General features: G+C 41.8%; 2 protein-coding genes across 2 annotated transcripts; one reads left to right on the forward strand and one right to left on the reverse strand.

Annotated features, from left to right (window-relative positions):
* The first annotated feature begins 32,029 nt into the window (after positions 1-32,029).
* On the forward strand, positions 32,030-34,063 carry LOC148013898 (molybdate transporter 2-like). The gene has a single exon (XM_087666439.1). The coding sequence runs from the start codon at positions 32,242-32,244 to the stop codon at positions 33,685-33,687; it is 1,446 nt and encodes a 481-aa protein (XP_087522565.1). The 5' UTR covers positions 32,030-32,241; the 3' UTR covers positions 33,688-34,063.
* Positions 34,064-34,185: 122 nt separating this feature from the next.
* On the reverse strand, positions 34,186-36,929 carry LOC148013899 (uncharacterized). The gene is made up of 2 exons (XM_087666440.1): positions 36,173-36,929; positions 34,186-35,527 (listed from the first exon to the last, which is right to left on the reverse strand). Exons 1-2 carry the CDS (start codon positions 36,684-36,686, stop codon positions 35,520-35,522), a joined length of 522 nt encoding a protein of 173 aa, XP_087522566.1. The 5' UTR covers positions 36,687-36,929; the 3' UTR covers positions 34,186-35,519.
* Between the last annotated feature and the right edge of the window lie 35,160 nt (positions 36,930-72,089).

A 72,089-nucleotide genomic window follows, 5' to 3' on the forward strand; every position in this document is an offset into this window, starting at 1 on the left:
GCTTTAGAGCTTTGGGGAATGTTCTAGAGGGAGGTCAACATGCTTGTTAAGAAGAAACTTGGTTATTGGAGTCCTTACTAGCCATTTGCATACTAATTGTTACGAAAATCCTCAATAAATTGCAAGAATAACATCAATAATGTTATAAGGGACAATAAAGAGATATCAACATTTGGTAAAGAAATGGCTGAATCACTTACAATAATGTCCTTATCATCATGTATGAACTTTTCTTGGAGAAATCTTCAAGAATTTGCAATAACCCTCCATCCACATGCACATTGGTGAGGGACTTGAAGATTATAGAGACAAAAATTTCATTGTCCCTTTTCAATGAGAGAAACTTATCCTCAAGAGTAGCATAAGCTCATTTATACTTACAGTCTCACTTTGCCATGAAAATCATGGAGGAAGTCTATTAAACAAATTTTCCTGAACTTCAGGTTAAGAATTGAAGTACTCCAATGTAACCTTCATGGGTTCAAATATGGAGGTGAGTAAGGTATTATGACCTAATTCTCAATTCTTACATGTTGGTGAAGCATATTGTGAATTCAACTTACCCCTCATGATAAGGAAGAATGACATATTGGACATCATCAGGCTTTATCTCCCGCAAGAAAAAGTATGTGAATTCAACTTACCCCTCATGATAAGGAAGAATGACATATTGGACATCATCAGGCTTTATCTCCCGCAAGAAAAAGTATGTACCATTTGTGTTTGCCTTCATAGAACAGGGGATTGATAATAAAAGCATTTTGCACTTTATAAGGTGGTAATGTAAACATCAAATACCTTCAAAAATATAAAAACAACATTAGGTGGGACTTACAAATTGTACTCTCCCATTTAGAAGAATTACCTTCAAAACTCAAGAATTGGGGACACCACTTTGTTGGGGAACTTTGAGAACTCCAAGGCATTCCTTACCAATAATGTGCCTACAATGTCGCTTGATAGCTAAGGAGTGCATAATAATCAAAATGTGTGGAAAATATGACCCAAACCACATGACATGTAAGGAGGCATAGAAATGCTTTGGAAATTCTCAAAGTTCTCCACAAAGTAGTATAGGAATGATATTATAGAAATTGACACAATGAGACTTGAGGTACCCTAGGAGCACTAGAATGGTGGTGTCATTGATCTCCTTATCTTCCATGTGAAGGAATGTGGTATCCTCTAGGGATATTGTAAGGTATTATGAGTTGTCTCACACTCCAACATCAACAAGTACCTACCTTGGTATATGGTAACTCCTCTTAAATTATCTTTGTCTAGGTCTACAAGGTTGTTGAATGTATTCTCTTCCTTGTTTTCCCTATCAACTTCCATCTTTTTGGCCTCATCATCCTTGGTGCACCTTTCATTCTCTCCTTCGTTTTCCATTTCTTTCCCCTTAGGCTCCTTCATCTTTGTCATCTCTATCTCTATTTCATATTTATCCCTAATAAGATATTCAATGTGCATATCATTCTTGGCTTCCTTGGACTCCCTTGGCCTTCTTCTTGAGGGAATATTCAATATCTCATAGGCATTTTTATTAGTTGTACGTGTGGGGGAAAACATGTGCCTTATTAAATTTGCAATGCCCATGTCCTTATCCATCATAGTTGCTTTGTGCATGGGCATCACAGACATAGCTTTCCTTAAGGAAGTCCACCAAGAAGTTTTTTGTAGACTCCTATAGGCAAGCTAGTGTACTATTATGCCATCTAACACTGAGGCCATAGCCCTTATAGATATCTTTGATAAGCCTAAAAAATGGAGCCTTGGAAACTAATAGTCAAAAGATTTTTGGCCCTTGATTTTCCTCAATGCATTCATTTGTTGCTTTATCTTCCTCCTCATAAACTTCTATGCTTAGTTTTGAAGAGCTAGACAATGCATGGGCAAATGCCCCTTGTGCCTTCTAAAGTGATACTGCCTGACCTTAGAGCATCTAATTTCCTGACACGAGATCCTTGAGCTTCCTCTGCCTCAAATTCTATTGAACCTAGAGCATCTAGATTTTGATCTATCTCCTCTAGTTGTTGGGCATCCTAGGTTTGCTCCCTTTGATCAGGGTTTGGTTGTTCTTTTTGTCTATTTGACTTGTAGTTGTTGTTGTTTGTTGAGGTTCATGTCTTCTCCCCTTGATGTGGTTCTTCTTGTTGATGATTGCTAATGGCTTGTGCACCTAGCATATTGGGAACCTTCTTGGCAATAAGCTTATTGTTGCCATTTCTTAGATGAACATAGTGCATGGCAATGATTGAGATTAAATTTTAAGAAAAAATAGACAATAAGAGTCACAATGGCATGCAAGCCATATAGTGCATGAGAAGGCGATTTGAAAATGTTGAATAGGGTCCCAATGCACCATATGGTTGGGGTCATGGAATGTTGCCAAACATGGGCATAGGAAGCATAATATATCTATACATCATAAATGGAAACTTTTTATAGGAGACAATTATTAATATATGCACTTTTGCAAACTTGGAAGTTATTGTGGTGGAAGATCTTAGGGTCTCTTGATTTAATTTTATTGTTTGACATCTATGATTGAAGATCAAGCTTAGGTTGGAGGCAGTAAGGAATGAATAAAGATAGGAAAGAACTAACTTGTGGCACCTATTATGGAACAACTCATTGCATACTGGAAGTCCAAAAATGAAAAGTGAGAGAAAAACAAGGAAATCTACTTTTATACCCTTAAGGTCACATGTGCAAGATGACATTAGCCATGTCACCATGTGGCATATAGTTGTTAGAACCAACAACAATTGAGATGCCACGTGTTAAACATGTGTGCTACCATGTTTGCATGATCACATATTTTGGCAGTAGTTGACCATTTACCACGTGTGCATGTTTGCAAAAAATGTGGCAAATGACCAAGTTTCACATGTGATTATTTAGGCATGATGTCATGAATGACCTTATTTGGTCTTATATATGCATTAACGCGTGTCATTTTCCAATCATCATGCTATGGCTCCACTTGCATCTATGACTTGTCTCCTCTGTCTCTACGGCATTCATTCAAGGTATCTATGATGTGACTCCTTTTATGTGATTTCTTGTAACTTTGAAGTCTTGTGGGAAGTGGGTTTACCTATAAGTTGCACCTAGACCACAAGGCATATAGGGAAGCAATTTGGTGTTTTGGGATCCTCTCTATATGCGTCATCCAATTTAGGTGACCAACTAGTTTTTTTATGTATAGTCATAAGAACATCCACTTTCTCGCTGTGCACACCATTTGATTGGAACATCATCCAAGAAGGGCATTGTCAGTTGTGGTATAAAATCCATGAGTATCCTATTCATAGCATTTTTCATGTGTGCCACTCAATTCATTACACCGTGTGGGAGAGTACACATCCGTACTAACCCCAAGGGAGTCTTATGTTTGTGATATCCCTACTCTCAATTGCAAGTTGAAATTGATCATACCCCAAGTAAGGATCACCCAAAGAATAGATCACTCTGCCTGCAAAAGCCTCTACAAATTCATCAACCACTGAACCTGCACCCACATTTCTTATGGTCCCTTTATTGACCTGCTACATATCTTGAATAAATCTCAAAGCCCCATTCTTTTTGGGCACAATAAACCAACAATGTGAGTACATGGCTAAAGAGGGCTCCATTACTAGCTGACCTTCCTTTTTCATAATGATTTAGATATAACTTGAGTAACCATCTATAATCAAATGGCTTTTATGCCATGCAACTTGGGAATATTTCATCTTGGAATGGTAGAGGATAGTGATTTATTTTTGTGGATTATAATGCACACACAACATCATCTTTCCGTTCTTCTTTGCTCACAATTACAATTGATGAAACCACACAATGTCAAATGCAAGGTAGATAAATCAAACCCCCAAAAATTGCACCAACAACTTTCAAGAAAACTTTCTTGTTGATGGGAGCATTTTTTTGCTGTTCTTGCTCATTGGATCCTTTTTTTTTGTAGGTTGTTGCCCTCCTTCACATCTTAGGTCTTGTTTTCCAAATTTTGTAATAGGTCTCCTTGCCCTTGTTTTTATACATAAGGGCAAGGCCTTTGATAATGAAAGGTCATCTCACATATTGTTGCCCTTATATTTCTCCACTTAGACCATACAACATGCACAGAGGAATTTAGACTCATCAAAATTGCCCCTTGTGTGCCAAGTGGTTTAGGTGTTTATGCCATATCATGGCCCTTTTTCAAGCATCAAAATCAACAATTTTGACTATTTTCAATCATCAAGATGTTGACAAACTATTGCCCTCCGATTTAAATCTATATGTGTCCTCCTTTCAAAATTTCTAAAAGTACTTTTTGCCATCCTTTTTTCCAATGTCAATGGATGCATACCAAGAGAAGATCAAGGACCTTGATGTTGCAGCGAGACTGAATACATAGACATTGGGGAGGAGATTCTAGTTGATGAAGAGACTGAAAGACTACAGACAAGGAGGAGGTAAGAGAAATTCTTGCATTCAGATCTTGACAATGGGAAGGAAATCTATGTTTGTGAAGAAGTCACTACATGAGACAAGTCTCAAGCCTCTTGTGTAGAGATAATATTCTCCTTCCTTTACAAAAATGGATATACTACGTTCTTTGAGAAGGCTAGGACAATGTTCAATGCTCCCTTTAACATAAAAGAGGTCATATGTTGGCATAAAAGTGGTCATAATGCCCAACATATGTTTCTTGGAATATGAGTACAATACCTTTAAAGACTTCGTGGACTCAAAGAAAAACTTTGAAGATTATGGGATTTTCATACACTACCCATATGAGGGAATGTAGTACAATGAGAAGAGAGTTGTAAAGAAAAGGAACCAACAACTCCCTAAAGCTTGTAAGAAACATTGCAATGTCCATTCCACAAAAAAAGCTATGAGCTATTTGAATTCTACTTTGGGTTTTGGAGCTACTTGGCTTCTCAAGAAGGGCCAACAGATCCAACTTTTGCCACCTATAAGAGGATAATGTATGTTGAAGATGTTGATAAGGATATTGAGGAGGTCCCGACCATTGGGGAAGGGGAGGATTTGTTAAAGGAACTTGAAATTAGTAATTAGCCTAAAAAGGAGCATAAATATATGCCAATGTCTATCGAGTCTCTCACTTTGGTGAACTTGCCGTCCTTTCCTACTCTACAAAAAGAATTCATGTTACTTAACGATATCCAAAAATTCACAATGCTCAAGGAGGGCTTTTTCATTGGTGCCACTGCAAAAGTTTGCTAGGATGAGGACACTGTGGATGACACCAATGAGGAGTTCTCCGTCCAAGATATTGACACCACAAACTTTATGGAGGCCAACAAGGCTCTTGGCTATTGCCTGCAAAAAGACTTGGATTACCCAGAGACACCTCCCACTAAAGAGGAGTTTCTAGAGACTAAAATGAGAGTTGGGAATTGGTATAATCATATGTGAAGAAAGGAGGTGGACCATTGTCAATTCCTCATTTGTCACTTTTTAATTATGGCTTCTTGGCCTATTTTGGTGGTATAAGGACCATGTTGCAATGAGATAAAAAGGCACACTACTTGAGAAGTATGATGCAATTAAGTATTTTGGCTATAATCTAGGTTACAAAGGCTCAAGAAGTTGGTACTTCTTATGCTACAATGCTTATGCCTTGGTGACCAATCGCCTGAAGAAGCCCCCATTGAAGGCTAGAAGAGTCAAAGATCCCTTCTATAGAACAAGAGGAGCACATTCTTGCTTGAAGATAAAGAAACAGATGGGGAAGCAAAAAGCAACAAAAGAAGACTTTTCAATTGACCTTTGAGCATTGCAATAGAATGAAATCATAAGAATTATATAGCCTTGATTGCCAATACAAAATGTTACTTGAGTGACCTCTCTAAAAAATAAAGTGATTAGTTTTGGTTTCAAGGCTTAATTACACTTGAGAAGGTAATGACTCTATCTCATTTTATTCCTTCTTCTCGAATTTTACTTTCACTACATCTTTGAGCATAGGAGAAAGAGAGGATAAGATATGTAGAGTAAGTCAAAAATGAAAAATATGGAGTGGAATGCATTAAGGTTGGAAGGATGATTAAAGCCCCTAAATATCTGCTCTCATTTGGTCTTGTTGTGGAGGTCGAAGATCCTACGCTAAACAAATGATACTAAGTAGCATAAAGTAACTATATACAATAAGAAATTAGAGTAAGTAACATTGCTAATGGTATAGCTACTATGTGGATAATGCTTGTATTTTGTGTGTGTGTGTGTGTGTGTGTGTGTGTGTGTGTGTGTGTGTGTGTGTGTGTGTGTGTGTGTGTGTGTGTGTGTGTGTGTGTGTGTGTGTGTGTGTGTGTGTGTGTGTGTGTGTGTGTGTGTGTGTGTGTGTGTGTGTGTGTGTGTGTGTGTGTGTGTGTGTGTGTGTGTGTGTGTGTGTGTGTGTGTGTGTGTGTGTGTGTGTGTGTGTGTGTGTGTGTGTGTGTGTGTGTGTGTGTGTGTGTGTGTGTGTGTGTGTGTGTGTGTGTGTGTGTGTGTGTGTGTGTGTGTGTGTGTGTGTGTGTGTGTGTGTGTGTGTGTGTGTGTGTGTGTGTGTGTGTGTGTGTGTGTGTGTGGCAATGTGATAAAATGGAGTGATGATACTGAAATGGAAGACTGCATAGCTTTAGGGTAAGATTACTTGTTAGATTGAGAGTTAGAATGCAAGTGAGTAGGTCAAGGGACATGTGCATAGTTAGACAAGGCAATAAGGTTGACTGGTACAAAGCTTGAGGTTTGGTGGTTGTAATTTAATACTTTATCTCACATGGAGGAAAAGTGACACATGGCATGAATCCCTAAAATTGTGGGGTTTGTGTAGATATGCCACATGGCAAGGATCTTGCAACCTTGTGTTAATAAATAAGGTAAGGTGGCTAGTTTAGTAACATTTATTTTCCCCCTTGTTGTAGATGAACATCATGATAATAAACTGGCTTTATATCATGTAGATAGACTAGGTGAAAGGATTTAAAACCTCCCGTTCACTTCACACCCTTCCTTTGGCTATCAACATGAAATCTTGTGCTCTAAAAATTGACCATAGAATTGAGACAATGAAGATCTTTGAAATTAAAAGCATTAAGGACATAATTTTGTGACAATTACCAATCTCTCTCTGACTAACCGAAAATATCCACCTCATTACTTTTAGAAAGGAATCGATTCAAATGCACAATGAAAGGGAGATGGCATAAGACATGGAGGCTCAATCCATCTTTTTCTTCTTGAGTTTTTTCATTCTCTTCTTGCACACAATTGAGTATCTCCCAAAGTGGAAATATACTTTGACTTTAGGACACTTTACATATAGCCTCTTTTTCATTTCATACAAGCATAGGAGATAACTTAACCTATAACTTATTTCTAAATACTCCCCCTCAAGCTCAAAATAGCTTGAAATCATAATAATCCAGGTGCACTTTTGTTTACTCACATAAGAGTCCCCAAAGAAAATCATACTATCCACTCTCATTGTTGGTCAATAATTTTAGAAGAGGGAGAAATTTTCAAATTTTCATTGCAAGAAATGTCGAAAAACTACTACTAGCCTACTCAAACAGCCATAGAAGCTGCCGACTATGGCTTTGGACCACCAAAAAGACTGTTGCCCCCTCCTGTATGCTATCACCTATACCAGAAGGATCTTGGGCTACTATCACCTCCTCCCTAGGGACGGCTCAAAATTGATGTCACTCAATTACTTCAATGCCCAAAAGGTAGGAAGCAACCATATTGATTAAACCTTACTTGTAGCCCTTGATCAACTATTTGTCCAATAGAAGCCAAACTTTTAGTGATTGTAGGCACATACAAAACATCCCCAAGTGTATTCTCTATCCCATCTCTGGTTACCAATGGAACATTGCCAATGTGAGTGATAGTATGCAATGTATCATCTCTCATAGCAACATACTCCTCAATTAGCATTTGTTGCTTCCTATCAAATCATTCTTCATGATGTGCCATATGGTTCATAGCTATTGAATCCAAAATCCACTCTTTAGGGGAATGCGTCATGCTACCAAATACATGCACCATAGCAAAAAGATGACCTTTGTGTAATGAACCACCACTAGAGACATAGCATGTGTCTCCATAACCACTTGCATAATGACCATATTGAGTCCTTTCATGACCCATAGACATAGCATTCTCATAATGGTAGCATTATTTCTCAAAATAGCCAAACTATCTATAGTAATGACAAGCACCATCTCTATGAGAACTAGACCATCCTCTACCTCTAGAAAAGGATCTTCCCTTTCCTCTATGCATAAAGTCTCTACGAGTAAAAGAGCTACGATCATGAGCAAAGATGTCTCCATGGTCATATGAAGATCCTCTAGCTCTTGATGAGTTACACAACCTCTTTGATGGTAGAATACAATGTCTTGACTAGCATTTTTCTTGCTGCTAGATGCTTTAAGACCCAAATTGATTTCTTCAATAAATGAGGCAGCAACTCCTTAAAGTCAAGTATAGAACTGCTTCTCACAAAAATAGAAGTGTCAAGGGACTTGTATGCAGGCCCAAGTCCATTCAAGGTGATAGAAACCAAGTCATCATCATTCATAGGTGCATAAATCAAAGCAAGATCCTATGCAATATGCTTTACCTCTGCAACATAGTCACTAATGATTCAAATTTCATGCCATACACCATGCAATCTTTACATGTTGCAAATGATCTTCCATGCAATCTTTGCTCTACCAATCTGAGTTACAATAGCTCTACTAATCCATGTACCTATTTTGAGTGGATTGGATAAAGATTTGTACTTGATTTAATGACAGACAACAAGCTTTACATCTAATGTAGACCTCAATTTGACATGCTCCTCAATTAAGTTGTTCACTCCCACACCCCTGCTATGATACCAACAAAAAGAAATCAATTTACATGCACAATGAAACGGAGATGGCACAAGATATGGAGGTTCAATTCTGTCATCATTACCATCATCATCTTCATTCTTCTTAGTCTCTTCATGCACACAACAAGTATCTCCTAAAGTGGATAGATACTGTGGCTTTAGGATACTTTACATATAGCCTCTTTTTCATGTCATATAAGCATAGTATATGCCTTAACCTATTACATATTTCTCAACACTTTTGAATGAAAAGGCACTTGTAAGAGCCCTATAGAAACAAACTATTAAGGACCTTGTTTTGTGACAACTTGCAATCCTTCTTTGGCTAAGCAAGAGACTCAACCTCATCACTTTTAAATGGGAAGACATCCATAGATGTTCCAAAATTGGTTTACCAATGATGCATAAAAATATCATTAGTAAAGATAAATAAAAAGTAGTCGCACCATCCAATGTGGAGTTATTTTATTGTGAAGGTTTTGTAGTTTTTCATAGTGATAATGAAATTGAAGTTTCTTTTCATAATGTGCTTTTAATACCTTTTGCAACATTTAGTGATGGGTAAGATTTGTAACACCCACCTCTTTTACAATGAAGCTTTCCAATTGTAGGTTTTAAACCTATGATCACCCACATAAGTCACATGCACACTTGGAACCAATGAGGCTCAATTGTTGGTTTTAGATGTGAACATATGTTTGATTTAAAAAATATATTGAGATACAAAATCCAAGCCTGTTAGCTTAAAATATTAGCTAGATCATGACCACTTATTTTTCCCATCTTACAAACTAAAGCTCAAAACCATTTGACCTTGATCAAAACCTCTATCCAAGCCATTTCAGTATCTTTGCCCTCAAAAAGCCTTTTAAGGTGCATGTTCCATATTTCATGTAAGATGGCACTCTTAACTAAATAAAAAGCATTTCTCTATTCCTAGAGCAAAAGTTAGACAAACAAAAAAATACATAGCTCAATGGTAACCCAACACGAAGAAAGCAAAGCAAAAGGAAATAAAAAAGACACAGGGCAAAGGCGGAAAAAAGGTAGCCCGACTGAAGAAAGAATAGGAGAAAAAGCCAAAAGCGCAAGGGCAACCTTAAAAGTCCAAGGAAAATGCAAAAGGAAAAATGTGCATTTTAAAATAAAAATGCGCACCCTGAAATCTTGTAAAAGAGCACCGGGCTCTTACCCGTGCAATTTGTAAATGTAGATGGGCAGTGGAAAGGAAGCTAGGAAGATAGAAGGACAATGGGAAAAAGGGCCTAGGCTATGGCCGGCCATGTAAAAAAGGGGAAAAGGGGATGACTGCCCAAAAGGGATTTAGGGTTTTGTATATAAAGTTGAAAAGTGAATGAGAAGCTCATTCTTGTGTGTGGCCAAAAGTAGATCTCCTCTTCTTCTTCTTCTTCTTCTTGCTTGCTTGCTTGAGCTTGTGCTTGAGAGAGGGAGTGTGAGAGTGTGAGGGAGTGAGTGTGTGAGGGTGAGGGACCGGGGAGGAGAAGCTCTCCATCTTCTCCTCTCTTCTTCTCTTCTCTTCTCTTCTCTTCTCTTGCTCACGGCAATGGAGCTTGGAGCATGGAGCTTGGGGATGGAGCTTGCTTGAAGCTTGCACTTGGATCATGGAGCTACCGGAGTGCGCGAGAGAAGAGGTAACTCAATCGGCATGGAGGTAATCTCACTACACCCGTAGATATGGATGGCGTGTCGGCTATGTGAGAGGTAGCCATTAGTGCTCAGCTTGGAACGCTTGAACAATAAGCGGTCCATGGGTCTTGGCAGTTGAGCGAGAGCTCCCACATTTTGGTTCCGTTTGCTAGGACCAACGGATTCAAGCCTTGAGCGCTTGTGCGCTTCAAATCGAGCATTGGAGTAGGGTTTTCCCCGAACCGATGCTTGAGGTAGATAGGTAGGAAGGGGGGAGTTTGAAGAGGTATTCGATCTCCTTAGCAAGTAGATTTTTGGTTTTTGGATTTGGAAAAGTATGTTGGAGTAGTGTAGATGATTGCTTTGTGATTTGTATGCATTTAGGATAGGAAAAAATAAAGAAAAAAAAGTAAACAGTAGGGTTTTCTGTTGATGTATAACAGGCTAAAACAGGGAAATAGGGACACAAATCCTTGGAGTGGCATTTGATTCGAGCACCATAGTGATTCCAGGCATGTCTGGCATTTCCTTGTAGTGTTTTGTACCTATTTGGAAGGCGCTGGATGATTCGGTGGAGTAGACGTTGACCTAGAGACATCGCGCACAACTCGCGGGCCGCCGTCCGTGCTGTCGGACCAGGCCGTCCGAGTCCCAGAATCGGACCAGTCCAGAATCGGACCAGGCCGTCCGAGTCCTAGAATCGGACCACCCAGAATCGGACCTCCCTGAATCGAACCATGCCGTTCGAGTCGGACCACCGAGAATCAAACCAGTCCAGAATCGGACCAGCCTAGTCCAGAATCGGACTAGGCCCTCCGAGTTGGACCACCCAAAATCGGACCAATTCCAAATCGGACCACTGGGCCGATCGGATCACTCCGAAAATCGGACCACTTTTTCGATCCGATTCCCATAATCGAACGTGACTTCGGACAAAAAACTGTCAAAATCGAACAGGTATCTAGAACACAAATTTTGACGCATCTAAACCCCGAAATCGACCCCAAAGGCTACGTAGAGCTAAGGGCACATCATAGATCCATCACTGGGCTAAAACTTAGAGCAAGTAGTTCAAAAGTTGGCTATAAACGGTCCTCCAAATTGCGCATGGTGTTTACCGTAACGGCCCTGCGGGCCGGGGGGACTGCCCCCCCGGACCCTCGCAGAGGGGGCCCTCTCCGCACCTCCCCCAAGTAGGTTGGAGGGAAAACTCGCGTCGTGACAAGTCCTCCAAATTAGACCCTAGTGTAGTAATGGCTCTACATGAGCATGGATCCTCACTTGTAAAAGAGCAAGCAATAGCCCATACCCGAACAGAGAGAAACATAGACCCTAGAACCTCAATGGGCCAATCTAGCTATCCAAGGCAAAGAGGCCACACCATAAGAACACATGTACATTGTGTTCAAACTGCGTCTAGTCGAAGCAGAATGCAACATCATCAAGCTATCAATGCGAGGATGACTAGACATGACACTCTTGATGAGAGATGTATCTTGAGCAACACTGCACAAACAACCCAAGACATTGGTGGAGAACCCACGTCCGGTCATGTAGTTAGGGACTCAAAGGCATATGTCAGAAGGCTTAAATTTACAAGCCAAGACCCGGAAGATGAAGACATAGTACCACCTGCTTATCTTAGGGTCAAACTCACTGTGAAAAGAGAGCATACTATCGATGCTCTGATTGATGAAGGAGCAAATTTTAACATCTTGACCTATGAATCATGGACCCTACTAGGCCAACCAGAGCTCACACTGACTAGTGCAACTCTTAGCCCTTATGGGGGACACCCACAAGCACTCATAGGGAAGTGCAAAATCCTTGCGACAATTGAAACGGAAAGCTTGCCTATCCTATTTCATGTTCCTCCAAACAGTGCTAGCTGCGGGAAAGAAACCCTCCTAGGAAGACCCTTCAAAAGGGCGACCAAGTGTGAGGCCGACTATGTAGCACAAAGGATACACCTGACACTACCGGGTGTGAGGATAGTCACAACCTTTAGCAAGGGTGACCCCATCAAACCTCGAGGGAAAGGCAAGCAAGGTGCCGACATAACAGTCAAGCTTGTTGACGAGAGCAAAGACTTGTTGGAAGAGTTAATACAAGCATAGGTCGAACAACGAGAATCAGTGAGTGAGGCCATGCCTGAAACAAGGAGGTCAAGAGACAATGCCAAGGACGGGCTTTGGACTTACAAATATCGTAGAAGACCCCAAAAGAAGCCCAAGCCTTATAGACGAAGGCATCGATGGAGGGTCAGAACAACGCCGTGATGGATATCCAAAGCGTTGCTACATGCTCAAGGGTATTACACAGGTAACCGATGGATTTGGGTACCAAAATCCCCTGCTAAACCATCTCTATCAGTTGAAGGCAAGATTGCATCAAAAGCAACGAAGCACTAGAGGAAATCTAAGAGAAACTCTAGGTCTCGAGGCAAGAAACCAGACATGAGTGTTCGAAAGAAAGAGCCTCAACCTAGCATGCTTAATAAGCAGATGTCATATGTAGCCATTGAGCATGCACAAAAATCATTAGTGCCCAAAGAGCCTTTGATTCCCCAAGAGAATAAGGAGCACCAGAGGCACCACGCTACTTGTGAGATGGCTAATTTCTCAACAAAAAAAATGCCACAATCACCTAATAGCCTTGAGCAAATCATTCGGCCAGTGCCAAGTCCACCTAAGAGTCCTAGATCTCCTACATCCTCTTTTTCCAAACAGATACAGGAAGCACAACAACGGTCTCGTCGATGGCGGCTGCTCACTCCCAACCTATGTCTCCATTAAAGCTTCCAAATGTCCAAGAGGTGGGACATGACACCATCTGTAGTTCTCGACCCAAGGATATGCCTAAGCAACCTAATGTGACTAGATCAACTCATGCTCGATCTACACAGATGAGTGCTCAAAGGGCAACAAAAGACACGACCACTTCTGATCGTCCTAGGGGCTTGACACCGCAATCCACCAAGGGTAGCCAGCCCACTAAACTAGCTGCTACTACTTCCAATCAGGGATCACAGCAGTTACAGCCCTTGGCCATGATAATGCCCCTTGTGGAAAGTGTCCTTAGTAGTTTACCTGTGGAGGAGGTGTCGCAACCAACTTCCTCGACAACTCCAGCACTTTCAAAGTGCCTAAAGCCTAGGCTAGAGGAGTTAAACTCAAGGGAGTTGGTTAAAGAGCTAGACTCTCCGAAAAGGGAGGTAGTTGTGCTCTCACAACCTAGCGAGGCTATTCAGCAGGCCATGGCCATGTCCCATAAGGACACACTAGAGAAAGAGAATGCTGAGGCCCAACCAAGCACATCAACGGTTGACCTAGTCCAGGGTACTGAGTCGTTGGGAGATGCACCTTCACTGACCAGGAAAAAGAGGAGAAAACAACGAAGACAACAACAATCACAGGTGGTTGTGGACCCCAAGAGCATTGAGACCAAGAGCGACGGAGAGATGGGGAATAAAGCATCAAGTCGATCCACCAATGAACCCATTGATATCTCTCCTAATAGCGATGAAACCTCAGTCACATCCATGTGCTCTGAAAAATCAAAGCATCCGTTGCCATCAATGGTTGCTTTCAACACTCAATCCACCGACAATAGAACTCACATCGACCAATCAAGAGTGGATACAACGTTGTCACAACAGGGTGACAAATCTATACCGATCACATTCGAGAAGAACCGTGACAAAATAGCAGCAAAACCTCAGGAAAAACGCACAATCCTTGAGAGCATAAGCAATCCTAGCGTTGACCAATCTTGCTCATCTAGGCCTAAGCCCCCAGCTATGCTAAAGCCTAAGGAAACTCTTAGAACTTTGCATGAGATAGCAACCGAGCAAGCCCTCGTTAAACATAGAAGTGTCACAGAATGCTTAACTGAGTTGGATGCTAAGCTCAAGGTGTTCGCTCGTGTCTATGTCCTGGCAGACATGCGCGTATTCCCTAAAGAGTAGCTTAGAGATTACTTGCCCTTCCCTCTATCCTGGGAAGAGCAGGAATATCTTGACGAGCACTATAACAAGCTCTTACATGAACACATGCGACTCGTCTCTAACAAGGAGGCTGACAAACTGTGCTTAATCGACATTTAATGGAATGCTCTGCCAACCAAATCTCGTAAACATTGAGCAACTAAAGCTATTGTCAGCAAGCCGGAGTCGATTTGAACAGCATTGGTGTGAAAACTGAATTGCAATGGCCGAACTAGGAGCTCAGATCATGATAGTATCTGAGGAGCGATTGGCCAAATGGCGGTCTCAAAGAGACCCAACCTATGTGGCACCAACTTCCCTTTGAGTGCTGACTGCCATTCGGGGTACGGACTTGGCCGAACCTAGCCAAGAAAACTCTCTCTTTGATAAGGTTCTCAGTGAAGAGGAGTTACATGTTGCCAGTAGACTCGGACAAGGGTCCATGCTGCTCGATGTGGCAAAATATCTGTCGGTACTAAGTAAGCTGCCACGAGTGCTGGATGCGTGTGCCACGCTCCAGTACAACCCCGAATTCTACAATTGGTTCTTATCCTCGTGAAGTGACATGGATTCATAAATATGTATATAAATATACACTAATTTTTGTGTCACCGTGTATAAATCAACACACACAAGCAATGATAGTCAAGCGCAGGGAGAAGAGTTGGGTCTGACAGGCTAAGCTCCTCAAGTCCTCCTCTCATATTTACTGCAGAAATTACATATCAGTCCACCAAAAATGGCTGAAATCTCCTCCAAATGGCTAAGAATTGCTGAGAATGGCTGAGCATAGGCTGAAGGAGATGAGAGAATACTGTAGAGAGAGAAAATTCTGAGATTTGTTGCAAAGAACTGATCAAAATCAGCTATTGCCTTGCTGTACCAGCCCCAAACGGATGCACCAACAACAATAGGAGCATCAGAGACTGTGATCTTTCAGGAGAAAGTGCATCAGCAGCAATTGCCAGCTTCCCAAGGTCAAGAATATGCAATCTCCATCACCAAAATGGTCTCCAATGGCTGGGAAATGGTCCCAAAAGCTGGCAGCAACAGTCCAACACCTCTTCTTAACAGCTCCAAAATGAAAAAACGAGATTTCCCTCTCCCTTCAACCCTATTTAGCCTTTCCCCCACTTGCACGGGAAAGTTTTGCCAAGTGGCAACTTTCTTAATCCATTTTCAATCATTTCTAGCCATTTAATTACTTTTCAAAATTAATTAATTCTAAAAATTAATTCAACCCTTAATCCATGCCCAGAAATTTGACCTTGCCCATCCAAAAATTAATTGGCTAGGCCATTTGCAACCCAAAGTGATTCCATGCATTAATTGACCCTTGGACAAGCATTAATCCATTAATTAATGCCTAGTCCCTAGTGTCACCACTAACACTTAATGGCCAATTAATGGTCCTAGGGGCAAACTAATACGAAAATTCACCTAGAATCTAACTAATGTAACTTCTTACAACTTTTGCCTTTGGCACCCATCTTTTTCACAGGGTCCTTGGGCCTTCAACTGTAAAAAAATAGCTTGCACCTCACATGTGCATATTTTAATTGCACATTTGATTAATCCTTTAATCAAATGTCAATTAAACATAAGCAAAGCATCAAATTTTCACGTCCTCGTGATAGACCACCCCCTTGAAATCCTTACATCGTCCTCGATTGCACTGTAATGTGTCAAAGCAAACAATATTGCACTGGAATTTTCACAAGGCATCATAGTCAACACAACATTGGCCACTACTGGCTACCTATCTCTTATGCCCACCATTTGCTAAAAATTTCCAGCCAACATAAACATAGCATAAAGCTCAACAATAGTCCACAACTGTTGCCAGAAACTCATCAGATGCATCCCAAACTCTTGTTTCTCAATAGTGCTAACTACACAACCATAGTAAAGCATAAACCGAGCTGAAACCATGGCTGAATTGTCAATGGCATTCAGTACACATGTTGTTGTCCATAGAACCAACTGAATACCACTGAAACTAATGATCATATACTGAAAACTAGCACTCAGTAATCAGTCTCTCATGATCATAACTTGATGCAAATGCACAGTTTCAGAGCTGGTACCCAGATCTCTGCATACATACCACAATGACCAATACACTGAATAGTGACCTCATGGCAGACATACTTTTAGCACAGTATCTTGGATGTATGCTGAATACATCCGAGATCCACTATACACGAGAGTCGTTCATTCCTGGAGGAGTGGAAGTGCTACCTCCCCCTTGAGTATCAAGTGGTACTCTGGACCCTTGCCCTGCTGAACCTGAAAGAGCCCAATCCAAAGTTGGCTCTAACTGAAAGGCATCAAGGTAAAGCTGCAACAACTGAGGATGGTCTGCCAAGTCAATCTCTTCCATTCATTTAGCATCCATTGGTGAACAGTTGTGAAACTTCACCCAATAGCTTATGGAAGCTTTACCTTTGACATTTTCTCTTTATGTGCCAAAATCTGCTCAGATACCAATATCTTATTCAGCTCCTCTACATTGGACTGAATTTCAGCAGATACATCCTTAGGCGCATCACCATAAAAAGGGCTCAACAAGCTCACATGAAAGGCATAGTGTATCTGCTAGTGTAGAGGAAATTTCCATGATAGCCAGCATTAAACGGAGCATTTGCATGACCCAACACTTATTCCTTGAGCCCCAAAAGCACGATGGGGTGCCAATGCTTGCCCATATGCGTGATTTTGCACACCAAGCATCATATCGATGCCGCCATACATCGGATTATGCATTCCATGAGCCATACCTGAGTGACCGGCTCTCACCCAGCACTCAAGAAAGCATAAAACCAGGGTACCGAGCAGCAAAGTATATGCTTGGAGCTTTGCTCCTCACCATGAAACCTGCAAATACACCTCTCTTGCCATGAATACACACACACTAAAGACTCAAGACACACCCTCACCAATCAAGAAACAAGATCAGGAGGCTCCTCCTCTTCCTCTACACACTCAAGATCCATAGTTACAACACAAAGGAAGAGCAAGAAGAAGGATGGACAAAGAGAGTTTGGAAAAGAGGGAAGAGAGAAGTTAAAGAGGCACCACAATCTGCCGTGCTCCAACCTCCTCAACCACTTTTCCCCAAGAACCCCAATTGCACCCTTTTGAACCTTTATTAAATCAAATATTTTTGACCATACAAAAAGACTAAGGTTGAAGCCCTTATGTGTTGCATGCATTCTAGGCAAGATTCCTAAGGTTTTTAAAATAAAAGAACATATGCAATGGCTTTTATAGCTCCAAGCCAAGCATTTACAATGCATAAATGTGTATCAATGAAATACAACTTAGATACAATAACACAAATATTTTTGATAAAGTGAATAACTTGTCGATGTAGATCCCAAATCTTTTAGCCTTTTTGATGACAAAATTGGAGGCTATCATTCCTCCCACACTTAAATTGGTGAGCTCCCGCGAACCAAAGAACCATAATAAACTTCCATTGTAAGCTTCAAGAAAAACTTCATATCCTTCTTCTCATTTCTTCACACTTCCATGGATCATTTGTCCACTTCTTCAACAACCATTATCTCTTCACATCAATATTTTGTCTTGATTCCAAACACCCATCACTAACTAATACACTGATAAGGATGAATACCACAATGCTTTGATTTTGGGAGACACACTATCTCTATGAAGAAGAAACATTGAAAATCCACCAATTTGGCACCAAAAAGGTGAAAAACCCACAAAAGATCTTCAAAGTAGCACTCCCACTTCATCAGATTTAACTTTAATGTTCTCCCACCCGTGTGACTCAATGCTTGGCTTATTCAAAGAAAGACAGAAATAGAACATTGGTTGCTTGATTTTCTTTAATGTGTTGCATATGAACTCCTTCCTGCCATAGAGTGGTTAACCTTAGGGTTTTAAGGTTTTGATAAAAGCAAAAAAAAACTATCTGATCTTTTTTTTTTTGGCTGTCGTTTCTTGCCGATGCTTTCTTGTGGATGAGGATGAGGACGAACGGTCTGTTGTAAACCATCGAGGGAAACGAGAGCAGAACAGATCGACATGGATAATAGAGCAGGAGCAAAATAGGTCACCTTCAATCATCATTTCTTCTGCTTTGTTTGTGAAGGGAAATATGAGTAGGTCACCTTGATTTGCGAGAGAGACAACAGTAGAACAAATGACAAATTGCCATGTTGCTCCCAGGCATTGAGCTTCCTCTTTTCCTTCTTCTTCATCATAAAGCCTTTAGGTTGACTGTCGCTTTTGCAGAGTTCAATTATGTTTTTCCTCTCCTCAACAAACCCTTCTTCTGATGTGTGGCTATCGACCAGTATGGAATGTGGGTTTGAAGAGGGTGCGAGGAGGGAACAAAGTTTGCCAAGATCTGTCATTGTCGCCTTTGTGCAGCCTCAGAAGATAACTTGTCAACATGAAACCAGATGTCTTCGGGCAGAGGCCATACTTGATGAGCGCCTTGTTCTCGTGTTTGTCGAGGCCCATAGCTCTAGTGCTACAGTTACCTTCTCCTCTGGCCAAATGATGATGAAGCGCTTTGATCACCGGATCAAAGAGAAGAAGAAGGACGCCTATTCAATCAGTAGTATGAATCTCTTCATGTTTCTTCTTCTGTGCTATGTGCCTTCCATCAATTCTTTTTCTTGGCTCCTTTAGAGCTCTCTGCGCTGAATCCATATGCTTGTAAGTTATGAGCCCAAAAGTTCCTGAAGGACCCATTGTGCTAGAGGTCGCTAGATTGCACACAGTTTTAGCGCTGTCCATCTTCGTAAGCAAGGCGCCATTTGGAGGAGAGTGTGAAGGAAAGAATAGTCCACTATAAATCCACGAAATGGGGATTTCCAAAGATGTACGATCTCCTTCTCCACATTCATCTCTGCTAGCCTCTGCTCCAAGATGGCCCTTCTTTCTTCCTCCTCCCCTCATCCACAAGAAAATTTATTCTCAATTTGCAGAGTTGCTAGTAAAATAGAGCTTGTGAGAAACAAATCTGCATGTAGCTCCTTGCTGCTTCAAAGATCTTCAACACTTTCTCTTCACTTTGCAGAATCCATGGCTAGCCCAGTCTCGGCAACGGAACCAAAAATGACCGGCTCTCACCCAGCACTCAAGAAAGCATAAAACCAGGGTACCGAGCAGCAAAGTATATGCTTGGAGCTTTGCTCCTCACCATGAAACCTGCAAATACACCTCTCTTGCCATGAATACACACACACTAAAGACTCAAGACACACCCTCACCAATCAAGAAACAAGATCAGGAGGCTCCTCCTCTTCCTCTACACACTCAAGATCCATAGTTACAGCACAAAGGAAGAGCAAGAAGAAGGATGGACAAAGAGAGTTTGGAAAAGAGGGAAGAGAGAAGTTAAAGAGGCACCACAATCTGCCGTGCTCCAACCTCCTCAACCACTTTTCCCCAAGAACCCCAATTGCACCCTTTTGAACCTTTATTAAATCAAATATTTTTGACCATACAAAAAGACTAAGGTTGAAGCCCTTATGTGTTGCATGCATTCTAGGCAAGATTCCTAAGGTTTTTAAAATAAAAGAACATATGCAATGGCTTTTATAGCTCCAAGCCAAGCATTTACAATGCATAAATGTGTATCAATGAAATACAACTTAGATACAATAACACAAATATTTTTGATAAAGTGAATAACTTATCGATGTAGATCCCAAATCTTTTAGCCCTTTTGATGACAAAATTGGAGGCTATCACTGAGTACATTGGGTTATGCAAGCCATGCATTGGTTGCTGAAAATTATGGGGAGGTGTGCCATACATTCCCACATTTAGTCGCTCACCCACCATAGAATGAAAAATTATGGTACCACCAAGGTAAGCTGGCTGCCCGAAATTCTCATGCAAACCTTGCTGCCCCAAAAACCATAAGATTAGCATTTACGCCATGAACTTGCATTTGCATTTTTTACCCAACTGGCACCAATTGCTTTTCACCATGAGTATCTTTAGGAGCATCTTGAGAAGGCTTTGGCTTGTTCTTTGGTGCATCTGATTGTCCCGAAGTTCTAGAAGAGGATTTTCTCTTCTTGCCCTTGTTGTCCTTCGTAGGGGTGTTCAAAAACCGGGTAAATTGAGGATCTTTTGCCAATTCAGCATAAGATATTGGCTGTTGCCCTCATTTGATTCTTGAATGCATCATCGAATTCCATTTCCCCTTGATGATCATCATCCTCTTTTTGCTTTGAGGGTCCAAGGTCTTGGCCTTCAACCACATTTTCAGCATGCTGTCCATGATTCGTGCCTTGTCCAAGATCAGGCATTGCATTTCCTTCTTCCCCATGTGAATGTGCATCATGAGAGGCATTATTACTGCTTGATTGCATCCCACTGTATGAAGACATCTTGCTGTAATTTCTCAGCTGAGCACAAAAATCAGCACTATCACAAAGCTTTGGCTTGCATGCAGGTGCCTCGGGCCCACCAAATCAAGAGATTTGATGTATCCCGGCAATGGAACCTTGGAACTAGCCTTCCTTCTTGGAATGGGTGGTGATAACCTGATTTAAGGGTTAATTACAGCAATAAATAAATGCACATAAAACGAAATACACACTTTGCCATAACATTCTTGGACAATAGACTCCCTATTGGCCCCAAAATTGGCGCCCCTTGCAGTATTTCTTTAGCTTTCATTCAATTGGAAGGAGTACAACTTGAGATTCTTCAATCTCCTCCTGCTAACCAATTGCTCTTGCTGTCATAAATGACCAGCAAGCTTTTTGGGTCATTTGCTCCTTGATTCACCCAAGACTTCTTCTCCAATTTGACCCTTGGCTGGCCAAATGCTGCCCCAAATCAATGCGAGATGGGCTGGCTCCTGAAATCCCTTGATAATCTTCAATTATCAGCTATTGATTCTAGTTCCTTGAGCCTTCAATCTCTGGCACGAATCCGAAGGTGGCTGCTAAACCCTAATTTCTTAGGGTTTACTGCAGAAATTACATATCAATCCACCAAAAATGGCTGAAATCTCCTCCAAATGGCTAAGAATTGCTGAGAATGGTTGAGCATAGGCTGAAGGAGATGAGAGAATGCTGCAGAGAGAGAAAATTCTGAGATTTGTCGCAAAGAACTGATCAAAATCAGCTACTACTGGTCTGCTGTACCAGCCCCAAACGGATGCACCAACAACAATAGGAGCATCAGAGATTGTGATCTTCAGGAGAAAGTGCATTAGCAACAATTGCCAGCTTCCAAGGTCAAGAATATGCAATCTCCAACACCAAAATGGTCTCCAATGGTGTGGCTGGGAAATGGCCCCAAAAGCTGACAGCAACAGTCAAACACCTCTTTCCAGCGACTCCAAAATGAAAAAACAAGATTTCCCTCTCCCTTCAGCCCTATTTAGCCTTTTCCCCACTTGCACGGGAAAGTTTTGCCAAGTGGCAGCTTTCTTAATCCATTTTCAGCAATTTCTAGCCATTTAAAAATTAATTCAGCCCTTAATCCATGCTCAAAAAATTGACCTTGCCCATCCAAAAATTAATTGGCTAGGCCATTTGCAACCCAAAGTGGTCCCATGCATTAATTGACCCTTGGACAAGCATTAATCCATTAATTAATGCCTAGTCCCTAGTGTCACCATTGACACTTAATGGCCAATTAATGGTCCTAGGGGCAAACTGACACCAAAATTCACCTAGAATCTAACAAGTGTAACTTGTTACAACTTTTGTCTTTGGCACACATCTTTTTCACAGGGTCCTTGGGCCTTCAACTATAAAAAAATAGCTTGCACCTCACATGTGCATCTTTTTAATTGCACATTTGATTAATCCTTTAATCAAATGTCAATTAAACATAAGCAAAGCATCAAATTTTCACATCCTCGTGACAGTTGGCAGCGTGATCCCCCACAATCTTTTCCCACCTTTCCTTGCAAGAAGGTACTTTTCTTAGAAAAGAGTGTAGAAAGCAAGATAGCTTTGAGAATGAAAAATGGTACTTGTATTATGTAGGCGCAAGGCCCGGGTGGAGAGAGGAACACCCAGGCGTATGCGAGATGAAAAGTTGTAACAATGCTTTTGTGCGCTTGACCTCCCTCATACACTTCCTCCCCCCCCCCCCCCCCCCACACACACACACACACATGAGGAAGCTCAATGTCCTCATTGAGCGGGAGTGGGACTGGTTGACTCGAAAATTCAGGAGTCTTAATCCACTCCTAGTGAGCAAATCAATGTCTAACCCGCTAAGAACAAGATCTTACTATCTAGAACCAAAATGCCTTATCCATGAACTCAATACAAATGTGAGATAAGGGCTTTGTTTATTGGAAAAAAAAGAGACAAACCTAGAACTAACTTTGCCTTGTCCACTAACTCTATTACATATGTGGAGACAAGGACTTGACCAAGATACAACAACTAGTCTGCCCACTACTCACTTACAATTCGTGAGGCAGATGTTTACTTTGGAGGTAATGGAGGATGATACAAATCAAGGTTCTCTCGCTCGTTGTAGAATTGGAGTAGAAGATCACGAGCATGTTCGATGACCAATGGTTCTGCCACCCATGAAGCTTCTTTCAGAGGCCGGTTCTTCCATTTGATGTGAAAATCTAGATGTTTGCCAATGAATCGTGTTTCCAGGATGTTCTCTGGCTCGAATGGAAGTTGAGCGACCTAGGACTAACTTTGCCTTGTCCACTAACTCTATTACATATGTGGGGACAAGGACTTGACAAAGATACAACTAGTCTGCCCACTACTCACTTACAACTCGTGAGGCAGATGTTTACTTTGGAGGTAATGGAGGATGATACAAGTCAGGGTTCTCTCGCTTGTTGTAGAATTGGAGTAGAAGATCACGAGCATGTTCAATGACCAATGGTTCTGCCACCCATGAAGCTTCTTTCAGAGGCTGGTTCTTCCATTTGATGTGAAAATCTAGATGTTTGCCAATGAACCGTGTTTCCAAGATGTTCTCTGGCTCGAATGGAAGTTGAGAGACCTAGAACTAACTTTGCCTTGTCCACTAACTCTATTACATATGTGGAGACAAGGACTTGACCAAGATACAACAACTAGTCTGCCCACTACTCACTTACAACTCGTGAGGCAGATGTTTACTTTGGAGATAATGGTGGATGATAAAAATCAGGGTTCTCTCACTCGTTGTAGAATTGGAGTAGAAGATAACGAGCATCGGAAGTTGAGTGAGTTGTGTTGGAAGCGGTCATTGGCGCCTGAATCGGGTATCTGCATGAAAGCATTGCAGTAGTTGAACATGGAATGCATAATGGATTAACACATTTGGGCAGTTAGATCTTGTAAGTGACATCATTAAGCTTGGTGATAACTTTGTATGGACCATAGTACCTGTTGTTGAATTTGGGAGTGAGGTTTTTGGGTAAATCAATGTTCTTGGAGCTGACCAGCACCAAATCGCCGGGAAAGAACTCCACATGCTTTTTCCTTTTGGTATTATATCTCTTTGCAATGAGAAGCTTGTTGTTCCGGAGGCTTTCTTGGGCCACTAGCATCCTTTGCTTCCATTTGAGTAGGAATTCTTCAGCGTCGGGATCCTCCACATATTGTTTACCTGCTGCCAGTGCTAGGGGTGTGACAACTTCTTTTCTTGTTGCTACCTCGAATGGTGTGAAACCAGTGGAACTATGTAGGGTGGTATTATAGTGTAATATCTCCGCACAATAAAAGTTAGTTGGTAGGTTCATAAGTTAGTTAGTCAATTAATAAGTTAGTAAGATTACTAACTAAAGACTAACTAAGGTAAAAACTAACTAACATTAATTATTGATAATTTTTTATTTAATTTAAAATATTTTATTTAGAAAAATCAAGAGTCATAAATTCGATATTTTTCTCGAATTGGCAAAGACCGTAGCTACCCTTCACGTAAATTACAACGTGAACGAGACTTATGAGTTATATTAATCATTAAGTTCATGTGTATAGTTTGGAAGGTCCAAAAACATTAGAATTTGGATAAAACTAGTATATTTTAGATACTTTAGATATTATCCTAAAAGAAAAAGATATGGAGATTTTTAGAACTGGATGTCATTTAAAAAGAAAAGAGAAGTGATATTTTAGTTAGTTTGAAGATTTTATAAAAAGAAAAATAAAGAAAAGTGACTGGCGAAATCGCGCGCGCAGCGATCGCAGTTTACAGGCAGTAGACAGCACTTCGAACAGAGAAAAGAAGAAGGAGTGAACTGAGAGCTTTCTAATCAAGCGTCTTGGGGTTTTACCCCCCTTTCGGAGCCAATGGAACCATCAGATTTATGATCTGAGCATCAGATCACTGATCTTTCCAAGATCCCCCTCCACAAAGAGCTCCACTCCTCAACCACAAGCCCTCTTCTCCAATTCACTATAAATATGAGGCATGGGAGAGGCATAAAAAGGATAAGGAGACACCGAGAGGCTGCGAGAGAGAGGTAGAGAGAAGGATACCCCTCTAAGAGATTGTGAGGAAGAGCTTGAAAGAGAGCTTGAGAGAGAGAAAGAGAGAGAGAGAGAGAGAAGAGTCACCTCGAGAGGCTGCAAGGAAGAGAATTAGCTCAATTCCTTCTATCTCGATCCTCGACTTAACCATCTTCTCTTACGCTCTCCCATCTTGAATCTACTCCACCTTCTTAATCTCTTGAGTCTATTTGCGGACGATGGCCTCCAAGCAAGGAATGTCGCGTGCGGATGATAATCCCGCAACCAACAACAAGGCTTCGGGCAAAGGCATCACTATCAATCCAACTGCGGTTCCGGTCGTAAGTAATGTATTATCAAATTAGATTGTTGCTTTGATTCTCGTATGAGATACGTTAAGCCCATACTATTGCATGAGTATAGGTGAGGGGAAATGATAAATTTCATCTCGCTTACTCGGAAGATAGAGTTTGTGAAGTGCATATATCAAGGGAAGATAATTGCACCTAGTTACATATGACTTATTTGCTAGTAGAGCAATTACAAGGAAGAATTAGTCAAGCGTTATGAATGGCATAGTCGTCAAAAGAATGACATTAAAAGATTGGGCATAGGAATGCTAGATTAAAGTATAGTCAAGGGTTATAAATAGCATAATTGCTAAAAGAATATGACATTAAGAATCATGAATGGAGAAGTACTAGTTTAAAGTTTAGATACTTCAAAAGTACTTAGCTTAAGAGCCCAAATATTAAGAAGAATTATATTCTAGCTCAAGGCAAGGTATGTTAAAGTATAATTACTTGAGATAATCTCACACTTATCTTATCAAGTATTTATACGTTATGCCTATGACATGTTTGATATATGAGGATAATTTTCTATTTGCCTCATGACTTGACTAAGAGCTAGTACAAGAAATTAATCATAAGGGTTAAAACTAGGATGTCTTGAGATCCATTGGATAAGGATGACTTTTGCCAATCCAAATTCAGGGTTGGGTTATCGATCAAGGTAAGTGACCTATAGAACTTACATCATGAATAGTGTTTGAACCCTTAACATATGCCCTAGCCGAAGGAAGGAAGTGTTAAGAACATGTTTGCATGGTATTGCTCTTAGATCCCAAGGGAGAGAGCAAATATACGATGGAAATGTTATATCGTCTATTCTTGCATTGTTTGGAAAGAATGAAATTGGTTTTGTTGATTGATCGAACAACATCCTAAATGTTTTTACATTCAATTGGTTGTTAGTTATTGTTTGGATGATTATTCCAAGTGCTTGTGATTTATGGCAAATGCATGGCAAGGGTCTGTGATGACAAGTCGCCATGGGATTAAAGGAATGTTTTCTTGGAAAATGATATTAGGCTGATTGCCTTGTTTGTGCTTGATTCTTAAAGGATTTAATTAAGGAAGGATATATTATACGGGTGGATCAACTCCATGGTCGCACCGCGTAGTAACCCGAGAGGGCACTGCTCGATTCATGGGCCGAAGGTCGAGTGGTGAAAAGGCCAACCACGGGTATGATGTTTCGCTCCTAGACAGCTTGTGGGTCAGTTGGAGCTCTGGACACCCCTTGCTAGGTCTAGAATGGAGTTGAAGACCTCCGTGGCCCCCAACATCTGGGCATGTTGGGAGATCCTATTCTAGATAAAGAATTGAGTTTTGGTGCCATGTGAATTGGACCAGTTACTTCTGCATGGCAGAAGGGATACTTCTGTTGGACAGAAGCGAAACATAATTTCTCCTGTATAGGCGGGAGACAAAGATTAACTTGAAGATAAGTTAAGGAACTTGTTTGATCTTGTTTGTCAATAGATTGCTTTGCTCTGTTTTTGTGTCTGTGCTATAATTTACGCGAACGAACCTTGTTCCCTAAAAGGCTTAATTAATGAAGCTGATTTTAAGTGTCACACATAAATGTGGTAGGACCTAATTAGAAAACTAAAGCTATTAAGGGAAGCGGGTGGGCGGAATCCTCGACGGGTCCGTCCTATGGCAGGGTGGTCCCAGAGAACTGGGAGGCTTCTCACAAGTTTTTATCGTCATTCGACCTTTAGATATTGATAGGTTAGAACCCGATTCATGCCGTTTTAGGGGACCGGAATGGGACTATGCCCTATGGGCAGAGAGGTTGAGCAACGTATCCCTCTCGTTTCCCATTCTCTTTGAACCAAGTGCGGCATAGATCTGCTTCGGGTTGGGTATCTCTGCGTAAAGTAGGATGTCCAAAACCCGATGCTAGAATGCTAATAGGAGACCTTGACAACTAGAAACCTGAATTTCAGGTCGATCCTAGTGGGTTCGGTCATGAACGTTCTGTTGCGAGGCGGATTCAGGAAACCCTAGGCGACAAAACTCGGAACATTCCTTGGGAGTGCCGGGCAGCGACGCTTAGATTCGTTTCTCGATAGACCGCTAAAAGGGTGCCTGGAAAGCCGATGGGCGGGCACCACACATATAGTGAAACTCCGGGATGTCGAGATACTGTGCCCAATCTTTCTGATCTGCCCTGACATAACTTTGGATGTAATCTTCAATGCCTTGATTGAGCCTCTCCGTTTGGCCATCTGTTTTGAGGATGAAATGCCGAAGAGAAGCAAAGCTGAGTACCCATCAACTTGAAAAGCTCCCGCCATATGTTGCTGAGAAAGTGGAGATTGCGATTGGATACAATGGCTAGAGGCAGACCATGATACTTGAAGACCCTGGAAAATAATAACTTGGCCACCTTTGGTGCTATAATAGGAGGCTCGATAGCAATGAAGTGAGTTTGTTTGGAGAGGTAGTCCACCACCACGAAAATAGCAGTGCATCCATGAGACTTTGGCAAATCTGTGATGAAATCCATGCTCACCACATCCCATGGTCGAGAAGGAATCAACATCTATTGAAGTTCCCTGCTAGCTTCATCCTTTGAGCTTTCACCATCTGACAAGTAGGACATGTGCGTACATACTCAGTGACATCCTCTCGCATTTTGGGCCAGTAGAAAAATCTCTTGAGGCGATCAAAAGTCCTAATCTGACCAGAATGCCCACCAATTTAGACTATCATGACATTCCCATAATATTTGATTCCTTAGCTCATCATTCTTTGGTACATACAGGGCTCCTTTATAGTAGATGAGCCCATTTCTGACTTCATATATTCCCCATGGCGTAGTCCTTGCTTCAATCTCCTTTAAGAATTGATGTGCCTCTTCATTTCCATTAATTTTCTCCCGCACTTGGGCCCTAAATCTGCTTTCGGCTACTGTGATGGCTTGTAATTTTGCTTGCCAACTTAAAGCATCCGGCATCTTGTTGGAGGAACTAGGTTTGTGAATAATTTCTATATCAAATTCTGCTAGAAAGTCCTGCCATCGGGCTTGCTTTGGTGACAACTTAGGCTGAGTTTGAAAGTACTTGAGAGAAATGTTATCTGTATAGACCTTGGTTGTCTTTTCTTGAACATAATGCCTCCACTTCCTCAAGCAATGTACCACTGCATACATCTCTTTCTCATGAGTCGCCCACCTCCTTTCAGTTGGGTCCAACTTCTTTGACTCATAGCACATAAGATGCCCATCTTGCATGAGCACACCACCTATGGCATAACTTGACGCATCTGTGTGGACCTCAAACGGGCATGAAAAATCAGTCATCTTCAACACTGGGGTTTGAATCATCATGCTCTTTAGTTGCTCAAAATCCTATTGTTCTCGCTCCGTCCATTGGAACGTAGCTAAATTGGATATTAAATCTATCAGAGGGGCTGTAATCTTGCTATATCCTTCAATAAACCTGCGACAAAAGATAATAAACCCCAGAAATTCCCTCACTTGCCCAAGCTTGCGGGGAGCCTCCCAAATTTTCATTGCTTGTACTTTCTTGGGATCTATGGCAATGCCATTTTCTTTAACCAAGTAGCCCAAGAACTCTATCTCTTGCACTGCAAACTCACATTTCTCTGGCTTAACAAATAACTGGTTGGCTCGGAGTTGGGAAAAGACCTTCTCCAAGTGCTGCACATGATCTTCCAACGTTTTGTTGTAAATAAGGACATCATCAATATATATGATCACAAAATCATCCAAATAGTCAATGAATATTTTATCCATGAGCTCACAAAAAGTAGCTGGTGCATTCATGAGCCCTTCTGGCATGACTAGCCACTCATAGCTCCCATACGGGCTTCTAAAGGCCGTCTTCTCTTCATCACCTTCCGCTATTCTGATTTGATGGTACCTTGACCTTAGATCTATTCTGCTGAAGTAGCGTGCTCCTTGTAGACGATCAAGCAACTCATCCACTATCGGAACAGGGTATCTATTCCTCACCAGAGACTTGTTGAGGGCCCTATAATCCGTACATAGTCGAAGAGACCCATCCTTCTTCTTGACAGATAGGACCAGAGCACCATAGGGCGATCTACTAGGCTGAATGTGACGAGAGGCTTCCATCTCTCCTAGTTGCTTTTTTAGTTCCACTAGCTCCGTTCCTGTCATCCTGTAGGCTGGCCTTGCTGGTGGCTGTACTCCTAGCAAGAGATCAATTCAGTGATCCACACTCCTGCGAGGCGGCAAGCCAGAAGGAAACTTGTCGAGCATGACATCCTGGAACTTGTTCAAGACCTCTCGGACCCTGTCATCTCCTATCGTCCAGATGATCTATTGAATCACTGGTTCTTCTTCGATGAGCCTCATCATACAGAGCCGTAACTTACCCCCGTGCTTCAGCTCTTTTTCTAGCTGCTTGGCAGTGATCTCCATGGGGCTTTGGGCTTCCACTTGTTCTTGTTGAGTTGACTCCATTGCCTGATCCATCACTGATTCCATCTTCTTTATGCCTTCAGCTTGTTGTTCCTTTGTTGGTACCTTTTGTATCCATACTTTTGCGGCACTATCCTTCTCATGGCTGCTTGAATCCTGCACCTTTGTGACCACCAATCTAGTATCCACCACATTTCCTGTCAGTGACTTGTTGTGGCCTCTGCACTTTGTGCGAAAATATGGCACCCATACCATTGATTAAGAGGCCTGCAAGTATATTTTATTCTTCTTCATGCCCAATATTTGTAAGACATGGTTGTCTATCCAATCCATGCCTAGGATGCCTTCAAAATCATCAATTGGGACCATTATGAAATCTAGGCTTGCCTGCCACTGTCCAATTTGAATTGGGACCCCTTTTGCCAACTTGCAATACTTATACTTCCCTTGTACAAAAGACACCTCCAACCCTTCTGCCCTCACCGGCTTCACACCTAGTCAGGCTGCTGCTTGAGGTACTATGAAATTATGCGTGGCCCCTATATCCACCCATCATTGTTTGGGACTGGATCCCCAACCTGGCTTGAACAAACATATTGCAGATGCTGGGAATGAAGGTCGGCATGGTGACTGATGGCTTTGCTCCCACTGCTCCTGTGTTGGCCTTAGGTTCCCACTCCTTCTCTTCCTCTTCTATCTCCGTAATCTGAATTGTTGATCTTGACCCCTCCACATCTACTTGTGCATAAGCAAACCTTGACCCACTTGATGAAGCTACCCCTCCCGGGCAATCATGCGTGAAGTGAGGTCGTGTGCATGTGTGACAAGCCAATGGGCCTTCTCTTCCTTGTCCAATTCTGCTTCCCCTTCCGTAGACACCTCTATTATTCCCTCGGCCGGCCCCTGAGTTGGTTGTCCTGGAACTGGCAGAACTATTTGCTGGGGTTGTCTTAGACCGAGTTTCATTGTACTCCAGTCTAAGGGGTTGCTTGCTATTCCATCTGCTGCTTCCCGGTGCATTGTTTTGGTATGATCCTTGATTTTGTCTATTTTCCCATGTTGGGTTTGACTGAGCAGTGTTGCCTCCTTGAGAGGACCCACGACCCGCCCCTCCTTGTCTACCCTCATAGTCTGTGAGTCTTTTGGCCATTGTCATGGCCTCCATCACACTTCCTGGCTTTTGTTTCTCTATTTCCCTTTGAGCCTATGGCTGTATCCCATACAAAAATCCGTGCAGTTTGGTAGTCACGTCCATGTCTGATAGCTGAAGCATTAGAGACTTATACTTTTGTACATAGTCTCTCATTTGCCCTGCATTCTGCCTTAGATTTCTCCATTCATCTCTGATCTTGAACGATTCATTCTTTGGCACAAAGTATTCCTTCATGTTTCTCTGCAACTCTTCCCATGAGAGTTTTCTACCAAATTATTCTTCCTCATACATCAGCCACTTCGAGGCATCACCCTCCAGCAGCTGTGCCGCCATCAATCCTCTTCTCTTGCTTGAGACCTTGAGTAGTTTCATGTAGCCATCCACCTCTCGTATCCATCTGTTTAGACTCATTGAGTCCCTTTCTCCTTTGTACTTTTCTGGTGCTTGAGGCTTGTATTTTTCCATCTCATCTGATGAGGAGTCATCCCGATCATTCTTCTCTTTCCTTCGGCGCCTTCGGTGATTCTCCCCCTCATTGTCAGTTTCAGCTTGAGCCTTTCCCAATGCCTTGGGCAGCATGATAGCCAGCAAGTCCTTGATCATCTCTCGCATGGCATGCATCGGGTCGGGCTTGCGCCGCGGCTTCTCTTCGTCATGCATCGCCACATCCAACTCATTTTCCTGCTCCATTGCATATTCTTCCCCAATTGCTAATCGAGGCCTGCTTGCCCGGATTCCAAGGGCCACTGAGATTTTATCTCAGTCATCCCCAATCCCACCTTTATTCTTGTTGCGTCCACCCATGTTGATGAACCACAACTAGCTTCCTTTCCAAAATCACTCCCACGCTTATTGATGAAGGACTAGCCTTCGTGTGAGTTGAGCTCTGATACCAAGTGTAACGCACAAGGCGTACGTAGAGTGAATCTTCCCACTTTGCATTCGTCACCCACAGTTGGCACCGTGATCCCCCATGCTTTTTTTCCCACGTTTGCTTGCAAGAAGACACTTTGCTTAGAAAAGAGAGTAGATAGCAAGATAGTTTTGAGAATGAAAAATGGTAATTGTATTATGTAGACACAAGGCCCGGGTGGAGGGAGAAACACCCAAGCGTATGTGAGATGAAAAATTGTTACAATGTTTTTGTGCGCTTGACCTCCCTCATACAAGGGGTTATCTTTCTCCAGCTTGGAGGGAGAGAGGCGATTGGGCTGGTAATCGTGTCGGAGAAAAAACTCTCGTAGCATGTCTGCAGCCGAATAAACGCACACACGGACACAGACAAACAGATTGCTTTGAGGGGATCATCTCTCCTACAGAGAAGGCGCAACATCCTGTCGGAGACACCCACATCAGCAATTTATACTGCTCCTGCGTAGCCATGGCCAGTACCAGCGCAGGCCATGGCCGGCAGCCCATGAGCTCGCTTGCCTCGCACCTGCGCTCCAGTCTGCACTACAAGGCCGCATGGGCGGAGGCGAGCGGCGCACTGGGCGACCTGGGCACCTTCGTCCCCATCGCCATCGCCCTTACGCTCGTCAACGGCCTCGACCTGGGCACCACGCTCCTCTTCACCGGTGCCTACAATATCGTCACCGGCCTTCTCTTTGGCGTCCCCATGCCCGTGCAGCCCATGAAGTCCATCGCGGCTGTCGCCATCTCCCAGAGCGACCCCCTCTCCGTCGAGCAGATCATGGCCGCCGGCATCTGCACTGCGGCCCTCATGCTCGTCCTTGGCGTTACCCGCCTCATGGCCGTCGTCCAGCGCCTCTTGCCCATGCCTGTTGTGCGAGGCATCCAGCTCTCTCAGGGCATCAGTTTTGGCAAAACAGCAGTTGGTTATATCCTTAAGCAGCAGGATTTCTCCACCAGCACCAGCAGCGGGCGTCGGCCTTGGCTCGGATTGGATGGTATGCTGCTCGCCCTTGTCGCTTTCGTCTTCATCGTGCTTGTCACTGGGTCGGGAGACAGCTTTGTGCAGGGATCTTCCGTCGCCGATAAGGATGATGATTCCACATCCCGAGAAGAGGGCAGGATGTGCCTTCAAACAAAGGAGCATCGAACTGGCATGCCTTACACCTTTAACCTTGAATCGATTCCCACTGCGCTTATCATCTTCCTGCTTGGTGTCGTACTCGCTTTCATCAGAAACCCTGCCATCTGGGCACAGCTCACTCTCGGGCCTTCCACACCCCAAATCATGAGCATCTCCTGGGAAGATTGGAAGACAGGGTTTGTGAGAGGAGCCGTGCCTCAGATCCCACTATCCATACTGAATTCTGTCATCGCAGTATGCAAATTGTCATCAGATCTCTTCCCTCGGAAGAAAGTCACACCGACAGCAGTATCTAGTAGCGTGGGAATGATGAATCTTGTTGGTTGTTGGTTTGGAGCCATGCCTGTCTGCCATGGGGCGGGAGGATTAGCCGGGCAGGTCCGTTTTGGTGCAAGGAGTGGTGCGGCTGTAGTATTCCTGGGGACTGCTAAGATTATTCTGAGCTTACTTGTGGGAAGCTCACTTGTAGAAATACTTTCTGCATTTCCTGTTGGATTACTTGGAGTCTTACTGCTCTTTTCAGGTGTAGAATTGGCCATGGCATGCAGGGATCAAAACAGCAGATTGGATGCATTCGTGATGCTTGTCTGCACAGTTGTGTCTCTGGGCTCCAATGCAGCCCTGGGCTTTGGCTGTGGAGTTGCACTTTTTGTCCTACTGAAGCTCAGAGATGTTCCTTACGCACGGTGGTGGAGCTTGTTCAAGGAAACCTTAACTGGTAGTAGCTCCCTAGAAACCCCTAGTGAATATCAACCCTGTCCTTCGCATTGACAAAGGACATGTGCCTAAGAGGGACAAAGATCATGTGTACAATAGCTCATATTGATGTATATAGATGTTCTAACTACATCATGCAGTAGTGGAGCTTGTTGAAGGAAAACCTAACTGCCAATCACCTCCAAGAAAAGCCCTTGTGGATATCAATCCTGTCCTTCGCAGTGAGGGAGATAATGTCCCAGGTTGATGTATGTAGATATTGTAAATGCATCAAAATCTGCACTAGGATATCTTTGGCAGCAGCATCATCACATAATGAGAGAAATGAATGGTCTCTGCATCATATTATATGCTATATCCAGGATTACTTATTATTATGTATTTTTTGATCGGATGAATAAATCGAGCAAGATTGTATTGTTAGAGGCAAGTGCGGCTCTGTTTACTATGGTGATGTATCATGATAGCCTCTTATCATGCATTTTGAGCAGATCAAGGTCTCCCAAGTCAAGCTTGGGACCTGGGACCATAATTTTGAAAAATGTACCGAATCAGTGCATTCCTCTATCGCCATGTGTGTTGCATCAATCACAATAGCCACCTCAAATTATCCTCTCACATGGGTTTTATTTTTGAAAACTTGGGCTTCAAGTGTGATATACGTAATACTGATTAGCAACTGATGCTTTTATGGCTCAATAAACACTGAATCTAAGGTTTGGATTTTGGATAATGAAGAATTCATGGCTCAATAAACATTGCATCTAAGGTTCGATTTTGGATGATGAAGACGTCAATGAATGTAGGGAATCTTTCAAACTTATCAGGCAGCAAATAAAATAGCTGGAGTAGCGTTGCTTGACTCAGACAATTTGACAACGGTCAATAAACATTGCATCTAAGGTTCGGATTTTGGATGATGAAGACGTCAATGAATGTAGGGAATCTTTCAAACTTATCAGGCAGCAAATAAAATAGCTGGAGTAGCGTTGCTTGACTCAGACTTAGCAAAAAGCTTTGAACCTTAAAGCTAAAGTTGCCAAGATGCCATTTTAGAACTGAACGACGAGCTTTTTGTCAACAACCAGCTGCAGTACCTCAGTCTGCTTCCTCTGGTGCCTTGCGTCACAAACCACTGTGTATGTTTCTGATATAAAGGGAGCTTAACTTGATGAAGTACAATTTTGAAAGCAAGCTTTTAGACCTTTCAAGTGATCGTAAGTTACTCAGGGCGAAGCGAATAACAGTATGCTGATAGAACAATCAGCTTTTGTATCTCACAAATTCATTTTACATAAATCCTTGGTTTTTATTGAACACTGAGTTTCTGCAGCAAAGTATTGATTCTGGTTTAAAGTGGGCATATCACCTGATGCACAAGGTTGACAATCTTGACAGCAAGCTCTTGAAGTTTACAAGTGAGGTTAAAATCTTAGAGGCCCGAGGGTCTTCCTGCAATGTGTTTCGGGAAGGATTAAGGATTGAATATGTGAATTTCTGTGCGTTCCTGCTGTGGATTACGTGACGCACCCCTAATTTGTGTTCCTTCTCCAAGCTTCTGTGAACTTGTTTGTCAGCTTCAACCTCTCCACCGCCTGTTGCAGGTCAACCCCCTGTTCCAGATAATTTTTAATACTTGAAAAGGGATACAGACCATGCGTTAGAGGAGAGGGTGACTTGGATTAGTAGGTGAAGCGAGCGACGCAACACACCATGGGAAGGTAAGCTCCAATCGCCCAGAACTCAGAATGATAGTTATGGTTCGTTTTGGCACTCGTCACTAAACACTTCGCGGGAAGGTCCTCTTAGACAGCAAGCTTTTCTGCACGGAAGACGGAAGCTAAATCCGTTGTTGACTTTGACACCAGCAGAGGCGGATTCACTCGTCATTTCACTGTCATACGTGCATCCGAGGGGATTAGCAGAGTATTCTGGTCTCGGTGTCAAGTTTATGTTGTGTTCAAAATAAAATAAATATGTAGATCTATTAGTTTCGTACTCACACACTAAACCTTCAAGCCCTTCCTACTATAACACGGATGAGTAATTTTTGAGGACATTATTTCCTTTTGATTTTGTACTATATCGGCTTTCGTAATAGTTATGGCACTTTCAATACTAAGACATATTTAGCATGTCCACCATGTCTTCTCCATAGATATCCCAGATAGTTTGAAATAGCTTAGTTGGCAGGTCGTCAAGGCTTGGCGCCTTCCCTGTTTTCATGAGTTGAACAGTGTGTTTTACTTCCTCCACAGAAAATGGCCTGTCAAGCAGTAATGCTTCTGCAGGCGTGATGGTTGGAAATCCGCCATCATCCAGAAAGTTCTCTTGACGGCGGTCAAAGTCAATCTGGAGATCCGGTCTACGCCAACAACTGCAGAAAGATGTCTTTCAAATACAGCTGCAATAGGATACTCATCAGTGTGGAGTATTCCTTGTTCGTCTTCCATTGTTGTTATGGTCTCCTTGGCATGCTTGAGTTTTAGAGCTTTAAAAAAGAAAGAATTGGGGGCATCCCTAGCTAATTCCCACTGACCTCTCAGCAAGGTCTTGGCCGCTTGAATTGCATGTTCCTCCTGAAGCCTCATAAATTCTTCCACTCGCCTCAGCAGAGTTTGAATGTGGATGTCATCAGGCATGATGGCCAATGCCTCCATGAGGTTCTCCCTAATTCTGCTTGCTGCTTCACCATCTTTTCTCCTTTGCGTTGCTACTTTCCTTCCGTGTGCTTTTGCTGCTACACTGACAGCTTCACGACATATTTGCCATCTAAAGGCAGGAGACAGGGTCAGGTCTCTAGCACTCTCCCAGGTCTTCGCCAATTCAGTGACAAATCCTTTATTATTGAGGAAAGATGTGTTGAGGCGAAACGGGGTGGGGGACTCTGTGTTCTCCCTGTCACAGTAACACAAAAGGACGTTAGTATAGGCAAATGGTCCGAAGCTGAGATTGCCGAGAGAGTACGGCAGGAAATGTTGCCATAGAGCCACCATGCCCCCGGGTGGAGTAAAAGCGATCGAGTCTGCATTCCCTCCACGTGCTACCCACATGGTGGTTGTGTCAAGTGCAAGCCAAGCACGGTCTCATCAAACTTGTCCCTAAGTCGGTCCAGAGAACCAAACTAGCTAACTGGCGCCCCTTGACTATGTTAAATTTCACATATAAGATCTACTCAAAAGCTCTGGCTCAACGGATTAAATTCCTCCTAGGGAGGATAGTCCATGAAAGGAAATTTGGATCCATAAATGGCAAGAAAATTCAGGACGCCGTCCTCAACCTATTCACGTCAATTGATCTTGCACTGAACCACAACTCTGAGTTTGCCATGGTCAATGTCGATCCGGATAAGGCATATGACTGTATTAATTGGGTCTTCATTAGGAGGGTATTGGAGCACTTTAAGTTTGGGCTGCTATTTATATCCATGGTAGACTCACTGTTCACAAATGCGCAGGCATCCATGAACATCAATCGGCAAGGATGCTTCATAGCCCCTCTCCTCTTTGCCCTAATAACTGATCCTCTGTTGTGCAGAATTGATAAAAAGATTCAAGATGGGACGATCAAGGGATTGCCCCTTCTCTTGACGAATCCTCCATCCCCTTGCAATTTTTTGCAGATGACAGTGCATCCATTGTTGTTGCAGAGAAGCAATCACTAGATTCCCTTCTTGAAACATTCAACGAGTTTGTTGCTCTCTCTTCATCAGTAATCAATCGCTCCAAGACTGAATTCCTTCCTCTCTCCTTAGAAGGACCACAAGAGTGGATGCACACATACGGCTTCAAGGTCATTCAACCTGGAGAAATCATTAGATATCTAGGGGCTCCAATTGGTATTGGCATTACAAACAAACAAAGGTTTAGCTAGTTTAAGGAGAAAATACAGGCTAAACTAGCTAGATGGCATGCTGACACGCTAACTCTAGTTGGCAAGGTAACTGTAGTAAAAAATATGTTCACTTCGCTAACTGTGTTCATGGCCTCATTCTTCCTCTTCAGTAATGCAACCTGGGGCAGTATAGAGAAAGATTTCAGAAGCTTCCTATGGAGAAAATGAGAGAAATATGGCTTGCTCAGATCAGCTGGGACACTCTGACTGCTATGAAGACTGAAGGAGGTGTAGGGCTGGACTCTCTGGCTTCTAAGGCAAACAGGTTGATCTTCTCACTCGATGGGAGGATGGGCTCTAATCAACCGTGGGCATTGATTCTTGAAGCGTGGATCACAACCTCAGCTCACCCCTGCTTTAGACCGACATGACAAGATGTAGTTAGCAGCTACCATAGCCCAATCAAGTTGTCTCAGTCACACATTGCTCAGGGTTTGGCGAGAGCCTGGTAGAAAACAGTCTCTTTGGCCAAGTGGACCCACACTTTCAACAGAAATGGGGATACCTCCCTTAGCTCCTCAATCTGGCTAAATCCTTTTGCATTTGAGTTGCCCATGTCCCTATGCAACAACAACCCCAAGTTAGCCAGGTCCATTGCAGGGAAAGACTTGAGATGCTGGTCCCAAATCTGGATCAAACAAACCTCCAATTGGCAATCAATAGCAGCAATAAGGGAGTTATTCAATCTCTCGATGTAGGAGATAGATTGGCTCCAAAGGATGATGATCTATTTACGCCTTGATTGGCCTACTTCACCAATAGTCTGCCCAACCCTCCTTTGCTTGCACTGGAGAGCCCATTTGGGAAACAACTGATTAAATGTAAGAAGTTGGGAATAGTTAGAATGTTAATAATATGCCATGTCACACAGACATTGGTATATAAAGAGAGAAGTTGTAATTTTTCATATCTTTTGACAAAATCAATACATTTACAATCTTTCTCTCCCTTCTTGCTCTAAGCTTTCATGGCTTCTTCATCTTTCCTGTCTTTCTCTCTCCAAATCTAGTGTGTCTCTCTCCTCGTCACTCTTATTCTCTCTTTCCCTGTAGTCTTTCTCTCTCCTCTGCAGCCTTTCTCTCTCCTCTTTCTCTCTCCTTGGTTCTCTCTCTGACAAGTGGTATTAGAGCTTCAGTCTTTGATCCATTATTTTCTTCCATTTTTACTCCTATTTTCCTATTTCAAAACCAATTTCAGACAAAAATAGTACAAGACAGTGACTAGTGGAGTGTTGCAGGATAACTACAGTTAGCAAATGACTACATCTGGAGATATCCAAGGTCAGATATGGCGGATAAGGGCTTAAATGGTTGGACGTCACCAAATTTTATGCAAAATTGAAGGTAACTAGGGTAAATGATGGTTAACCGGGCTTAGTTTGAGAACAAACTGTGGTTACTTTGAAAAGAGGGGTTTTTCTTTCCCCTTTCCTGGAAATTCCTGTAGGTTCCATGGAAGTTCAGCCCCAAGATCTGTTCATATCTCTCTCATCTCTGATCTTCTTGACCAAAAACTACCTGGAATAGAACCTATTCATCAGGAGCTTCAGATTGAGCACAAGATTGGGCAGCATTCAGGCCAGAAACAGCCCCGAAAATTGCGGCGCAATTTTCGGGCTGATTCCAGCCCTGCCCCTGCTCAGCCTGCTTCATCTCTAGCTCTTCAAGTCATTTTCAGCCATGTCAAGGTATTTCTCTTCAAATTTTAATCTCTCTCATTAATCCAATTGCTGAGCTTAAGCCATTTGACTGAGAGATTAAAGAATTGAACATTTTCATCAAATTCTCAGCCAACCTTTGCTTGAATTCATCTATTCATGAATGCAATGCTTGCCTAATGCATATTAGCTTCAATCAGTGAATTAAAGGCCTCAATCTGAGATTTCAGCATAACACTTGAATCTTATTGATTGAATACATTGATTGGTGCCTTTGTTTACTCTAATCCAATTGATTGGTTGATTCTCTTTTGCCTAAATTGGAAAATTGTAAAAGGGTAAGTACTAGCAATCAGTGAGTCACTGAATTGCATAGGTAAAACCCTTCTCCCATCTCAAGTTTTCTTATCTCAATCAATTGCATCTCATGAAAGGCTGAATGGATATTTTTGAATTGCATATCATGCTGATTGCTTAGCACACTAGCCTCTGCCATGTTGATATTCCCACCGAGGAAAAAGTGGATGTCGGGGGAGATAGTGGGACAAAAGAGAGGTGACCCTCCCTCACTATCGAAGATCCCGAAGGGGTGCAACCAATCGACCCGGGGGGAACTTTGCCCACCTCCCGGTGATTCGGAGCCCGTGTAGGGAGCCTGTCCTGCCGTTTTATCCCTCACATAGGTACAACGAGTGGAGGATTGAAGATTGAAGACTTTCCAACGACTCAAGTACCTACTGGACTAAAATAGGGTAAAACAGGGAATTTACAGGTCACCCACAGGGTATTTACAGGTGGATATAGGTACACCCTTCATTACTGAAGCACAGGTGCAGGTACTACAGGGTACCCACAGGTCCTATATACCCCTTTGCAGGGTTTGGTAGCCATTTGAGGTTACTCTCTTGCATTACAGGGTCAAAACAGGGCACTTACAGGTCTAAACAGGGTGCAGGACTGGACAGTTCAGACTCTGAAATTCAGTTACAGAATTTTCTGTCCTAAACCTGTTATAGCGTGCTATAGCTCATCTCGAAGAGGGCATTGTTAGCTTCGATTCGCACAAAAAAGTTCTGCAATCGGAGTTTTCTAGCCAAAGTTATAGCCGTTTTACTGATAGGGGGTATTGCAGGACTGCACTAGTATGGCAGGACATAAAGGCAAAAATAAGGTCCAGGAGGATTATGCACAGCAAATCAGGGATTCCATGATGGAAAGTACACTTCAAAAGAACCCTGAAGAGTTTCAACAACAAGGAGAAATTAGTATACTCAATGATACTTTGTGTGCTCATGAACTAAGGCATAGAGAGCGACATGAGGCCATGTTGTCAAGAATGGATCAGATGGTTCAATCTACTGATCAAACCAAGGCTCTTATAGAAAAAGTTAGTATTATCCAATGACCAACTCTCGGCACAAATCTCTAAACTCATACAATTGCAAGTGGCATCAAAAGAAGTTAATGAGAAGGCTTGTTCAAACAGTGACCCTTCAGTCCCACTTCAGCCATCCAACCAAAATGGTCATGGAGATGGGATCATTGGAAGAAGAGGCATACCAAATAGTCAGTATGAAGTAGGAGAAGCTTCACAAAGGTATGATGACTATTTGGGCAGTTTGAATAGAGCCAATACTCAAACTTTTGGACTGCATACTCAGAATTCCAGGGGTGCCTTACCAACAGGAAGATTACATGGTAATTCTCAGCCACCTGTTGGAAGATTTCAGTCTCAATTTGGGGGTTTTGTACTTAGAAATCCTGATCAGTCAGTTTTGGGACAACAACCCTTTCATGATAGAGAATTCAAGGACAAAATTGTTTTATCCAAATTCAATGGCCAGTCATCTTCACCATCAGAATTAGAGGAATGGATCTCTAAGATGGAGTCTTATTTTGACATATTTCCTAAAACTAATGATATGAAGATACACTTTGCCTCCTTGCACTTAGAAGGATTTGCCCACACTTGGTGGAGGTATATCAAGAAAGAGAATGTACTTATTGAGAATTGGGAAGCTTTCAAGGCACTTATGGCTGAAGTCTTTGTTTCACCTCTTGAAAAAGAGAAGTTAGAACGAAGATGGTATGGTTTGGAACAAAGGGACCTAAGTGTAAGAGAATATACAAACCAATTCCTCAACTTGACCATGTATGTGAAAAACATCAGTGATGAGACCAAGTTACACAAGTTTATGTATGGTTTAGAACCATCCTTGTCAGCTGATGTTATGGTGCAGAATCCTACTTCACTTTTCAAGGCTATTGAGCTTGCAGAGCGCTATGGAAGAAAGTATAGGAAAGAGTCTTCATTTCAGCCACGTTATGGACAGCCAAGGACTGTTTTAAAGCAAGGGCAAGTTAGTAACATTTATGGCAGCAATCATATGCCTAGTGGGAGCTTACGAGTACCAACTTATCCTATGAAGCTAATGCAGTCACAATCAATGTTGAAAATGAAGATTTCGAGGATGATGGTGGACATGAGTACTTTTATGATCCATCTGACTCTTTTCCTTTTGATCCAGGCGGTGATATTCCATTTGATCCTGGTGGATTTTGTAATGAGTTGCCTGCTGCCACTAATTGTTCTATCTCTATGGATGCTTGGACAGGATCTAAGAGCCCTAATACACTTCGTATGAAGGGAAGCATATGTGGAAAGCCAGTGTTCATCTTGATAGATAGTGGCAGTACTCACAGTTTTGTCAATAAATCTATTATGTACAAGTTGAATTGTGTTCCCACCGACTTACAGCAGCCCATTCGAGTACAAGTGGCTAATGGTGAAGAGGAAACCAACATACAAATTTGCCCACATGTTTCTTTGCAGATGGCTGAAAATTTTGAAGTCAAAGTAAACCTGATCACTTTGGAAATGGGGCCCATAGATATTGTACTTGGTTGTGATTGGTTGATGACCTTAGGCAGGATTACTATGGATTTCTCACAGTTATATATGGAGTTTTTCTCTAATGGACAGCTCATCCATTTACAAGGAATCCCTAGTAGATCTGATTTTCAACTTATCACCATTCAACAACTCAAGAAAGAGTACAAGAAGCGCTCACAGATATTTGTATTGCATTTGAACAAAGAAACACAAGATCAGCCCAATAATTCAGCAAACCATCCAGCCTTGACAGCTCTTCTTGAGGAGTATAAAGATTTATTTGAAGTACCTACTTCATTGCCTCCTAAGAGAGCAGTGGATCACCCCATTGATTTGGAACCCAACTCAAAGACAATCAATAAGCCACCTTACAGACTATCAAAATGTGAACGAGAGGAAGTAGCCAAGCAAATCAAAGAGCTTCTTGAAATGGGATTCATTGAACCAAGTTCTTCACCTTATGCATCCCCAATCCTGTTAGTAAAAAAGAAAGATGGATGGATCTTTCAGAATGTGCATTGACTACAGGGATCTCAATAAGATAACAGTGAAGAACATGTATCCTATACCCAGGATAGATGATTTGCTTGATGAGCTTAAGGGGGCTCGATTCTTCACGAAGATTGATTTGAGATCAGGGTATCATCAGATTCGCATGAGAGAGGGTGATGAAGTCAAGATGCTTTTAGGACTGATCGTGGGCTCTACCATTTCTTGGTGATGCCATTCGGCCTTACAAACACTCCAGCTACCTTTCAAAGCTTGATGAATAAGATTCTGCAACCTTTCCTCTTTCAGTTTGTCTTGGTGTTCTTTGACGACATTTTGATCTATAGCAAGATTTTATAGGATCATTTGTCACATATGAGGAAGGTTTTTGATGTATTGAGATATCATAGGCTTTTTGTTAAGGAGAAGAAGTGTTCTTTCATGCAGACTGAAGTGGAATACTTGGGACATATAGTCAGTGAAAAAGGAATACAGGCTGATCCCAAGAAGGTACAATGCATAAAAGATTGGCCAACGGCTACTACTACTACCTCTTTTAGAGGATTTCTTGGTCTATCTTCATTCTATCGCAGATTTATAAAGCATTATGCGGCAATTGCAGCCCCTTTAACTGACAGGTTGAAGAAAGAGGCTTTCTTTTGGGATGCTCTTGCAGATAGCAGCTTCAACCAGTTAAAGGAATTAATTACTTTTGCTCCTATTCTTGTATGCCCGGATTTCTCCAAAGAGTTTACTATACAGTGTGATGCTAGTGGCCGTGGCATTGGGGCTGTTTTGCTTAGGAGCATGGAGTAATTGCATTTGAAAGCCGTAAGCTTACAGATAAGGAGATGATGGCCATGAATGTTTATGACCAGGAAATGTTGGCTATCCTGTATGCAATCAAGAAATGGCACCATTACTTATATTGCAGCCGATTCAGAGTACATAGTGATCATCGAGTACCCAAGTATTTCCTTACTCAGTCAAATCTCACTCCAAAGCAACGACGATGGGTAGCAACATTACAAAATTATGACTTTGACATCACTCATACAAGGGGCAAAGATAACATAGTGGCTGATTCTCTTTCTCGTATGTGGGCCTGCAAAGTGTCAGCCATGATAGAATTACATAGTGATTGGATTGAAGAGCTACAAGAGGCATATCTCTTAGATGAGAAATTCAGCCAAATCTTTCAGAAATTACAGCAAGGTCTTATGGAAGAAAACTCGCATTACCAGCTTAAAAATGGTCTTATTTGGTGGAAGGGCAAGATTGTTATTCCCTCTACTTCTTCTTTCAAGCGGAAAATTATGGAGGAGTTACATTCTTCCCCTTTAGCTGGACATCTGGGAGTTTTCAAGACATGACAGGATCAGCAAGAGCTTTTATTGGAAAGGACTGTGGAAAGATGTCAAGGACTTCGTTATGAAGTGTATGCCTTGTCAGCAAAATAAGGATAGCACCCATAAGCCAGGAGGTTTGTTGCAGGGTGGAATAGTATTTATGTGGTGGTTAACAAACTCACCAAAGCAGCTCATTTTATCCCAACAAAAATTCAGTTTAGTGCTTCTCAAGTGGCCAACCAGTTTATGGAGCATATTTTCAGATTACATGGATTACCGCAGGTGATTGTCCATGATAGGGACTCAAAGTTTATGAGTAACTTTTGGCAAGCGATATTTACATCTATGGGTACTAAGTTGGCTCCATCTACGGCTTATCATCCCCAAACTGATGGACAGACAGAGAGAGTTAATAAATGGTTGGAGACTTATCTTCGCCATTTTTGCTATGATGTCCAAACCTCATGGGATTCTTGGTTACACCTGGCTGAGTTTGCTTATAACAATTCCACTCATGCGAGAATAGGAGTTTCACCCTTTGAGGCTTTGTATGGTTACAAGGTGCCCTTATCCACAGTCATTTTTAATGAAAAGATCAACCCTCATGGGAAGGAAGAGTTGGAAAGAATGCAGACCCTTCTTCAGCAATGCAAGGTGAATCTAAGGAAGGCTCAAGATCAGATGAAGATGTATGCTGATGAGAAGAGGAGGCCTTTAGAGTTCCAGGAAGGAGAGCTGGTTTTATTGAAGGTGCCCAAATCTAAGTACTCTACATTGAAAGATGGATCCAGTAATAAGCTTGCCCACAGATTTTATGGCCCTTACAGGATCCTTAAGCGGATTGGAGATTTGGCATACAGACTAGAGCTTCCCTCTTCTACAAAGATTCATAACGTCTTCCATGTTAGTCAGCTCAAGCCCTATTATGGTGATCCAGTGGATATAGTTGATGAGCTGCCACCTATTGATGAAGATGGTCTTGTTCAGTACATCCCAGAGGCTATTATAGGTCAGCGTGAAAAGAAGCTTCGATCACGTTCTATTGTGGAATATTTGATTAAATGGAGAGGTTTACCCTCTGAAGAGGCTTCTTGGAGACTTGATTCAATATTGGATGAGTATCCATACTTGAGGGATACATTGGTGACTGAAGCCTATTGCTTATGGAGCTAGTATTGATGCAGACTGGTTCAGGACAGCACGCTGTTTTAGAACAGTTTTTATCGTACTTCATTTTCAGAATTAAGCTATTTACATGAGCTTAAAGTACTCTTTAAGAGCTTCGTTTTGATATGTGGTACATCTCATTTGGACACTTTTATCAAAAGTTATGGAAGATTTAGTCCAGCAGGGACTGTTTATTCAGCAAGTTGTCTACTTTCTTCTGGAACTATTTGTTGAAGATTCAATGGCTCCATTTGTTTCTGAAGTTCTTCAAATCATGTACATAGTTGGGTCCTCTTTCCGTTCTTCAAATTCAGCCCTTGTAATGATAATTCTTCATTCATTTCCCATTTGTAAAGCTGTAAAATAGAGTAGTACTCTGTCCTATCCATCTCTTCTTTAGCTCTTTCTAGGTTTGTTTTTGAGGACAAAAACTTTTGGGAAGGGATGGATTGTAAGAAGTTGGGAATAGTTAGAATGTTAATAATATGCCATGTCACACAGACATTGGTATATAAGGAGAGAAGTTGTAAATTTTCATATCTTTTGACAAAATCAATACATTTACAATCTTTCTCTCCCTTCTTGCTCTAAGCTTCCATGGCTTCTTCATCTTTCCTGTCTTTCTCTCTCCAAATCTAGTCTTTCTCTCTCCTCGTCACTCTTATTCTCTCTTTCCATGCAATCTTTCTCTCTCCTCTTTCTCTCTCCTTAGTTCTCTCTCTGACATTAAACGTAGAAAGAGAGAATATTTTGAAGCTACCTTACTAGCAATTCCCCTCACACTGACGGAAAAGTGGAAGAAATGTGCTTCATATGCCTCTCCCCTTAGTTGGAAAAGGTGGATAAAGAGAGTGTGGATTGCTACCCCATCCTATAGACTCAATTTCTTTAGATAGAGACTCTTGCTCAAGAAGTTGCCAACCAGAGCAAAGTTAGCTCAGAGACTCCCCATTTCATCGCTCTATCCACTGTGCAAACAACATGAAGAACATGAGAAGCACCTGTTCCGGGACTGTGTTGCGGTCAAAGGCCAATATGGAACATGCTCAGGAAATGGCTAAAGGATGCCAACTTGAAGAATGAGATTAGTTTTACCACGATCCTCTTTGGTGACCGTGGCAAGCTTGATGATGCCTCTGGGCAGCAGACTTATTGTAATCCTCTCTTCCATAGCTCTTAGGTTTATATGGCATGCTAGGAACAATGTTCTCTTCAAAGAGAGTCACCAACAAGCCATTTTTGTATTTGGTGATCAGTTTAGGGCATTTTTCCTCCCAATACTTCAGTCCTTAGCTCTAGCTCACTGGATTGTGCACTTGTAAGGAGCTAATTTGCTTGGCCTAACAATCTTCATGGCTTGAAGCCTACTACATCGCCTTTATGATGCTATAAATGTTTTTCTCTTACTAATGACACAAGCATACACATTATTAAAAAAAAATACTAAGGCATATTCCATGTGGCAAGAGGGCTTATATAACATATCTTTTTCATAATAGTTATGGCACTTTCAATACTAAGATATATTCCATGTGCCAATTTCCGTACCTTCTATTAGAATCTCATCCACGATAAGCCCCAAGGTAAGTTTTATATGATGTCTTCTAGGTTTATATTAGTTTCATATTCACACACTAAACCTTCAAGCCCTTCCTTAGTTTTGTATTCACACAATAAGCCTTCAAGCCCTTCCTATAACACGGATGAGTAATTTTTGGGAACATTATTGCCTTTTAATTTTCTACTATATCGGTTTTTGTAATAGTTATGGCACTTTCAATACCAAGACATATTCCATGTGGCAAGAGGGTTTATATAATATATCTTTTTCGTAATAGTTATGGCACTTTCAATACTAAGACATATTCCATGTGGCAAGAGGGTTCAAACAATGTATCTTTTAGTTCTATAACTTACACTAGTGTTGTTTCTAAATTTTTTCTTTACCCTCTCTCTCTCTTTCTCTCTCTCTCCTCCCAATTCCCTATGTCTAATTTTTTTTTCTCTCTCTTTCTCCGCCTTCTATTATTTTAGTTTATTTTTTACCCTCTCTTGGTTTTTTTTTCTCTTCCTCTCTCCCTTTTTTCTCTCCTCCCTTTTCTTCTCTCTCTTTCTGCCTTTTATTCTCCCCCCTCTATCCTCTCTTTTCCTTCTGTCTCCCTCTCTTCTTTTTTCCTTCTTTTTTCTTCTTCTTCTTCTCTCTCTTCATTTTTTTAAAATTTTTATTCTCTCTCTCTCTCTCTCTCTCTCTCTCCCTCTCTTTTAAATTTTAAATATTCACTCTCTATTATTCTCTCTCTTTCTGTTTATATTCTCTTTTCTTCTTCTTCATCTCTCTCTCTCTCTCTCTCTGTGTTTATATTCTCTCTCTCTTCTTCTTCTTCTTCTCTCTCTCTCTCTCTCTCTCTCTCTCTCTCTCTCTCTCTCTCTCTCTCCTTTTTCTTCTTCTTCTCACTTTCTTTTCCCCCCAGTCTCTCTTAAGGTATGCAAATTTTATCTTTTCCCTATGTATAATTCTCTCTCTTTATGTTTATATTCTCTCTCTTCTTCTCCTCTCTCTCTCCTTTTATTCTATATATATTCTCTCTCTCTCTCTCTCTCTCTCTCTCTCTCTCTCTCTCTCTCTCTCTCTCCGTCCCCTTCTCTTCTCCCCTTTGTCCTATTTTCCTTTTTTTTCTTCTCTCCCTCTCTCCCTTTTAAATTTTGTCTTTCCTCTCTCTATAATTTTCTCTCCATGCTCTCTCTCTCTCTTCCCTTTTCTTCTTCTTCTTCTTCTTCTTCTTCTTCTTTCACACCTTCTCTCCCCTAAGTCTCTCTTTGGATTTTAAAAAAAATTAATTTAATTAAAGGAGAGAGAGAGAGAGAGAGAGAGAGAGAGAGAACCTAGGCCTTACACATGAGAGAGGGGGGAGCAATTTAATTAAAAATGGGAGAAGGAAAAGAAAGAGAGAGATTATAAGTGAGAGAGAGGGGAGGGGGTTTTAATTTAAAAGATAGAGTGAGAGAAGGAGGGGGAGGGGGGGGGGGGGGGGGGGGGAGGGGCTTTTAATTAAGAAGGGGAGGGGAAAGAGAAAAGGAGAGATTGCACGTGAGAGAGAGGGGAGGGGAAGGGATTCTAATTGAAAAAGAGAGGTTTGAAAAAGGGGGTAGGTTCGGGAAGCCCTCTAGAGCCTCTTCTTTCTTTTTTGCTCTCTTTGTATCTTTCTCTCTCTCTCTCTCTTTATTTTTCTTTTTCTCTCTCTTTCTCTTTCAAGTTTTTTTCTCTCGCTCTCTTTTCTCTCTCTCTTTCTCTCTCTTGCAAATTATATATTTCCTCTTCATCTCTCTCTCTAAGTAAAAAACTATATAAAATATTTAATTTAAAAAAGATTATTATGTTTTTTCTTTCCTCCATCTCTTTCTCTTTCATTTTCTTCTTTTTTTATCATTCTCTTTCTTCTTTTTAAGCTTTTAAAAATATTTAATTAAAAAGAAAGTTTAAATTAAAAGTTTAATCTAAGAGAGAGAGTGTGAGTGAGTGAGAGAAAATTTTGATTTAAAAAGAGAGAGAGGAGAGAGAAAAATCCCTACACATGAGAGAGAGAGAGATGAGGAGAAACTTAATTAAAAAGGGGAGGGGGAAAAGAAAGAGAGAGATTATAAGTGAGAGAGAGGGGAGTGGGTTTTAATTTATAAGAGAGAGAAAGGAGGGGGGGGGGGGGGAAAGGGCTTTTAATTAAAAAGGAGAGGGGGTTTTAATTGAAAAAGGGAGGTTTGGAAAATGGGGTAGGTTTGAGAAGCCCTCTGGAGATTCGGGGCTTTTCGAACCTTTAACGAAAATAATGTAGTATATCTCTCTCTCCCTCTCTCCTTATTTTTATTTTCCTCTCTCTTTCTCTTTCAAGTTTTTTTCTCTCGCTCTCTTTTCTCTCTTTTTTCTCTTTCCCTTTCCCTCCCCTAATTTTCTCTCCCTTTCAAATTATATATTTACTATGTGTCTCTCTCTTTAAGTCAAAAACCATATTTAAAAAATTTAATTTAAAAAGACTATTATGTTTTCTCTTTCCCCCCCTTCGTCTCTTTCTCTTTCTCTTTCTTCTTATTCTTTTTTTAATCCTTCTCCTTCTTCTTTTCAATCAATTTTAAAAATATTTAATTAAAAGGAAAGTTTAAATTAAAAAGTTTAATCTAAGAGAGAGAGAGAGAGAGAGAGAGAGAGAGAGAGAGAGAGAGAGAGAGAGAGAGAGAGAGAGAGAGAGAGAGAGAGAGAGAAACGTTTGAGAGAGAGAGAGAGAGAGAGAGAGAGAGAGAGAGAGAGAGAGAGAGAGAGAGAGAGAGAGAGAGAGAGAGCCTAGGCCCTACGCATGAGAGAGAGAGGGGGGAAGGGGGAGGAATTTAAGTAAAAAGGGAGGGGAAAAATAAAGAGAGATTATAAGTGAGAGAGAGGGGAGAGAGGGGAGGAGGTTTTAATGTGAGAGAGAGAGAGAGAGAGAGAGAGAGAGAGAGAGAGAGAGAGAGAGAGAGAGAGAGAGAGAGGTTTAATTAAAAAGGGGAGGGGAAAGAGAAAAGGAGAGATTACACATGAGAGAGAGGGGAGGGGAGGGGGTTTTAATTGAAAAAGGGAGGTTTGCAAAAGGGGATTACTTTTAGTTGAGGAATAACAACGCTCGTACTTGTCCTTTGAATTGCTGCTCTCTCTGACTGCTTGTCGTCATCTAGGTCTCCATTATTGACTCTCTTTTCATCCATGATCAGTGCTCAATTGTATTTAAGGTTTTGTGCACTTTGGTCCATCTCCATTTTGGTTCATCCATGAGATCTTGGAGCGGTTTGAGATTAGCAGCTAGATAACCAGCTAGCTCCCTTGTTAGATACTTAAGAATCCCCTGGAGTTCAAGTTTGCTAAATGGGACATGAAAATGAGTGGGCATTTGCTGCGTGCTAGGATTTTTGGCCATCATACACAGTGGCACTAATGGTAGGGTTTTGCCCTTTGGAAACTACAGTGCGGTGGCGTTATGGGGCTCATTGGCTATCCTTGAAGCCTGCTTATAATCTTCTTTCTCATTTGAAAATGGCTTAATGGTAGCTAATACATGCATCTAGTCCTACTCGTCCTCAGGGCAGCAGGGAATGTACTTGGTTCACATGAATTCCTAGCTTAGGTATTTCCTTTCAAGATAGATGAGATGGCATCTAAGTTGATTGGTGTGGTCATCCAGATGTCCATCTCAACTCTCACTACCTCCAATCTATTGCCTAGGAATATGAGGCCATTACCCCAGTCTTCGATTGCTCGTGTGTTCCTCATTCACGGCTAGCCTAGCAAGATGTTGTAGTCTACTCCCTTCATAACAATGAAGTTTATAGAGAACTGGACACTAGCTATCTTCAAGGGCCAGTCCTTCAACACTCCGAATGGCTTAACTTTCATGCCATTAGCTAGCGTAACATTAAACCTTGCGATCTCCACCGGCGGGTAAGTGACTCTCACTCCCGTGTCTACAATCCCCTTTCTCATGACATCTTCTAATGCTACCACTGGTAGAACCGCATGTATCTCTGTGCCCTCCCAGAAAGCATTCACATGCAAGGACTTAGGCACTGAGTTCCATGTGAGGCTAGGTATCTACATGGTTGAGTCACAGTCATGCAAGTCAGCTACTTCTGGCTCGTTAGCTCCCTCTACCCATTGCTTCAATTCTCACCATAATGTAGGGCTTTGCCTAAGCAGATCCCCTATGGCAATGTTATAGGAGCCAATAGCAATGTTAGTAGCAGGTCATTAACTGCTTGCCTTTTGTCTTTCCCCACACTCTTTTGCCACTGGTCTTGAGCAACTTGTCTATCGATGGCGTCTAATCCTTATCTTCATGGTCCTGCGTGAGATGCAGACACATTTCTTGAGTTTATGCATGTTGGTGAAACCGACGTGCTTACATTGGAGAACTTGTTGAGCATCCTTTAGATGCATTTGGGCTTCTCTCACCCACTCCTTAACCTTGTCAACTATTCCTAATTGGCGATTTAGTCCCCAACCTTGGCACTCCCCTTCTATGTGGTTTTAGGCATTGAAGTCTCGACCTCTGCATCCACCACATTCTTTCCTCTCATTAGTGTGGTCACACTGTCTGTTTTTAATGTTACTTTGGCATCCACTCTCTTCTTCATCCTTCGGTAAGTCTTCTTTCCTATGGAGGCCGTATCTAGGTTGCTAGGTCATAGCAATGAAATACGAGCCTGCTTCGTTTGTGCCCTAGTCATGACGTTCAATGAGATGGGAGTGGCCTCACCATCAAGTGTTTCAACTCCACATAGCCCCAAAGGTACAGAAGGTATGATGGTTGAGCTAGTAGATGATTTTTGCCCAGGACATTCGATGTATAAGTGAGTGATTCCACAATTTGGCCATCTCAAATCGGCGTTTTTCTGGGTTAGCTACTTCTCGTTTGGGTGAATGAGATGAGATATGCCCTGGATGGCCGCAAGTCCACCAACATGAGATTGGGTCTTGGCTTTTCCCTCCTAGGCCTCTTCCCCTTCCTCGACCTAATGCTATCATTGGTACCGGTCTAAAGTCCATTGAGATGGGATTGCCCTCATCGTCATATGAAACGTAAGGGTTTATGTATTTCTTGTCCTCATTAGGCTCCTCTACATAGTGTATTGGAGCATCACTTGTTGGTGGATGGGTCATGAAGGGTTCAGGTGGCCTAGGTATGCATGTAGGGTTGATGTCCATTCTAGAGACCGCTGGCTTGGCTTCATTAGGCACTGTGGGAGAGCTAATGGGGATCCTCTTCCAAATTGTGGTGGTCTATTCTCCAAGTAGTATGGTTGGTTGTAAGGCTATAGATATGGTAATTGCCTCGGCAATCTTGGCAATGTACAACATTGTGACCAAACCTATTGCAATCGGCACAAGGTCTGAATCTAGGATCAGTGCACTCAGTCGAGAGGTGGTTCCCTCCACAATGGACACCTTGCATGTGAGGTTGTGCAGGTCTTCTAATCATTTCCTCGAGTTTTGGCTAGCTCTACCTTTACATCCGTTGATTCTTGGATAGGGTCAACGCTCTTCCCTTTCTCTTGATTGCTCTAACTAGATCTCTCGATAGCGGTGGCAACTCTCTCTGAGGCTCTAAAGGTTGCACTATTTCAGCTTGTGGCTCTTGAGCTCCTCTCCTTGAGCATGTTGTCTATATGTATTTCTTTCTCAAAGACCCTAGCTAGCAAGTCCCTTTGCAGGTTCGAATTACCTACCAAGGCTTTGTAGAGCTCTTCACTCCTAATTCCGCTTATGATTACAGTGGAGACTACTCCCGAGACTGCTCCCTCACTAGGTAAGTATGGCTGGGATTCTCTTAAAGAGACTCTGCATATGGGTGATGTAATCTCTAATGTCCTCGTCCTTTTGCCTGACGTTCATTAGTCGAACCATGAGGTTATTTGAGTACCCGGCCTTAGAGAACCTCTTGATGAAAAGGCTCTTGAGAGTATTAAAAGTGTTACGTCTAGATTGGTGTACCATGTCCGTCCTTTATCTTTGAGACAAAGACTGAAGGCTTGCACATGTTGACCAAGGTCTATTAGGCGGTTCGCCTCCTCGCACACTTGCTCAAACTACTATATGAAGCTATACGAGTCGTTGTTGGGATGATACTTGTCGAGTTGCTTGGCAACTACGGGTATCTTTGGTTGGCTCCTCAAATTTGGCGTGATTCCTAGTTTTGCCAGCAACAAAGTTGCTAGGGCACTCCGCTCTGCTTTGTAGCCGTGTTGTCTATGAGTTACTTAGTAAGAAGCTCGCTCAATGTGAGATAAGCTTCTAATGCTCTTTCCCTCTCCACATATTCCGATTGGAAAGCACTAAAACTCATTGGACTTCTTACATTTCTATTTCCTACCTCAACCTTTGGGCTTGTTGCTCCTGGTTGTAAGCAACTATGCCATGCAGCGCCTTCTTGGCCAATCTCCACTCTTCCTCAAGGTCAGCTATGATATCCTTAGCCGGCCTACCATGATGCTCCATCTTGGTTTGTAAATCGTATCAATTGATCATTTGTTGGATATCAACTGGTAACTCTCCCAAGTCAAGCCGGTCATTTTCATGGTTGGAGCTTGGCCCTGTTATCTTGTCAGCCTCTTCCACTAGGTTGTCGATCAACCAGATCAACTCAGGTAAGGTTGAGTCTCTAATCACATCGGTCTTCTCACTCTCCAGAAGGCTTTCTTTTGATACCATGTATCCTTGGGTGTGCGTTTGTGATTTGAGGGTTTTCTCCTATTACTGGGTTCATTCAGGTTGCTTATCTTACATGTGAGTTTCTTGTTAGTTTATCCAGTCCTCAAATTTAAGTGCGCTCAAGTGTTCATGGGGTGCTTCTTTTCATGCACAGTGCAAAATCAGGCTTTCTACTTTCTGAGTGTATTTCAAGTGATTGTTCAAGCAATATGTGATTGTGACAAAAATAATGTGATGCAACACACTTTTCTAGTCTGCTCCCTCAGGTGGTTACTCTAACAAGTTTGGTTGGTTCTTTAAGGCGTTTCAGACGAGTGGTCTAAGGGGCTTTGTTCGAGGTTGCTTCCTAGGTGACTGAGTTGTGATCTTGAAGTCTGGAGGGTCTATGAGCCGTTCGATGTATTTAGATGCCTACAAGGGTGTTTCCTTGCTTCGAGTTGAGCTCTACTTGGTCTGGGATGTGTTAGGTTGGTTACTTTTTAAGTTCTGGTTAGTGTGTCCAATTCTTAGAGGTCTCATTGGACTATCCGATTTTGGGCATGTCTGACATAGAAAATCAGACAGCTAGTCGAACGCCAATCTACGATTGGGTGGGGTCTGAGTCTATAGTTGTCTGATTTGACTCCGACCCGGCTCTGGCTTTGTCCATTAGACAGAGTACTATAGGTGTTTGAGTGGATGACTCAGACTGCCCGAGTTCAAGGGTTCGACTTTGGGAATGAATCTCCCTTTCTTAGGGATTTAGACCCCTTCTCCAACACTCCTTGGATGTCTTTTCCGAATTACAACCTCACTTTCCTTTGACTTAGGCCTGCCGTTACACAAAACCCTACCGTGGTTTTCTTCTCTTTTCCTATTTTCCTACTTGAATACCTACAAATGCCTACAAATCACATAATCAAACCAACTTTATCCAAACTTCAAAAATCCAAAACACTTGTATCAAAGATCAAATGCCCTTTCTTCCTACCTATCTATCTCAAGCACTGGTTTGGGAAAAACCCTCCAATGCTCGATTCAGAGCGTACAAGCACTTAAGGCTCGAATTCGTTGGTCCCGGCAATGGAACCAAAATGTGAGAGCTTTCGCTCGATCGCTAAGACCTACAAACCACTCATTGGTCAAGCATTTTTGTCACTAAATTGATTGCTTATTACGCATTCTCTATTTAGTAAATTTATGTCAATAAACTAATTACTTGCTTTTCTTGAAGTGTTGATGATGATCTAGCATGGCCATGAGACTATTTAGAGACCAGTATTCCTAGTGCATCATCTAATGGGGTGATAAGAGCACTATGATGGGGATATCTGGTAAAGGCACGAAAGATTCAACTCAAGGAAGAGTTGAATGCCTTGAAGAAAGGGAAAATGTCTGTCAATGAGTATGTGTTGAAGGTGAGGAGCATTGCAGATGCTTTAGCAGCGATTGATGCAATGTCGGATGATGATGATTTGGTTTCATCCACTCTGAGTGGCCTTAACAATGAGAAGGCATGGAAATCATTTGTTACTTTAGCATATGTACGTAAGCCATTTCCAGATTTCGATGAGTTGATCTCCCTCATGATTACTGAAGATATCAATGTGCAGCGTGATTCGTTTGAAAGAAATGGTGAACATGTCCAAGCATTTTACTCGAGTTCAGGAAGAGGACGTGGTAGATCCTCTTCGAGAGGCCGTGGTATGGGACTGCTGGCGATAACCAGCAAAACAGGTTCAATCAACAGTTTGGTGAAATGCAGGCTTCTGGAGGCAGAGGAAACTTTAGAGGCAGGGGGAGCTCTAAAGGAAAAGGTGGATGACAGAACAGAGGCTCTGAAAATTCTGCTATTGTTTGCCATTATTGTGGCAAAAGAGGACATATTACAGCCAATTGTTATGCTAAGAAGGATGATATTCGTAGTGGTAAATTGCAGCAAGAAACTATGAATCGTCTTCACGACAAAACGAAGACAAAAAATGAGCGTCTGTTTGTTATGCAGCATATGATAAATGCAGTTACAGGAAAGGGAACATACGATGATGTATGGTATTTCGATTCAGGTGCATCCAATCATATCACCAATCATGTTGAATACTTTGGAGAGATGCAGGACTTACAAAACCTAGGTTATGTGCAAACGGGTGATGATTCATGCCACCCAATTTCACACATTGGAAAGGTTCCCTTGTCCTTGTATGATGGCCAGACAAAGAGTCTGAACGATGTATTACATGTGCCATCAATTACAAAGAATCTAGTATCAGTTGGCCAAATGGTAGAGCAGGGGTTGCAGGTCTGATTCAATGCAAAAGGTTATTTTGTAGAAGACTTTAATGATAAGTGCAAGTTGGTTGCAAAAGAAAGTAGAGTTGGCCGAATGTTCACTTTAGATACTGGAATTCCTACAATGGATGTTGCTATGTATGCTAAAGGAAAAGGAGTAGTTGCAGATATTGAAATATGGCATAAATGTATTGGATATGCAAATGTGCAAAGGCTGAAATTAATGCAGTCCAGAGGATTGGTTACAGGGTTGCCTTCTTTTAGAGTTCCAGAATTGCATAAAGTCTATGAAGCATGCCAGTTTGGTAAGCAAGCAAGACCCTTCTCGCATGATAGAGAAGTGAGCAGAAAAATACTTGATGTAGTGCATACAGATGTTTGGGGGCCTACACAAAATATATCTCTTGGTGGCAACAAATACTTTGTCACATTTATTGCTGACTGTTCAAGGAAGTTATGGGTATACTTCATGAAGAAAAAAGTGATGTGTTTGAGCACTTCAAATCTTTTAAGGCAGTTATTGAAATAGAAACATGCTTAAAAGTGAAGTGCTTGAGATCAGATGGAGGGGAAGAGTACCTCTCTAATGAGTTTATGGCTTTTTGAGGACTCATGGGATAAAGAGGCAATTTACTTGTAGGTATATCCCACAACAAAATGGTGTTGCAGAAAGAAAAAACAGGCATATTGCAGAAATTGCACAGGCATTAATGACTGAAAAGAATATGCCCAGTCTAAGGCTATCCATATTGTTTTCTACATTATGAATAGAACTCCCACATCTGCAGTTCATGGGATGACTCTTGAAGAATGCTTTACTGGCAAGAAGCCCGATGTATCACACTTGAAGGTATTTGGCTGTGTTGCATACGTTCATGTGTCAGATGAGCTATGTAAGAAGCTTGATCCAAAGGCAGAAAAATGTGTTATTATAACCATGTCACAGGTGAGTTCAGAGTGAGCAGGGATGTTATCTTTGATAAGATAGGAAGTTCGTATACACCTGCTGGTGATGTTTTGGATGATGATAATGATCAGGACAGCTGTGTGTAGAAAGATAAACAAGAATCACGGAGTCTTAGTGGACCAGAAACATCATCTAGTACTACACCTATAGTGAGCCCTTGGTCTGGGAGACTAAGGAGTAGCCCTACATCTTCAGGTGGATCTATAAGTGTTGTAAGGAAGGACAAAGGAAAGAAGAAAGTGTTGGATGGTAATGATGCATCTACCAATCATTTTGGAATTTGATGGAGATTCTAGTGGTTCGGAGAGTTTGGATGATGAGCTTGGCATTCCTTCAGTCAGGACACTAGGTATATAGAGAGCTCATAGTAATGTAAAGGCTCCATTGAGTGATCCGGTGGTACGCAGATCTAGCAGGGTCAGATACCTTGTTAAAAGGTTTGGTTTTGAAGATTATGCAGCTCATCATTATGCTTATATGGTGAAACTAGTTAAGGATGTTGAGCCCACTTGTTTTGAGGATGTTGTTGGTCATGCTCATTAGGATGCAGCAATGGATGAGGAGATGGCTGCATTAGAAGCCAACAAGACTTGGGATTTGGTACCCTTACCTAAGGGTAAGAAAGCTATTGGCTATAAGTGGGTTTACAAAGTCAATCGTAATGCAAATGGTTCAGTTAGCAGGTATAAAGCTAGGCTGGTTACAAAAGGCTATGCTCAAACATATGGCATAGATTATGAAGAGACATTCAGTCCAGTTGCTAGGATGGCAACTGTTAGATGTGTGATTGCCTGGGCAACAGCCAAATATTAGAGTTTACAGCAAATAGATATTAAGAATCCCTTCTTGCATGGTGAATTGCAAGAAGAAGTGTATATGGAGCAGCCAGCAGGTTATGAGGATTTAGAGCATCCCACATATGTATGCAGGTTAAAGAAGGCGCTCCATGGGCTCAAGCAAGCACCTAGAGCATGGTCTGACAAGATTGGAGAGTATCTTGTCAATATTGGATTTTTGTATTTATGAAGCTGATTACTCACTTTATATGAGAAAGGGAGATGCAGGTTTGGTCATCATAGTCATCTATGTGGATGACTTGATTATTACAGGTGACAATGACAATGGGATTGCTAAAGTTAAGGACTTCTTGAAGAAGAAGTTTGAGATGCAAGATTTGGGTGAGCTGAGATACTTTCTTGGTATTGAGGTGATCAGATGTGATGATGGTATATGGCTATGCCAAAGGCAGTATGGCTTGGATATGTTATCCAAGTATGGTATGACAACATGCTAGCCTCTTTGAGTACCATTGGAGTAAAATGTGAAGTTGAGTGTTGACATTGGGGATGAGATAGAAGACCCTACTATGTTCAGGAGGATAGTAGAAATTTTGATTTACATGACTATCACAAGGCTAGACTTGAGCTATCCTGTTGGCCTTGTTAGTCAGTTTATGTAGATGCCTAGAAAGCCTCATTTGGATACAGTTAGACGTATATTAAAGTATGTGAAGTCCACTTTACATTATGGACTTTTTTTATGAGGCAGGTAAGGATGTACATGTCTTTGGATACACAGATGTAGATTGGGATGGTAGCATGTCAGACAAAAGATCTACGAGTGGATTCATGTTTTCCCTTGGTAGTGCAGCAATTACATGGAGTAGCAAAAAGCAACCTACAGTTGCTTTATCGTGTACAAAGGCTGAGTATAGAGGTGCTGCTATGGCAACATGTGAGGTGGTATGGTTGCAAAAGTTATTAGGGGATTTGGACATGTAGGGAGATGGTCCACTTGTCATTCATTATGATAATATGAGCAGTATACAGCTAGCTAGGAATCCAGTGTTCCATGCTAGGACAAAACACATTGAGGTGCACTACCACTTTGTGAGAGAGAAGGTACTTGCAGGAGAGATTGACTTGGTATATGTCAGCACACAAGATCAAATAGCTAACATTGTCACAAAGGCATTGGGTGCAGAGAAGCTTCAAAAGATCCGAAGCTTACTTGGAGTTGCAGAGATAGAATTGAGCTTGAGGGGGAGTGTTGAGATGGCAAGCTCAACACGTGCGGACATTGATGATTGACTGCCTGGCTAGATGAGTGCGCATATCTACACTTAGCACGTTGGTGGTCATTATGATACTCACATGGCCACTGACTTATCACTTATTATATTTAATTTGTTACACCTACCTACAGCTGACGAAGACATAGCGCTAGTCGATTAGTGTAGTCGGCCATGCACTGTTTGACTTAGTAGGCCACTTTCCTTTATGTTGTATCTTATCTATACTTTGTGTACATTGTATAGTGTGTGGAAGAAGAAGAAAAAACCAACAAGAAAACGTTTTGGCCTCCATCTCTCTTCTTGTGTTCTTGAGTGAGCTTCCTCTTGTGTATACAAAGTGTGTTTGGCGCAGTAGCTCAAGCAAGTCCCCCCACCATGCAATTCTTGACATCCACTAGGGTTTACCATATGGTACCATGTGAGTGTAAGGAAGGGGGTTATTTAAGGGAAGGAATGTACATTTTATAAGGTAAGGTCCCATAAATAGGGGGTAGATAAGGGGTATTTTCATATATTTCTTGCACGCAGGTGACATCTCCTTATTACTACTAGTGAATCCCCCGTGTCTAAACTCTAGTTGTTCTTCAAGTGCCATGCATGATGCTTTTCAAGCACTAGAGCATACTCCCCTTATGTTCCATGATGAGATAAGGGAGAGCTCAATAGTGGCATTCATAGTAGAGATCAATACCATTAGTGAAATCTTCATCTCCATCCAACACTGCATACATATTTTTGTCAACAAGGGGGAGAGTTATGCCATTTTTTTTAGAGGTAGCTTATTCTTCCCTTATGCTCCTCCACCGTTGTTCCTAATAGGTGGCAAGATATTGTCTTTGTCATGACCACCATTAGATCTTCATTTTGGCTATGCTTTATTTTTTCCCTTGCCAACACCCATGGACTCACCTTCTTGTTGCCTTGTTGCTATAGGTTTCTCCATCCACTCACAAATGGGCAACATCTTCTTCTTTCATGAGCATAACACTTCAAGATTTTTCACAAGGAATGTTTCTAGATGAGTGATGGGTTGTCTCCCCAAGGCCTCTAGCACTTTTTCCTAGCAATCAAAGTCTTTTGAAGTGAAAGGTGTTGGGGGTAAAGGCGCCTCTGCCTAGTCTCCTGTGTATTACTACACCGACAGTACCCATGCATGCACACTTTAGGCAGTGGCCGCCCGTCACCATCACTTGATTCTTTATTCTTTTAGTGACAGATGAATAAAGGAAAGGCTAGTCACACATTGTGACTATTGGAGTTCCCACATTGTGAGTCTCTCTCTCTCTTGCTCTTGCTCTCCTGCCATAGCTCTCCCGTGGAAGCTTCGATCCTTCTCACCTTTCATCTAGTATCAAATCATGGCTACTTGAGCATTCGAGCTTGGTTCTAACTCCTTCAGCATTCATTTGAATCCCTACACCATTGGTTCTCACTCTTGGCAGCCATATCTGACTTCTTCGACCTCCAATCACTCCCTGGCTTCCCGAGCACCTACTCGGCCCATTTGGACACCCTTAGGGCATTCCTTCAAACGTATTGAAGTATTTTTTTGAGTGTGTATTTTAGTTTGTAGGGTACAATAGGAAGGGGTAGCCATAGCTCCAACCATTGGAGCTCCCCCATTTCATATCTTGGCTCTTGCCTGATTAGGCTTGACAAGGCTTTGTGTAGGCCTTCTTTAGGCCCTACTTGATCCCCCCTTCCACCCCATTAATGCCACATGGACTAGCAGCATAGCCAGCAACATCAGCCCTATTTGTGCCAGCTTGAAGACCTACAAAAATTTGTTTTTTACTTCAGCCCTCCCTTGGCACTCATTGGCAGCTTGAAAACACTTCATTTGGCACTTGGAAACACCCCCCTTGATGCTTGGCATTGGTGGCTTATCATTGGCATTGATTTGTGGACTGATTTACCTCAGTCCAGGACTATTTTCCACAGTCCATAGGCAGCCCACAAACAGTGTTACATTAGCGCATTATGTTTATGCTTGGATAGCATTGTCATTTGATGCCCCATTGGTCCCAAATAGTCCCGGAATGTTACGGGAATGTATGCCTATTGATTGGCCATCATTTGAAGCTGATTTAGTGGCCTGAAATACTCAATTTTACATAGTAAATCACTACTATATACTCCAAGGCTGAAGCTTATTTAGTCACTTTATGCTTTGCCTATTGGTCATGGGTGCTTCCCAGGTGTTTCATATGACTATTAGGATGCAAATGAAGGTTGGAAAAATGTTTGGGTAGTTTCAAAATGTATTTTGAGCCCTGTTTGAGCTTTGTATTGGTTGGCATTTACTTGACATTGGTCTACACTGGCATGCTTTGTGAGAAAGGTTATACCTATGGTCTTTGTATGACCCATTGGTACATGCTTGATGCTTATGTTACCTACACATGCTAGTTATATTGTTTGCACTTGAATGCTATTAGAGCTTCATTTGGGCTTGACTTTGGATATTCTAGAGCTTATTTTGGTCTTGCTTTGGCTCATCAGAGATTGATTGGGATTGTCTTCATGACATTGGATGCTATCATTGAATACTTGACCGCTCATATGCTCTGGATATCTTAGTGATGTATGATCTTGGATACTCCATTATTGGTGCTCTCACATGCTTTGTTTGAGCTTATTTGCTTGACACTTACGGCTTTTGTGCCAGTGGGAGCGTCTTTGTATGCTTATCAAACATTGCACAGTGTGGGTTATGCATATTGAGCTTTTGGATCTTTGAGACCAAGATCTCCTCGTGGATGATGTATGGTTGATATATCTTGGTCCGTATAGATGTACTTGGGTTGATTTGGCTTTGTATTCACTGAGCAGATAGCGACTTGTGTCAGATCTTGGCAGTGGTATGTACATTTTGCCCTATTGATTGGGGGGGTATACCGCCTTTACTGATGAACTTTGTCTGACATGCTTGGGTGTTGGCTCATATCAGTTTGACTGTTACATGATTTTTTATGCCCGCTTGATGATGGTTTTGCATTGACAATCAATGATTGACTTTGAATATTGGGTTTTGCCTACTGTTAGCTCTCATTGTACACTACTGTCATAAATTACAGCAAGCATATATCTCTGGACTGTCATGTATTTTTCATGTTGAATCGTCTTGGTTTGATGTACTTTTGATGATACTTGGTGGCCAGCATAATTAAATCCTCATTCTCCTTGGTTTTGGTGGATTTTTTGCATTACAGCAAAGCAGTTTTGAACTGTCTGCACTGTTTTAGCTTGCAATATGGCATCTTCTTCCATTGATAGTGCTATATTCAACATCACTAAGCTTGATGGTACGAATTATGCCTATTGGAATAGCCAAGTTTGGCAGGTATTGGTGCAAAAATTGTAGATAAAGCCACTAAGGTTGAGTGGGCAGCAGCTTGAAACTATGACTAATGATGAATGGATGGAGCTTGATGAGTTATGCAAGTCCACCCTAATCTTGTCTCTCATTGAATAGGTGCATTACAATGTGGTTCAGGAAACATAGAGTGCTTGGCAGCTTTGGGATAAGATCAAGAACCTCTATGACAAGCAAAGTCATGCAAGTCAAATGTATTGGCTGAAAAAACTTATGGATCTCCGCATGAAAGAGAATGTGACCATGTCAGCTCATCTGAGCTAGTTTCATGCTATTCTTAAGAACTTGGTTTTGCAAGGCATTGATTTCAAAGAGGATGTCACTTCATTGTTCTTGCTTGGAGCTCTTAATGAGTCTTGGGATGTATTCCGCACTCTGCATTATGTGCTTCTGCCACTACTCTGAAGCTATTTGATGTTGAGAGCTCTCTTCTGCAACAGGAAGAGATAAACCATAAGAATTTGGATGCCTCTCATGTGTCTCATGCTTTGACAGTTAGAGGCCGACATGATGGAAATGCAAAGAATGGCCGTGGATGGGATTCGTGAAAATCTCGGTCCAAGTCACGTGGCAAGTCACACAGTAAGTCTCATGGGAGAAATGCCAATCTAACTTGTCATCATTGTGGGAAGAAAGGCCACATAATGCCACAATGTCATGAATTGCACAATGAAAGGTGCAAAGACAAGGGGAAAGAGAAAGTGCAGGAAAAGTTTTCTAATCGCAGCATAGTACCTACTAAGTCAACTATTAAATTTGAAGAGATCAATGTTATGCAGCTGAGTATAATGATGGGGATTATATCCTTGCAGCAACTTTATCTAGTGCTTCCTAGATGATAGAGATACACTCTATGTATGCACAGTGTTGAATTTTGGACTCATGTGACACCTTGCCGAGAGTGGTTCCATTCATACCATTCTGTTTCAAATTCTGTGCGCTTGGATGATGATATGTCTCTTGAGATTATCGGCATTGGTGATGTTAGATTGCAGTTTCCTTCTGGTAGTAGTTGTGTTATGCACGATGTACGTCATATACTTGCATTGACATGCAGTTTCGTGTCAGCTAGACAACTTGATGATGCAAGATATCATTTATATTTTGGAAACTTTGCATGGAAGATTACTCGTGGCAGGCTTGTGCTTGTGAGAGATGCCAAGGCTAGCAACCTCTACCCCTTAGATGTTTCTAGATCTACAATTAATCATGCTTTGTCTGTGGGGTCTTTATCTCATATATCTCTTTGGCATGCCCATTTGGGGCACATGTCAATTGAGGGAATGAAAATTCTTTCTAGTTTACAGTACTTTGCCCCTTGACTATTCTCATTTTAACTCTTGTGATCATTATCTTTATGGCTGGTAGACTAGGTCTACGCATAAGAATTTTGGTATGTCATGCATGAGTGAGCCCTTGGCTTTGGTTCATTCTGATGTGTGTGAACCCACACCCTATCAATCTATGGGTGGTGTGAAGTATTTTGTTACTTTCATAGATGATTTTTCACGTAAAGTACGGGTCTTATCCCATAAAGTAGAAGTCTGATGTATTGGCAGTTTTTCAGAGATGGCTAGCTTTGGCAAAAAACCAGAGAGGCTGAAATGCCTAAGGATAGATAATGGGGGTGAGTATGTCTCACATGCTTTTGAGTAGTTACGTGATGAGAGGGGTATTAAGTGTCAGCTGACCGCCCCTACACCCCTCCCCATAATGGTAGGGCTGAGCAGATGAATAGGACCATTCGGTTAGCCATGCATGCTTACCCCAGCACTTTTGGGTTGAAGCAATTACGAATGTCATGCATATTATTAATAGATTGCCCTGTAGTGCCATTGATTTCCTAGTTGTAGAGGAGGTATAGACAGGAAAGCCTCCCTCTTATGCGCATTTACGTGTCTTTGGATATGAGGCATTTTTCCATGTGCCCAAGGACAAGCGTAACAAGTTGGATCCTAAGAGTGTTAAATGCATATTCCTTGGCTATGGCGATGCACGAGAGATGGGTTACCATCTATGGGATCCGCGAGCACAGAAGGTCATCCGCAGAGCCATGATGTAGTCTTCCATGAAAACAAGATGCATAGGCATCTTGAGAAGATAGTGGAGATATGCAGGGTTATATTTCAAAAGGAGCAACGAGCTCCCAGATAACCAGCTGGACAGCCTACAGCAGCAGCAATAGCAGCAGGTACTCATGGCTAGGGTATTGGGTAGAATGTTGAGCAGGCAGTAGAGCCTGCAGTGCGACGTGTTACTAGAGATAAATGCCCCCTGATAGATTTCAACCCTCGATGCATTATGTCTTGGTTACAAATGCAGGAGAGCCTTTCACTTATGATGAGGCTATGCGCAGGGGTGATAGTCACTCCTAGGAGAGGGCTATGTAGTCTGAGATAGACTCCTTACATAAGAATGAGACTTGGAATTTGGTTTCCTTGCTAGTGGCAAGAAGGCTCTGCCATGCAAATGGGTGTACAAGTTGAAGAGTACCCCTAGATACCCCAAGCCGGCTTATAAGGCAAGACTTGTTGCTAAGGGTTTTAAATAGGAGCATGGAGTTGACTTTGATGAAGTCTTTTCTCATGTGGTTAAGATGACCACCCTCCGCTTGGTTTTGGCCTTAGTTGCGCAGCTTGACTTGGACTTGTATCAAATAGATGTCAAGATAACATTTTTACATGGGGATTTTCATGATGAGATTTACATGGAGCAGCCTAAGGGCTTTGCAGAGCCTGGCAGGGAGCACCTAGTGTGTAGGTTGAAGAAAAGTCTTTATGGCTTGAAGTAGGCACCTAGGGAATGGTACCATAAGTTCGATGATTTTATGCAGTCCACAAGGCTACAGACATAGTGCTATGGATCCATGCTGATACACGAAGAAAGCTCGTGATGGATCTTTGCTTATTTTGGTACTCTATGTGGATGACATGCTATTAGCAAGGAGAGCTCATGATGAGCTAGATGCTCTTAAGGCTCAGCTCAAGAAGAGCTTTGAGATGAAGGATCCAGGACAAGCCTCTCACATACTTGGTATATGCGCATTAGATGCGACAGGTATTAGGGAGTCCTCTAATTGTCACAGAGGGAGTACATTCATAAAGTCCTTGAGTGCTTCCACATGCAATATGTGAAACCTGTTGGCTGTCCATTGCCTTCTCATGTGAAGGTATCACAGGTCGATTGTCCGCAAGCAAATGAGTAGAGGGTTGAGATAGCCAAGATTCCCTATGCATCCGCAATGGGCAGTCTTATGTATACCATGATAGCCACTCGTCCAGATATTGCCTTTGCAGTTGGTGTTGTGGCACGCTATATGGCTACACCTGGCAAGAAGCATTGGGATGCCGTGAAGGGTATCATGAGGTACCTGAAGGGCACTTTAGATATGTGCATATGCTATGGTAGCCAGGACATAGGAGTCATGGGGTACACTGACTCTGATTATGCAGGAAATGCAGATAGTAGGAAGTCCACTTCTGGCTATGTGTTCACCTATGCTACTAGAGGTGCTGTCTCTTGGATGTCCAGAGTGCAAAAGTGTACAGCTCTTTCCACCATTGAGGCCAAATATGTTGCATCCACTGAGGCTTGCAAGGAGGCCATATGGTTAGGCTGTTTGGTTCATGACCTTGGTATTGATGCTATTCCTACACTGCATTTGGATTCTATGAGTGCTATTCAGTTAGCCAAGAATCCGATCTTCCATGCGAAGATGAAACACATTGAGGTGAGGTATCACTTCATACGTGGGGTCATTGAGGACAAGTCTGTTGACCTTTTCAAGATCTCAACTGACCAGAATCTTGCAAATCTGCTCACCAAAAGCCCCTCTACAGAGCGCTTTGCCTTCCTCAAGAGATTGATGGGCATGGGATAAGATGACATCTTTCCTCATCTTGTTCTACATGTGTACATGTTTTACTATCTTTTCTTTTTCTTTTTTACTCCTCATTGGGGAAAATTCGCCTTTAAGTGAGAGGTTGTTGGGGGTAAAGGTGCCTCTGCCTAGCCACTCGTGTATTACTACACTAACAGTACCCTTGCATGCCCGTCACCATTACTTTATTATTTATTCTTTTAGTGATAGATAAATAAAGGGAAGGTTGGTCACACATTGTGACTGTTGGAGTTTCCACATTGTGAGTCTCTCTCTCTCTCTTGCTCTTGCTCTCCCGCCATAGCTTTCCCGTGCAAACTTTGATCCTTCTCACCTTTCAAAAGGAATATGGCTCAGGGTTTTGTTATAATGTGACATTTGATCCCTAGTTCTCAAAGTGTTCTACACCCTGTCATGCATTTTCCCTTAACCTACATATGATCTCTTCCTACCAAAGTGTTGGACTTCATGAAGAAGTTCCCTATATTGAGAGGATCATGTGTTCTTTCCTAGCAACATGTAGGGAACTTCATGGAGAAGTTATCTACATTCAATCCCTTAACCTACATATGATCTCTTCCTATTGCAAAGTGTTGGATTTCATGGAGAAGTTCCCTACATTGAGGTAGATTTCCTTCTCAAGTTGTGGTTCTTTGATAAAAAACTCCAAGGATATACGCATACCAATCTTGATGTAATGCTTGGATCCAATTCAAGTCATTGATATGGTCCTTTGTCAACAAGCTAGTCTATGTGAGTCCTACATAGTTAAGAGGCTATCACTTGTAGTGGTACCCTAGAGAGTGTGAGTTTACATCAATTTTTTTGAAGTATGAAGCTTTGTTTCCAAGCCAAGAAAAACCTTCTTTGACACTCAAAGTGGAGTTTATAGATATAGATCATGACTCAAGTATTGGAGCTCCTATAGGGTATATTCTTGTACCCTTGTTCACGTCATGTTCTTGATATGCTATCCCTTATAGAAAAAACCTCTCTCTCTTAAGTAGACCTCATTCCGAGTGACTCCTACTTGCATTCTTATGATCATTGTGCTTCCCTTGTGATGCTAGGCTAATGTTTTTTTGTGATTATGCTAGGTCCTTAGTACTAAAAGGTTGACAATTGGCCCTTGTAGTGTTTCAAGTTGCCAAATTTTAGTCATTTAATGAGATAAGAAAACATTCTTCTAAGGCTTTTGTGCAATCGGACCTATTAACCGATAGAGATTTCATCCTCCACTTCTTAAGCCAAACCAAACTGTGTGCAAACATGCAATGTTGAGGGATTATGAAAATCTCCTCCCGTGCCATAGAGTCCAAGACCACCTTGCATCTTGAGACCCACCCAAAGTGCCTTCACATCACTATCCATCATCTTAGGCTATTTTCTTTGGTCTCTAACGCTTTCTATGGGCAACAAAAGTTTTTTGAAGTTGAAACAATATGGATAAGGGTCTTATTATAATGTGACACTGAATTGCTATCTAGGCCTTGGCGTGCATTTCCCTTAACCAATGTATGATCTCTTGCTTCCAAAGTGTTTGACTTCATGGAGAAGTTCCCTACATTCAGAGGATCATGTGTTCTTCCTAGCAACATGTGTAAGAAGCTTGAGGTAGGTTTCCTTCTCAAGTTGTGGTTCTTTGATAAACAACTCTAGGTGTACATGCATACCAATCTCGAGGTAGCTTAGTGACCCGCGTAGTTAAGAGGCTCACTTCCAGCAGTGGCTTAGTGATTTTGAGTTTGCATTGATTATTTTGAACTATGAAGCTTCATTTCCAATACAAGAATAACCTTATTTGACACTCGAAGTGGATGTTATAGATATAGATCATGACTCAAATGTTGGATCTCCTTAGGATATATAATTGTACACTTGTTCACATCATGTTCTCGATATGCCATACATTGTGGAAAAATTTTCTAACTCTTGATCAATCCTCATTCTAGCCTCCTGTTTGCTTTGCCTGCAATTAATGTGCTTCCCTTGTGATGCTAGGCTAATGTCTTTAATTATTGTGCTAGGTTCTTAGTACCTAAAGCTCATCAATTGGCCCTTGTGGTGTTTCAAGATTTCTGAATCTTGTCATCAATGACATAACAAAGCACTCTTCTAAGGCTTTTGTGGAGTTAGTCCTAATCAATAGAGATTCCATTCTCCTCTTCTCAACTTGGACCAAACCACGCATAAACATGCCATATTGAGGGACTCTGAAAATTTCCCCCGACATCATAGGGTCTGAGTCTAGCTTGTGTCGTGAGACCCACCTAAAGTGCCTTCGTGGAAATATCAATCATCCTAGGCTATTGTCTTTGGCCTCTATCACTTTCTGCTAGCAACAAAAGTCTTTTGAAGTTCAAGGAATATGGACAAGGGTGGTCTTGTTAATGTGACACAAAATCCCTTGTTCTCAAAGTGTGTTATGCCTTGTTGTGCATTTTCCCTTAATGTAGGTATGATCTTTTCCTTCCAAAGTGTTAGACTTCATGGAGAAGTTCCCTACATTGAGAGGATCATGCATTCTTCCCTAGCAATATGTTTAAAAATCTTGAGGCAAGTTTCCTTCTCAAATTGTGGTTCTTTAATAAACAACTCTAAGGGTACATGCATTCCAATCTCAAGGTAATGCTTGGAACCAATTCAAGTCATAGGTATGATCCTTGTCAACAAGCTAGTCTGGGTGAGTCCTATGTTGTTTAAGAGGCTATCACTTGCAGCAGTAGTTTAGAGACTTTGAGTTTGCATCAATTATTTTGAAGTATGAAGCTTCATTTCCAAGCAAAGAATAACCTAGTTTGACACTCAAAGTGGATGTTATAGATATAGATCATGACTTAGGTGTTGGAGCTCCTTTAGGGTATATTCTTGTACACTTGTTCACATCATGTTATTGATATGCCATGCCTTGTGGAAAAAATTTCTCTCTCTTAAGCAAATCTCATTTTGTGACTCCTAGTTTCTTTTTTTGTAATCAATGTGTTTCCCTTATGATGCTAGGCTAATGTCTTATGTGATTGTGCTACATCCTAGTACCAAAAGGTAGTCAATTGGCCCTTGTGGTGTTTCAAGAGGCCCAACATTTTTAATTTAATGATATAACAAAACAATCTTCTAAGGATTTGTGCAATGTTTCCTAATCGATAGACATTTCATCCTCCTCTTCTCAATGCGGACCAAACCACATGCAAACATGCAATGTTGAGGGACTTTGAAAATCTCCCGCCATGTTGTAGGGTTCGAGTCTACCTTGTGTCTTGAGACCCACCCAAAGTTCCTTTGTGGCACTATCCATCATGTTAGGTTAATGTATTTTGTGATTGTGCTAGTAGGTCCCTAGTCCCAAAAGGTTGTCACTTGTCCCTTGTGGTGTTCCAAGTTGCCCAAATTTTTTTGTTCTTAAGTGGCATAAAAAAACACTCTTTTGAGACCTTTGTGCAGTTGGTTCTAATAATTAATAGAGATTTCATCCTCCTCTTCTCAACCTAGATTAGACCATGTGAAAACATACAATGTTGAGGCACTCTAAAAATCTCCCTCCATGCCATAGCGTCCAAGTTTTCCATGTCTCACTTGTTTAGCCCTCACTTTCACTTGGTTGTGCATGGGTCATCCCTAGCTCTTTCACTTCATTTGGACCCATTCTTCTTCCCATGCTTTCCACACCTAGCCCACAAATGCATCCACAAAGGCATTGCACAATCTCGACATTTTCTCTAAAGTTATTTCATGTTGTCCTCCAAGCATTGACAAAGTAGTGTTATGTTAGGTCGTTCCTAGGTTACTAATAATGGATGCTTGGACATTGAAGTTCCTAGGAAAAAGACACAGTAGGGTCTAAGGCCTCAAAACTTAAGTTTGTGCTTGTGGCCTTTAATTTTATTGACAATCTTAATGGGGTAGCCAAAGCATGAGATGTCTTGTTCACATAAGAGCTTTTCTATAGCTTGGGCATCATTCTTTCTAATGGCCCTTGTCTATACCTACTTAGTCATGTATTCAGTTGCTACAATAATGTAGCATACTTGTGAGTACTAGGCACTGGGGCTAATGGTTCCCAAAAAATTATTAACCCCACTTTTTGAAGGGTTAATGGATGATTATAGGGGAAAGTTTTATCTTATCATTTCTAATCAGAAGGGTTGGTGGGTGATTACATGGGAAATATCTATCTTATCCTTTCTAATTAGAAGCTAAGTTCTTCAACATTCACCACAGTGTTTGACAAAATGGGCCACATCTCGAACGAAGAGAGTGGGCCACCAAAACTAATGATATAGAACTTTCCCTATTGTGGCATTTGTGTCAAAGTGCCCTCTTACAATTGCTCCATATGCTTCTTGTAGCACATCCTCAATTTCATACTCAAAAATGCATTTGTGAAAGAAGAGTGTCCTATTGTAGTCGATAGAGTTGACCAATAATCATCTAATAGGGTCGGGACTTGATTAAAAGTCATATGAGATGTGCTTTTTCAATGGGACTCTTGGTTAGTCCATTTTCCAATATATGGACAATGTCATTTTCCCAATGAAACATGAGGTATACCTTGAAGAGTTGAGACTTTGTCGCATAGGGAACAAATGGGCATCAAGGAGATTATCATCAACCCCAACCGCTTCCTCTCCATTGGTGATATGAGAAATAATGAAGTATTACTTTCCCTTGCATATGACCATAGAAAAATAAAACTCTAGTAGAAGTAGAAGACATTTAGTAATGTGGCCAATAAACATAGGGCTTGTTCACCAAATAGAGCAATGCTTGATGGTCTACAAAAATGCAAATGGGATAGCCAACAAGTGGTGTCGAAACTTCTTGATGGTGTACACCATTGCTAATCTTTCTTGTTCTATCATAGAGTAATTTGTTTCAACTTCATGAGTTGCCTACTAGCAAAGCTCCTAGGGAAATCCATATTATGCTCATCGGATCGGTAGAACACAGCTCCAATTGCAATTTTGGACATGTCATGTACATGGAAAGTGATTGTCCAATATGAGGCTTGTAAAATTGGTGTGGCCATGTGGTGCGCAGATCGGTCGCTGTATGCTCACATAGTGAATCCCGGAAGGTCCCCAAGAACAATGAACTCTACCTTTTTGCACAAAAAACAATGTAAAAGCATGAACGACAAGAGCAAGAGACCAATTGGGTTCAATCTCCCCCCATGCCTTGTGTGAGCGCTTCACAAAGCATGTATTTTATGTATATTTCCATCTTCATGCTCAATAATAGCCCAATTTACAAAAATATGACAAGCTTTTAGCTTTTGAGTTTGCTTTCTACAAAAAATAGGAAATAAAGCTAATGAACGGTGCCCATAGAATCTGGCACGCCCAACACAATGTCCAAATAGAAATAACATATCCGTGCGCATAGGCGCATACAAAATAATAATAAATAATCGATGCCTCAATAGACATAACAAAATATAGGCGTGGCGCCTATCAAAATATAATCCATAAGTCGAATACTCGCTAAACTCCAATGCTTTCCTCCGCCACTGCTGCTATCTCTACACATCAACTGAAGCATTCACAATCGTTAGTAAAATAATACAATTAAACCGACAAAAGTGAATACCTAGCAGTCTTCAGCTACATAAATAAATCAACTGGTTAGAAATAAATCCTAACCTTAATTTATTACGAGTGCGCACTCTAAACTCATAAACGTTTGTTAATTTAATATGTATTTTGCGGAATCACCCGCTATGGAATCACCCATGTACACACTAAATTAATGAAACGCCCGAAAAGGACAGGCGTCCCCATCAACTTCTCGTACAAAGAATCCACTTTGTGTATGAGCCCCGGTCATCTAAGTTTACGGAATCCACCGTAAAATCTCACGGAATCCACCGTGGCACGGAATCCACCATGGAATATGCCTCCTGGCATCATACCCCCGGGGTGGGATAGCAATTGACCTCAATTGCTATTAGCTCAATGTGGAGCTAACAGAGTGGGGAAAGCATTTAAGTCTCTAGCGTGCATCCATTGTGCTTCCTCTACAGGATGGTTCTTAAATTTTACTAGATATCTAGAGTACCTTCGGCCAGTTCTAGTGGTCATATAGTCAGTGTCTATGATGGCTTCTGGTTCAAGTATTTCAGTCTCTTCCTCTAGTAAAGGTGGGTTTTCATAAACAAGGTGGATAGGTAATTGGCCTCTAAATGGTCTCAATAAACTAATGTGAAATGTATTGTGAATTTT

The sequence above is a fragment of the Lygodium microphyllum genome, chromosome 25 (assembly GCF_053477565.2).
Source record: "Lygodium microphyllum isolate KBCC chromosome 25, Lygodium_microphyllum_v1.1.10, whole genome shotgun sequence".
Taxonomy (NCBI): domain Eukaryota; kingdom Viridiplantae; phylum Streptophyta; class Polypodiopsida; order Schizaeales; family Lygodiaceae; genus Lygodium; species Lygodium microphyllum.

Coding starts and splice junctions, on each gene's coding strand:
- LOC148013898 (XM_087666439.1), top strand. CDS start 32,242: ATGGCCAGTACCAGCGCAGGCCATGGCCGGCAGCCCATGAGCTCGCTT.
- LOC148013899 (XM_087666440.1), bottom strand. CDS start 36,686: ATGTGGGTAGCACGTGGAGGGAATGCAGACTCGATCGCTTTTACTCCA.